At 47.1% G+C, this 72,089-nt stretch overlaps 1 long non-coding RNA gene across 1 annotated transcript; it reads left to right on the forward strand.

Annotated features, from left to right (window-relative positions):
* The first annotated feature begins 15,477 nt into the window (after nucleotides 1-15,477).
* On the forward strand, nucleotides 15,478-40,089 carry LOC141073295 (uncharacterized). Its single transcript, XR_012226959.1, has 3 exons — nucleotides 15,478-15,982; nucleotides 35,367-35,477; nucleotides 39,150-40,089. It is a non-coding gene; the product is annotated as an uncharacterized lncRNA (long non-coding RNA).
* Nucleotides 40,090-72,089: the final 32,000 nt, after the last annotated feature.

Genomic DNA, 72,089 nt, shown 5'->3' on the forward strand with positions numbered 1-72,089 from the left:
GCTTGACTCAGTTGCTGCGGAAGCTAAGTTTGGAACACCAAGCTCTGGCCCAGTCCCAGCGGCAGGTTGCGGACTCGGTTCTGGGGGTGCTTTCCGCAGGCTTTCAGCAGGTGGGGAATAGAGATGTAATTTTAGTCCCACCCGAATCCCCGGTTAAATTGTCAGATACGTTTTTTGGTAACAAAGATGAATTCAGAGCATTTAAGGAGGGCTGTAAGCTCTTTTTTTCTTTGAGACCCCACTCCTCTGGGGATGAGAAACAGAGGGTGGAGGTGGTTATGTCCCTGCTTAGGGGGTCCCCACAAACCTGGGCATTTTCGCTTTCCGCTTCTGCCCCTGAGAGAATGTCTGTGGATGCGTTTTTTGAAGCCTTAGGGCTTATTTATGATGAGCCTGATAGAGTGCGTTTGGCTGAGTACAAGCTTGTGAGTGTCTGTCAGGGGGCGCACTCGGCCGAGTGGTTCTGTACTGAATTCAGACGTTGGGCAGCCGAGATTTCATGGAGTGATGCCGCCCTTCGGGAGCTGTTCCGTAGAGGCCTGTGTGAACGTCTGAAGGATGGCCTGGCACTCCATCCTCCACCTGACTCCCTGGAGGATGCCATGACCCACGCGGTTCGCATGGATCGCAGACTGCGGGCTAGAGGTGTTATGCAAAGGGAAACACTATTATTCTTCAGTGGAGATGAGACCCGGACTCTTCCTGTGGCTATGGAGGTGAGCGCTGTCACCTGTGAGGAAAAGGAAAGAAGACGCCGCCAGGAGAAAAAGTTGTGCTTCTATTGTGGGGAATCTAGACACTGGAAGAAGGACTGCCCCTCCTGTCCGTCATCCTCCAAGATGGCGGGAAACGACTAGGTCTGGGTAGTAGTCGAGGAGGCTACCCAGACCTTCAGGTACAATTTTCCTCACGTGCAAAAATGGTGCTGCAGGTGGAACTGGAACTTGGTAATGGTCCGGTTCAAACTACTGCTTTTATCGACTGTGGTTCTGCCGTGAACCTGATTGATACCCGAATTATGACTCTTAATAAGATAGGGACAGTCAGGCTTCAGGATCCTGTTAAACTTTTGGCAATTGACTCGTCCCCTCTTACCCAGGACGGTATCTATTGCAGGTCTGAACTTTTTTCTCTAAAAGTGGGTTCCACTCATGTGGAAAAACTAAGTTGTCTTGTGCTAGATAACTTGCCTGCAGGACTGGTACTGGGGATGCCTTGGCTTCAACGCCATAATCCTACCATTGATTGGGTGACAGGGGAGATCACTCAATGGAGATGTAAAGATAAATGTGGTAACCTGGGACATCTTGTTAACGCTGTTAAATCCGTATCTGTGTCGTCTGTCGGTCTGGAAGGTATTCCGGAGTACCTGAAGGATTTCGAAGACGTTTTTTCCGAAAGTGAGGCTGAGGCACTGCCACCACATAGATCCTACGATTGTGCCATTGATTTAGTACCCGGAGACAAGTTACCTAAGGCTCGATTGTTCAATTTGTCTGGGCCTGTGCGCCAAGCCATGAAGGAGTACATAGCTGAGAGACTCCGCAAAGGGCACATCAGGCCTTCTGTGTCACCTGTGGCAGCAGGATTCTTCTTTGTGAAGAAGAAAGATGGTGGTTTGCGGCCGTGCCTCGACTTTCGGGAACTGAACAAGACAACGGTTAGGAACACTTACCCGCTTCCCCTCATCCCAGATTTATGTTAGCAGTTAGCTGGGGTCCAATGGTTCTCCAAATTAGATCTCCCGGGGGCCTACAATCTGATAATGGTTCGGGAAGGGGACGAGTGGAAAACTGCGTTCCTCACATCAGAAGGACTCTTTGAAAACCTGGTAATGCCGTTTGGGTTAACTAATGCGCCCGCTATTTTCCAGAATTTCATCAATGTGGTGTTTTCTGACCTGATAGGCCATTTTGTTATTATTTATTTGGATGACATTTTGGTGTATTCCCCGGACAGCCAATCTCACTTGCAACGTCTACAGACAGTTCTCCAGAGACTCAGGGAGAACCAATTGTTCGCTAAATTGGAAAAATGTTCGTTTTTTGTGCAGGAACTGTCTTTTTTAGGGTTGATTGTGTCCTGTGAGGGGTTTCGTATTGATCCTAAGAAGGTGCTGGCGATCGCTGACTGTGTTCAGCCTCGAGATCTCAAGGGGCTCCAGTGCTTCTTAGGATTTGCGAACTATTATCGGAGATTCATTAAAGGTTTCTCACAAGTGGTTAAACTACTCATGGATCTTACTCAGAAGGGCGCTGATGTAAAAAATTGGTCTGTACTTGCTAAGGAGTCCTTCTCAGCTATTAAGAAATGTTTCATGTCCGCCCCGGTGTTGGTACAACCAGACCCGTCCAAACCATTCATTGTGGAGGTGGATGCTTCTGAAGTGGGGGTGGGGGCTGTGCTGTCCCAGGGTCCGGCCACCCTTACCAATCTCAAACCCTGTGCCTTCTTCTCCAAGAAGTTCTCTTCAGCCGAGAGAAACTATGACGTAGGTAATAGAGAACTTCTTGCGGTCAAGCTGGCGTTTGAGGAATGGAGGCACTTTTTGGAAGGGGCGGCTCACCCTATCACGGTTGTCACGGATCACAAAAATTTGGCATACCTTGAATCTGCTAAGAGGCTTACTCCTAGACAAGCCCATTGGTCACTTTTTTTTCACGATTTCAATTCTCCATTACTTTTCGACCGGGGTCCAAAAATGTTAAAGCGGATGCCCTGTCCAGAAGTTTTGACCCGGTGTCTCCCCCTGAGCAGCCATCCTCCATTCTTCCCCCAGGGGTGGTAGTGGCAGGGGTCTCATCTGAGTTGGAACAAGAAATTCTAAGGACTCAGGCCCTAGCTCCGGCAACCATGCCAAGGGATAAATTGTTTGTTTCAGATGTATTGCGGCCTAGACTTCTGCAGGAGTTTCATGAGTCTAGGTTGAGTGTTCATCCAGGTATCACGGCCACTAGAGAGGCAGTAGCCAGGGGTTTTTGGTGGCCTTCACTAAGGTCCGATGTCAAGAATTTTGTTTCTGCTTGTGGTGTGTGTGCCCGTTCCAAAAGCTTGCATAACCGACCGGCTGGGAAACTCATACCGTTACCGGTTCCTGATAGGCCATGGACTCATCTTTCCATGGATTTTGTTACCGGCCTTCCACCTTCCAGGGGCAATACCGTGATCTGGGTGGTGGTGGATAGGTTTTCTAAACAGGCCCATTTCATTCCCTTGGCAGCATTACCCTCAGCAGAAACATTGTCAAGGTTATTTGTGCAGCATGGGGTACCCCTGAATGTTGTGTCTGACAGAGGTGTGCAGTTTGTGGCCAAATTTTGGAGAGCGTTCTGTATGAAATTGGGCATCTCACTCTTCTTCTCGTCGGCATATCACCCGGAGAGTAATGGTCAGACAGAACGCACCAATCAATCCCTGGAACAAATTCTCAGGTGTCTGACCTCCGCCAGACAGGAGGATTGGTGTGATGCATTACCACTGGCGGAATTCGCTTTTAACAACCGGGTGAGTCAGTCCACCAACATGTCCCCATTCCTGATTAACTATGGGTTCAATCCGCATTTTGGGGAGTTTTCACGGGTGGATTCCGGTTGTCCAGGGGTAGAGGGGTCCTTTCAACGGTTAAAAAACCTCTGGGCTGAAGTCCAGCGTAATATCTCTCGGGCCCAGGGGAGGTACAAATATTTTGCTGACAAAAAGAGAGCCTCGGGAGACAGGATTCAGGTGGGAGAGAAGGTTTGGCTTTCCACATGTAACATCAACTTAAAGGTACCATCAGCTAAATTGGGACCAAAGTTCATTGGTCCGTACGAGATTATGGAGATAGTCAACCCAGTGGCATATAGGTTGCGTCTCCCCGCCTCCTTAAAAATATCCAATATGTTCCATAAATCTCTGTTGAAATCCGTAGGGTCTGTCAGCGAGGACTCCGAGCCTGTTCCTCCAGTGCTGGTGGAGGGTCAGTTGGAGTATGAGGTAGGACATTGTGGACTCTCGGCGGGTGCACCGCTCTTTGCAGTACCTGGTCCACTGGAAGGGATATGGACCAGAGGAGCGCTCATGGATCCCTGCTCGCTCTGAACATGCAGATCGCCTGGTTCGGGCTTTCCATGCCAAGTACCCGGGGAAGTCGGGGGGTCCAGAGGCCCCCCGTTGAGAGGGGGGTACTGTCATGATCCCAGTGCAGGGTTTTGAGCTGCACGTCAGGGGTTAATGTCTGGAGCTCAGTGCAGGTTTTGACCTGCACACCTGGGGTTAATTATTGTGGCCTCTTGTTGGTTCTGGGAGAGCTTCTTAAACCCCTGGGAAGCTCCAATCCCTGTCAGTTATACTTTTGCCATTGGCCGAGTGTGGTGACCTCTGTGTGCCTGTGCCTGTTCGTTGTTATAGCTTGTTTATATGATTCTGACCCGGTTCTGTTCCCCGTTGTGAGTTTGCCTGTCGATTCTGTACTTCGCTACCCTCCCTGTGTATGACTCATTGCCTGTTATCTGACTACTCTCTGCTCACCCCTCTTGTACCTTGCAGCTATCTCTGTGTATGACTCATTGGCTACATCTTGACTATCCTCCCTGTCTATGCCCCTTGGTAACTTTGTCTCATAGTTACCCTGCTAGGAGTTCTCTTGCAGCTCCTAGCTCTCTGGAGTTTAGGCCACGCCCCCAGCAGTCACATGCTTCAGATCCTGCTGCTCTGAAGTACGCACCTACTCGGCTGCTGCCCGCTCCACAGGTATCTTTGAGCACAGTTCACTTTATTCAGGACACGCGCACTGGCTCAGTGAGCAAGTGCAGTGCGGTGTTCCTGACAGGGAGACCAACTATCAAAAAATGGCCCAGGACATTCCTGCATGATCAGCGATACCTGGCGGGGGACCGGTTGTGCTGGCGAGATCGCTGATGCGTCACAAAATCAGCGATCTCGCTAGCGATCTCTCTATGTGTGACGGGCCCTTTAGGCATCTACTCAACTTGAGAGCACCCAACACCATCAGTGTAAATGCATTGGACATCTAAATGTTTAAAACTGTGAACTAACTGCTCCCCCCTTAGGTTTTGGAGATCTAACTTAGTGATCCCAGACATTATATTGATAGATCCTTTGTCCTCAATTACTCAGAGTTGCTAAACAGGTGACAACACAGAAGATATGTTCACCAATGGGGTACATACGATGGAGGAAGACCATCAAGAGAGGAGAGAAAGGATGTCTTCTTTGGTTGGCTCCATTTTTCCTACTGGGTGGCAAGAACTTGTGAAGAACTTGCTTCACAAACACCAGGTCCATATATGCCAGCTGTGTTGAATTTGCTTGGACTGTCTGAATTTTTTGCAAACAGGACATAGCTCACATGAAATAGTGATGCCATATTGGCTGTTAGCGTGGGTGGTCAGGAGCCGGAATCTCCAGGAGTGGACCCTCTGGACCATGGCACCGAGGGGCCCCGGGCGAGCTGCCAGGTGGAACCGACCCCTATACAGGGACCGCTAGGAGCAGGCCCAGGGGTTCAAGTACCACGGTAGCCGGTACCGAGAGGGGCGGCTCAGGATGGACTGGAGTAGGACTGTGGGACTGAAGTGTAGATTACAGAACAGAGCTGGAACACAGGAGACAGGAGTGGAGTAAGACTGTAGACTGGAACGTGGAGGGATGGCTGGAGCAGGAACATAGGTGACAGGATTAGAGGAGGACTGAAGGACTGGAGCGGGATGGAACAGGAACACCGGAGGCAGGACTGGAGTAGGATGGCAGGGCTGGAGCAAGATGGAACAGGAACACCAGAGGCAGGACTGGAGTAGGACGGCAGGACTGGAGCAGGATGGAACAGGAACACCGGAGGCAGGACTGGAGTAGGATGGAAGGACTGGAGTAGGATGGAACAGGAACACCGGAGGCAGGACTGGAGTAGGATGGCAGGACTGGAGTAGGATGGAACAGGAACACCGGAGGCAGGACTGGAGTAGGATGGAAGGACTGGAGTAGGATGGAACAGGAACACCGGAGGCAGGACTGGAGTAGGACGGCAGGACTGGAGCAGGATGGAACAGGAACACCAGAGGCAGGACTGGAGTAGGATGGCAGCACTGGAGCAGGATGGAACAGGAACACCGGAGGCAGGACTGGAGTAGGATGGCAGCACTGGAGCAGGATGGAACAGGAACACCGGAGGCAGGACTGGAGTAGGATGGCAGCACTGGAGCAGGATGGAACAGGAACACCGGAGGCAGGACTGGAGTAGGATGGCAGGACTGGAGTAGGATTGAACAGGAACACCGGAGGCAGGACTGGAGTAGGACGGCAGGAGACGGAGGAAACAGGACACTGGAGCAGGACTGAGAATACTGCAGGGAACACAGAAGACAGGCTGCGAGGCTGCTGCAAGAAACACTGAGGACGGCACCGAGAGGCTGCAGAGAGCACAGGAGGAAGCAGGGCCCAGTGTGCAAGGTAACACAACGATCAGGCGCCTCCCTCAGGGGGAGGCGGCCTGATATGGCCCTGTCTGGTCTGCCATTGGTCTGAAGGTGCTTCTGGGTCAGGGCACAGCCGGAGAACAAGAATCAGAAGGGAGGCGCGGCCGTGGCCTATGACGCATGCGCATTGCATGCAGAGATGGTGTCGGCCATGAGCCTGTCAGAGGTGACTGCCGTGGCCGTCGGGTGACGAGAGGCTGCTGCGTGAGAGGCCGGGTGAGTATGTCGGAGCAGTGTAACATTGGCAACTTAGATCTATACATGCCCTCATAGAAGTTGTTACCTCCTTGCCAAAAAACGAGTCAGTGGCAAAAACATGACTCAAATAACTAAACAGGAACCAAATTAAAAAAAACTTAAAAAAGACCCTCCTACTATTTACAACAAGCTTAATGAATAAATGTTAAATGGGGGGGGGGCTTTACAAAACCGAGGTAGGTCACATACATGAGGGATAGAGATTCTGGCCCTAGTTTGACCTAATGGTTTCCCTACCTTGTGGCGGAGGTTGGCACCCTAAAGAGTGATATGACGCCCCCGCTCAACGTCGGCATTCCCTCAATGAGCCTGTTATACCCTACAAAGAAGTAGTACCACCGTAAACAATCAAATAACAGCAAACAGGTATATGTTACCCAAATGGTAACATTAAAAATACATACGAGAGGAGATAATCCTATCCATGATTGAGAATATATCACCTATGTCATATTGGTCAAACAATTGTAAGTATGTGACATAAACCTTATTAACCAAACAGTATTGTGAGCACTGTTCAATATACACAGACTAGATAATGTTTGGGTTTTGATCCTGTGTAATCCTTAGCAATTCAACAATATAGATATGTCCCTACACATGCATATTAGAATGCAGGAACACAATCAAATTTCATAGCTGATTGTCCATAAAAGACATATGAATGATTTCGATAATGTACTTATCGTTCGTATTCTGTTGTACATCTCAATTCCCAACGCGTTTCCCCCCTCTTGTATCAGGGCTTCATCAGGGGATCAGTGTAAGAAGAAACAATAGCTGTGAAGGCATTCTCGCAGATGGAGTGATAGCATACTCAACTTTGTAAAGCTCGCCATTTTTAACATTTATTAATTAAAGTTGTTGCAAATATTATGAGGGTCTTTTTTAAGTTTTTCTCACACGGAAGACTCACCAAGAAGGATTTTAAAAACAGTTCCCAAATATAATTTCACACCCAAGGATCAGTGGCATCTTCAGAAAATTAGTATAGAACTAAAACCGTAAAAATAATCAGCTAATGTGAAAGTTGCATGAGCCACCAGATGATGAAAAACTCATACAGGTAATATTGTATAGAGTATTTTGTTTTTGTTTACATTTCTGACCCGGTAATATTTCAAGCACTAGAGAACAATTATGGAAATAGTTCTGTGGAGTGACTGGGAGATATTACCGGCATTTTGTATAATTTGTCAATAGTGCTTATTTGGAGAATGAAATACAGAGCCCATTCACAAGTCACACAAATAAGAAAGCGAATTGATATCGCACTGCCTCAAACAAAGCAAGAACGCTCCACCGTATGAACTCTTTATTAGGGCCTAATTTACCAGCATTTATCTCAGCATGGGACCTTACTAGGACGACGCTTTCTAGATGGCTTTTTAGCAACAGTTATTACAAGGTTGGAATTAGAAGTTACGACTGGCGTAAAATATGGTCCTGCACAATTAAAAGATGATCAGGGGTTAAAGTGTAGCAGAGTGCGAGAGGTGGTTTCCCTCTTCTACAACATTACTACATGAAATTCTAGAATCCTCTGTAGTCATAAAAGGTTAACTATTATCCTTATACAACCTACTCTTCTGGTATTAGTTTGTATATGATCCTCAACCATCTTAATTAATTACTTCTGGATGGTCATTGTTAGCACGGGTGGTCAGGAGCGGGAACTCCGAGAGTGGACCCTCTGGACCGTGGCACCGAGGGACCCCGGGCGAGCTGCCAGGTGGAACCGACCCCTATACAGGGACCGTTAGGAGCAGGCCCAGGGGTTCGAGTACCACGGTAGCCGGTACCGAGAGGGGTGGCTCAGGATGGACCGGAGTAAGACTGAGACTGGAGTAGGACGGCAGGAGCACTGAAGACAGGACTGGAGTAGGACGACAGGAACACTGAAGGCAGGACTGGAGTAGGACGGCAGGAACACTGAAGGCAGGACTGGAGTAGGACGGCAGGAACACAAGGCAGGACTGGAGTAGGACGGCAGGAACACTGAAGGCAGGACTGGAGTAGGACGGCAAGAACACTGAAGACAGGACTGGAGTAGGACGGCAGGAACCCTGAAGGCAGGAGCAGAGTGTGCACGATGGAGCGAGGCCAGAGTGTCAGGAAACACAACGATCAGGCGCCTCCCTCAGGGGGAAGCGGCCTGATATGGCCCCGTCTGGTCAGCCATTGGTCCAAAGGTGCTTCCGGGTCAGGGCACAGCCGGAGCATAAGAAGCAGGAAGGAGGTGCGGCCGCGGCCTATGGCGCATGCGCATAGCATGCAGGGAAGGCATCGGTCGTGGACCTGTCTCAGATGACCGCCGCAGCCGTCGGGTGGAGAGAGGCTGCGGCGTGGGAGCGGAGGGCGACTGCGGAGTGGGAGCGGAGGCCGGGTGAGTATGGCGGAGCGGTGTAACAGTACCCCCTCCCCTAAGCCGCCCCCCCCGGAGGTTAACAAGAAACCTCTTGAGGATACGGGGAGCATTAATATTCTCCCGAGGCTCCCAGGATCTCTCCTCAGGACCAAAGCCCTTCCAATCAACGAGAAAGAAAGTCCTACCTCTAACCCTTTTCACAGCGAGGATGTCCTGCACTTCAAAAACGTTGTCGGCACCCACCGGCTGAGGACCAAGATCAAGCGAGGAATGGAAACGATTCAACACCACAGGCTTCAGGAGAGAGACGTGAAAGGTGTTCGGGATCCGGAGCGAAGCAGGCAACCTCAATTTGTAGGCAACTTCGTTAATACGTCCCAGAATTTCAAACGGACCGATGTAGCGTGGACCCAACTTGTAGGAGGGCAGTTTTAGTCGGACGAATTTGGAGGAGAGCCAGACCTTGTCGCCAACACGATACGGAGGAGAATCCAACCTCTTTTTGTCTGCATAGTTCTTCATCTGATCAGCGGATCTCTTGAGTGATGTGTTGGTCTCAGCCCAAATCTTAGAAAATTCCAAGGACAAGGCATTGGCCGCGGGTACCTCAGAGGCAGGGGTTATCTGAAGAGGAACACCAGGATGTCTGCCAAAAACAATGAAAAACGGAGACTTGGCCGAAGACTCACCAGCATGGTTGTTATAAGCGAACTCTGCCCAGGGGAGTAAGTTGACCCAATCGTTCTGTTGGGCGTTAGAGAAGTGGCGTAAGTATCCCGTAAGCGTCTGGTTGGTACGCTCTACTTGTCCGTTGGACTGTGGATGGTAGGCCGAGGAGAAGTCGAGGGAAACGTTCATGAGCTTACAAAGCGAACGCCAGAACTTGGAGGTAAACTGAACCCCTCGGTCAGACACAATGCGTCGAGGTAGTCCATGAAGCCTGAAGACTTGATGAATGAAGATTTCGGCCAGCTCTGGCGCTGAGGGAAGACCGGGCAGAGGGATGAAGTGAGCCATCTTGGAAAAACGATCCACCACCACCAGGATGACTGTGCAGCCCGCAGAGCAGGGTAGGTCGGTGATGAAATCCATGGCGATGTTCTCCCAAGGAACCGTAGGGACAGGCAACGGAAGCAACAAGCCGGACGGAGATCTCCGTGGCACCTTGTTTTTTGCACAGGATGGACAAGAAGCCACAAAGTCGAGTACATCTTGGCGAAGTGAGGGCCACCAGTAGTGACGTTTGATAAGGTCAAGGGTCTTCTTAGTTCCGGCATGGCCGGCCAGTTTGGAGGAGTGCCCCCATAGAAGAACCTTTTGCTTGAGATTCTCTGGCACAAGCGTCTTGCCAGGCGGAGGAGTAAGCCAGTTCACTGGAGCCACGGTGATGATCCTAGTGGGATCAATGATATGTGACGGTTCCTCCGTGGATTCGTGTGGTTGGAAGACCCTGGACAGGGCGTCGGCTTTGGAATTCCTGTTGCCGGGACGGAATCGGAGCTCGAAATCAAATCGGGCAAAAAATAAAGACCATCTGGCCTGGCGAGGGTTTAGTCTCTGGGCAGACTGGAGATAGGCCAGATTCTTGTGGTCCGAGAAGATGACAAAAGGATGGACAGCTCCTTCCAGGAGGTGGCGCCATTCCTCCAAGGCCAACTTGATGGCCAAAAGTTCCCGGTCACCGATCGAGTAGTTACACTCGGATGGAGAAAAGGCCTTCGAGAAGAAGCCACAAGGGTGCAGGCGACCGGAGGCGGTTCTCTGGGACAGCACCGCCCCGGCACCAGTCGAGGAGGCGTCCACCTCGAGTACAAAAGGTCGATCGCTCTCAGGGCGATGCAGGACCGGAGCCGTGGAGAAAGCCCGTTTTAGGGTCAGAAAGGCCTCCTCTGCCTCTGGAGACCAATCCTTGGAAATAGACCCTTTACAGGTGAGCACAGAAATGGGTCTTGTGATCGCGGAGAAATGGGAGACAAATTGCCGGTAATAGTTGGCGAACCCGAGGAATCGTTGTATCGCCTTTAATCCGACGGGGCGAGGCCATTTGAGGATGGCAGACAACTTCTCGGGATCCATCCTTAGACCAGCGTCAGAGATAATGTATCCCAGAAATGGCAGAGAGGTCTGTTCGAAGAGACATTTCTCGATCTTTGCATACAGACGGTTCTCCCGAAGACGCTGAAGCACCAGGCGGACACTCTTTCTGTGGGACGAGAGGTCCGGCGAGAAGACGAGGATGTCGTCTAAGTACACGACCACACAGGAATACAAGAGATCCCGGAAGATCTCATTGACGAACTCTTGAAAGACTGCAGGAGCATTGCAAAGACCGAAGGGCATGACCAGGTACTCGTAATGGCCATCTCTAGTGTTGAAAGCGGTCTTCCACTCGTCACCTGCACGGATACGGACCAGATTGTAGGCTTCTCCACGGATACGGACCAGATTGTAGGCTTCTCTGAGGTCCAGCTTGGTAAAGACCCGAGCCCCTCTGAGACGGTCAAACAGTTCCGGAATGAGTGGAAGAGGGTACCTGTTCTTGATGGTAATCTCATTCAAGCCCCTATAGTCAATGCATGGCCGTAGAGTCCCGTCCTTCTTTTTGACGAAGAAGAACCCGGCTCCCGCGGGTGAAGAGGATTTCCGTATAAAGCCTTTGGCGAGGTTCTCTCGGACGTACTCGGACATGGCGGTGGTCTCCGCGGGAGACAGAGGGTAGATTCTGCCCCTTGGGGGGGTTGAACCAGAAACAAGTTCAATTGCGCAATCAAACGGCCGGTGTGGAGGGAGGACCTCCGCTTCCTTCTTATCAAAAACATCGGCGTAGGAGCTGCAAGCTGGAGGAAGACCCGGGAGGTCTGGAGGTGACCGTGGAGCGGCCACCAGGCGGACAGGAGTCAGACAGCGAGCTTGGCACGGGTGCCCCCAGCGGAGTATCTCCCCAGAAGACCAGTCGAGAACAGGCTGATGAGTCCTTAACCATGGAAGACCGAGTAGAATGGCGTGAGAGAGCTTAGGTAAAACGTAAAAGGCTATCTTCTCTCGATGTAAGGCTCCGATTTGCAATTCCACCTCTTCAGTGACCAAGGTGACAGTCACCTGTAGCGGTTTACCATCCACGGTGGCAATCTGAATTGGGTTAGATAGAGTGACTACAGGAATTTGGTATTTGTCTACCTCTTCCGGCCGAATGAAGTTACCCGCTGAGCCCGAATCCACGTAGGCCACCTCGGAACCACGCCTCCCTCCTGAAACCAAAAGCACAGAAATCATAAGGGGTTGAGAGGAATCATCATCATCACCTAGGAAGGCCTCTCTTACCTGACCTAGGTGGAGTCGTTTCCCTGTCTCTTAGGACAGGTGCGGATATAGTGTGACGAATGACCGCAATAGAGGCACAGACCTTGTGCCCGTCTCTCTCTCTGACGTAACTCGGCCAACCTGAGATGATCTATCTGCATGGGGTCACCCGAAGAGAGGGAAGAAGATCCGACTGAACGTGAGCTGGCCGACTGAGTGAAAGGAGAAACTGACCTGGAGGAGCGCCTGTCTCTCACTGACTCCCGAGCGCGCTCCAGGAAGCGCAGGTCAATGCGGGTAGCCAGCGAGATAAGGTCCTCTAAGGTGGACGGGGTATCTCAACCTGCGAGTTCATCCTTTATTTTACTAGAAAGACCGCGCCAGAATGCCCGCACCAAAGCTGCGTTATTCCAGCCGAGCTCAGAGGAAATAGTGCGAAAGCGAATAGCGTACTGTCCGACCGTGAGAGAGCCCTGGTGTAAGTCAAAGAGTGACTCAGTGAGAGAGGCTAACCGGCCCGGCTCATCGAAAACCTTACGAAACGTATCCAGGAAAACCGGGAGACTCGAAACGACCGGGTCATCACGTTCCCAGAGCGGGTTTACCCAAGAAAGGGCCTCTCCCTCCAGATGGGACATGATGAAGGCCACTTTGGCCCGGTCCGAGGGATATTGCTGCGGCAGCCATTCAAAGTGGAGACTACACTGGTTTAAGAACCCCCTACAGAGCTTGGGATCCCGGTGAAACGAGGCGGCTTGGTGAGGCGGGGCGTCGGAGGAGCAGTAGACGCAGGGGGAGGAGTCGGCACTGCAGCGGCAGCCTGGAGGGCCGACAAGCGACTATCAAAGGAGGCCATGTAGGACAAAATGTGGGTTTGAGTATCTTGCTGCTGACCCAGCTCCTGTTGGAGACTGGCCAGCTGAGTGGCATTTCCAGGATCGGCCACCTGTAAGGCCAATAAACGGGTGTCCATCAACTTCATGATTGACATAATGCGCCCCTGATTCTCCCGTAGGAATAGCAACTTTTTCTGGGTAGCAGCCGTAGTACCAGCAGAGTCCATGGCCTGATCGTACTGTTAGCACGGGTGGTCAGGAGCGGGAACTCCGAGAGTGGACTCTCTGGACCGTGGCACCGAGGGACCCCGAGCGAGCTGCCAGGTGGAACCGACCCCTATACAGGGACCGTTAGGAGCAGGCCCAGGGGTTCGAGTACCACGGTAGCTGGTACCGAGAGGGGCGGCTCAGGATGGACCGGAGTAAGACTGAGACTGGAGTAGGACGGCAGGAGCACTGAAGACAGGACTGGAGTAGGATGACAGGAACACTGAAGGCAGGACTGGAGTAGGACGGCAGGAACACTGAAGGCAGGACTGGAGTAGGACAGCAGGAACACAAGGCAGGACTGGAGTAGGACGGCAGGAACACTGAAGGCAGGACTGGAGTAGGACGGCAAGAACACTGAAGGCAGGACTGGAGTAGGACGGCAGGAACCCTGAAGGCAGGAGCAGAGTGTGCACGATGGAGCGAGGCCAGAGTGTCAGGAAACACAACAATCAGGCGCCTCCCTCAGGGGGAAGCGGCCTGATATGGCCCCGTCTGGTCAGCCATTAGTCCAAAGGTGCTTCCGGGTCAGGGCACAGCCGGAGCATAAGAAGCAGGAAGGAGGCGCGGCCGCGGCCTATGGCGCATGCGCATAGCATGCAGGGAAGGCATCGGTCGCGGACCTGTCTCAGGTGACCGCCGCGGCCGTCGGGTGGAGAGAGGCTGCGGCGTGGGAGCGGAGGGCGACTGCGGCGTGGGAGCGGAGGCCGGGTGAGTATGGCGGAGCGGTGTAACAGTCATGAATATGATTTCCAAATTAGCATCTATGGCACCATAGTTGGCAAGAACCTTCTTGGTCAGCCTTTGGCTTAGTGGTTGACTCTGTTGCTGTTACTCACCTGTCTCAGCTCAAGGGCCGTGCTATCCTCCGTTCACCTATGTCTGCACTTTTTGCTCTGGTCCACTCCTGTGGAACTCCAGTGACATAATCACCCAAAGCCTTTTAAAGGGAATCTGTCACCTCACTTTTGGCCTATAAGATGCGGCCTCTGCCATCAGGGGCTTATCTACAGAATTCTGTAATGCTGTAGATAAGCCCCCGATGTAATCTGAAAGATAAAAAAAACGAGTTAGATTATACTCACCGGGGGGCGTTGTCCGGTCCAGCGCCTCCCATCTTCTAGCGATGACGTCCTCCTTCTTACTTCTGCTGCGGCTCCTGCGCAGGCGTACTTTATCTGCCCTGTTGAGGGCAGAATAAAGTACTGCAGTGCGCAGGCGCTCCGCCTCTCTGACCTTTCCCGGCGCCTGCGAACTGCAGTACTCTGCTCTGCCCTCAATAGGGCAGATAAAGTACGCCTGCGCAGGAGCCGCGGCAGAAGTAAGAAGGAGGACGTCATCGCTAGAAGATGGGAGGCACCGGAAGGACGGCGACACCCATCAGACTGGACCACACCCCCCGGTGAGTATAATGTAACTTGTTTTTCTTATCTTTCAGGTTACATCGGGGGCTTATCTACAGCATTACAGAATGCTGTAGATAAGCCACTGATGGCGGTGGCCGAATCTTATAGGCCAAAAATGAGGTGACAGATTCCCTTTAAGGTCGACACAGACACCCATGTGTGTCTGAGATCTCATAGTTGGCAAACTCCTGTTTGTTTTTTCAATCTGAATTTACTTCCTGGCTCAGATCTGCTGCTAACCAGTCATCTGCTGTAAGCATAACAAATTCTACTCTGAAGCTGTTCACATTACAAAAGCTGCTGAAGCAGACTGTATTTCTATACTAACTATTTTGCTTGTTCATCACTGATGTCAGCAGCTATTCATGTGTGTGCTGATTAACCCTTCATTTGCTGTAAGCATAACAAACTCTGATTTGGAGCTGTTCACACTACAAGCGCTGCTGCAAGTTCTGGACTGACTGTACAACTATGGTTCCTGTATATATCTAAATTCCAGGCTCTGTGTCTCCTGATGTTTCCTGCCCCACTTGTGCTGTCCTGGTTATCGCTGTTCCATGTGACTCTAGGCAAGTCTTGCCCACTGTGCCATCCCCTTTGATCCGTGTTATCCACCCTGAACTGCAGCTTACAGAATCTACATCACCAAAACAGCCCATACCACCTGTTCTGCGTCAAAACCAACCAAGAGCTAAATCTGCATGGCTTTTAACTTAGTACTTTGGTTCCCCTGTAAGGGGGACGACGAGACTGTGGGTACCTGCGTGCCGGGTCCATAACTGAAAAGGCTGCATCCCTGGGGGAAAGGCTGAGTGAGCTGGAACTTCCCCTATTGCCTGGGGGAAGCGCTTGGGAGTTGGACCATCCTGCTGTCCCAGAAGGGCGGGGAGTGAGAGGAGAAAATCGCGCGTAGCAGCGGGGGCATAAAAAGAAAAAGCGAGTGAAGCAGAGCAGTTTGGCACGAACGGAGGGCAGCGCACAAACAGGCGAGCGGTGTGCTTTGCTTCCCCCCCTGACCACAGAGTACCGGACCTGCGGCAGTGCCTCCCGTCTGAAGAAGGCTGTCACGCTGAGGTGAGCAATGTGTCCAGCAGCAATCCGTAGACAGGGACCGCTGCAGAGAGTGCAGAGCCAAGTGTACCCAGCAGCCAGGGAGAGAAGTGCTCCATTCTGGGAGCACCAGCATCATGCAGGCCAGCAAGGACCAGAGAGGGAGAGGAACGGGCAGTGTGTGCCCGGTGACTACAGAGAGAAGGTGCAGTGTGCAGAGTGCCCAGTAGCGACCAGAGAACAAGGTGCCGTTTGATCCACGTCCGTGAGTACAGTACACGTGTCACATAAGAGTGATCACATACGGGACTGACACTTGATCCCTGACATTGCCAGAGAATATTTGCCCAGACACCTGCGCCCTGACTTCATTAGTGTCTATTTGCCAGCCACTTCAACATATGGACTAGGCTCAGCGTAAGTTACCGGAGACCGACCACTGCTGCCGGAAGATGGGACATTAAGGCCCACAGGACCTTTTTGGAAAAGACACTGCGCCAGCCATTGCTTTTTCAGCAGGAGTTACAGTTGGCGGAACTCCTGACACAAGTGCTTCATAAGAACTGCCGTTATCTGAACCGTTGTTCTTCTACTTACAATATCCTTTACCATCTAAACTGTTGAATTTCCTGTTTAACCCTTTACCTCCCAACATCCTGTTCCATTTATACTGTTTAATCCTTTACCTTCCTGCGTGGAGTATTCCCGTTATTAAACTTGTTAACCCTTGCTCTGCCTACCATCTGTCACTGCATCCCATATAACTACTATCTCACACCCCCACACTCCAATATCAGCCGGAAAAAGTAATTTCATTTGGAATTTAGCTTCTGAGCCACGATGGGGACAGGGAATGATGACAATCTATGTACAGTGCTTAAGAATATCTTAGGGCTTGGCTTTCCAGATCTTTAAACTGTCTAAGAACCTTGGTCACCTCCTTGCCCACAAACAAGTCATTAACATTAATTTTGTCCTAGGCCAGACAGAAGTCCCACCAAGAAATATTTTGTATGCAGTGCTCTGCCATAAAGATGGTTCTCAAATGAGAACTTATAGTCAGGATGCCGACAATTCCACTCTCCTCCAAAATCAGGCAAGGGAATCACAGAGTTCAGAAGAGTTGCATACTTTGTTCAGGGCTATAAAACTACGCGCTTTGTGGGCATCCTGTCCACTTCCTCAGGTACATTGCTTCCTCAGGTGATTAGCTATGTACCTGAGGAAGTGGACAGGATGTCCACAAAACACCTAGTTTTATAGCCCTGAATAAAGTATACAACTCTTCTGAACTCTGTGATTCCCTTGCTTGAGTTTGGAGGAGAGCGGAATTGTCGGCATCTTGAATATCCTATCCAGAATTTCTTGAAGACTCTTCACGGGTCCGGTGCCATCTGCAGCTCTCCTATCATACTTACTATATGTGTTATGCATACTCACAACGTGTAAAGGTGAGTATTTTACTTTACAGTAAACTAATTGTTAATTTGGTAACTGTGCTATTGCGCCCCTCGCTGTACCATTTCTAACTTATAGTCATGGGAGAGTTGCATCTTCAAAGAGTCTTGAAAAATTAGAACCATTAAAATCAAGATCAAAATAAAAAATAAACTCATTTTGAAAAAGTCGCAAGAGGGTGCATCTAAACTTTGCCATGTGAAAAACAGTTCTTCTACTCAGAAAGCTTGTTGTGATTGCTCCTCTTCTCCTCCCATAAGTCAGATTAAACTTGTCCCTGTAAATGTTCAGATTCTGATACAAAAAAATAGTTTACAGAGAAACAGTAAAACTATAAGGCAGGAAGTAGGGGAGAGGAAGGGGATGCAGCTGCAGGTTCACACTCTGTTATATTTAGTCAGAGGATGCCTGCTTTGGACAATCTCTACTTGTTAGAATGGTCTCTCAATAAAAAAACTGCTTTCTAAATGTCTTACTGCTGGGATGAAAATCGATCAGCTGTGGGGAAACCTGGCAGGGAAATGTTAAATTCCACTGCAGCTCCACCCCAGGAGATATGAAGTATTACACTGTTTAAATTCTAATTAGTCGTTGGATTGGTCCTCCAGAATGAGAGACACTCTTTGTTGCTGGTGTCCGCTCTAGTCAGGAGATGAGGACTCTGAAAACAGAACCCCCTACATGGCATATATAAATAGGTTTTGTAAATGGATCAGATCATAGATGAGAACATTTACATCATACCAGAAAGTGCCACCTACTCAGAATATGTAGAGAAAAAAATGCATCCATGGAAACCATCAGAAGGTAGGAAAGTGATACAAGGTATGTAGGTGAGGTTACACAAAACATTTCTGATTCTAATATATTTAAGAAATATCTAAAGCTAAGTTTCTGTGATATCAGTGACCCTGATTGGCAAGTCTGCAAGGTTGTCACTCACCCTCTGCCTGTTGACTATAAAAATGCAGCAATATAGCAAAATCTAAAGACTTTATTTCAGATATATTATTATCCTTAAATACACAAAACGTTAGAAAGATATTTATGTTGAGCAATTGCTTTAAGTGCTGCTTAAATTTACACCGGGGGGACAGAATGTAATTAAAGCTCTGCTACACATTACATAAAATGCTTCGTAAGAAGATGTTTTGGGAGAGGGGAACACTTGTGTGACAGTGGAGGTTTTATGTTGGATATAACAAGAAATTATTTTTCACAAACAGGCAAAAAAAAGTTATTGTATGAGATATTACTGAACAATTATTGCCACCGCTACTGAGTGTGTGACAGCTCTCACGGGAACTTATCAAATTGCTTCTTAAAGCAAGGCACTCTGCAATACATATATAGATATATGGCTCCAAAGTGGCAACTAAGTAGAACATTTTCTTAACTTTGTTTATTTTTTATTTTTGAAAAATAAAATCAGTAATAAAAGTTCTGTTTGGGTAAAAAATTGTAAAATTCTGGTATTTTGGGACATGTTTTTTTTAATGTGCCCATAGATTGACAAAAATTGTCATATCAGCCTGATGAAGGGACATAAGCAGTCCCGAAAGCTTGCTTTGCAACAACATTCACTATTATTTGTTAGCCATTAAAAGGTATCATACCCACAAGATTCCTATTTTGTTTCTCTCACTGAGAGCACTTTATATACATAGATTGACAAGGATAAAGGTTAGTGGAGACCCCTACCTCATCTCTAGACACTCTCAGCTCACTCTCCCATACACAGGAGCGTTAGCTCGGCTGAGCGTTTCTGTGTTTTTTTTATGAGAAAGCCATCAACTGACTAGTCAGTCGGCGGCTTATCTCCAGGATAACAATGTCCAAAATCGGACATGAGCAAGTTACATCTCTCCCGGAAATCAGTCATCCAGCACCCCCATACACATTAGGCTAACGTGCAAACCTGTCAATACCAGCGGGTTCAGGCAACTTTAGTCTAAAGTGTATGGGGGCCTTAACAGTCTATGTGGTTGAACACCCATTCTCTGTGTTTCTGGGCTGGCAGGCCTAGAGGCTTTGCACATCACTCTACCTATAATTTTTATTGTTCGGCAGCACACATGGATTGAGGGCTGTTTAATCTGGCCATACACAATAGACTTAGGTTGGCCGAACCCACCGATATCAATAGGTTTGGCCAAAGGTCTAATGTGTTTGGGGGCGCCGACCGACTGATGGTTGGGAGAGATCCCGATCAGGCATGTCCGATTGTGAACTGCTGATCAAATCGTTCTCCCTGAGATAAGCCGCCGACCGATGAGTCAGACGGCAGTTTTCTCTTAGAGAACACAGGAACACTCAGCCGGATGAGCACTCCTGTGGTCTGGGGAGGCTGCTTAGATGATTGTAGGCCGAACGACCTTTAGTCCGACAGCCATCTATTGGTCATCTAATGTGTACGGCCACCTATACACCACGTGTCTGCTACTTTGTGCTAAGCCTTGTTGCCAACATTTAACTTCCCTCACTATATATCGGGCCTCAGTCTAGGTGCAACATTGACACTAACCACAGTGCAGTATGATCGGCCCGCAAACCCTGTTAGGCTGCTTTCACACATCCAGTGTGTTTGTTCCGGCGGCGTGCGGCGGAAAGCCGGACCGCCGGATCAGGCCTGCAGGGGTGACACCGGATGCGGATGCGGCGCCTGATCCGGCTTGGAAATCATTTAAAGGAGCCGCACCGGGGACGAGAGAGGCAGTGGTATGCGGGGGGGGGGAGAGAGAGATACGCGCGTGCTCGCCGGACACTTGTGGGTTAAACCTCACAGTGTCCGCACATGCGCTGTTGAAAAAGCCGTTCCGGCGCTGCAAAAAAAGGTTGCTGGCAACGTTTTTTGCTGACGCCGGACGGCGGAGGTTTGCTGTTTCCGGCTAAAAACGAAGGCGCCGCATGTCCATCCAGCACGATGCGGCGAACATTAAATTCTATGTGCCAAAACCGGATCCAATTCCGGATCCGGTTTTCACACTTTTCGCCGCATCGTGCCGGATTCAAAAAGACGGATGTGTGAAAGCAGCCTTAGACTCCTCTTTACCAAAAACTAAAATCTGACACTGTGTGACCACTGCTCCGCTGCGACCTCTGCCTCATCTCTGCTAACCACACTTCTTTCACTTCTCAAAGGAACACCACAACATTCAGATTTGAGCATGCTCATAGTTCCTCTACAATTTTTGCTAACATCTGGTGCAAGTTTTAATAAATCCACCATACTTATAGTGGTCCTGATGTTGCACTCAGCTATGACCCTATAAAGGATTCCTTTACAATACCCCCAAATTTGTGATGCAAGTTTTAGAACAATCTCTCGGACCTATGGTGACCCATGACCTCCCGTTTAACTCTAACTACAAAAATGTTAGCTCAAATATGGCGTAACCCAAATATTCGCAACTTTTTTTTATACCAGAGAACTGGTGCAAAAAGCTGCTAGTAAATCTCCCCCACAATGCTTACATGTAGACAAACACAAACAACATGCACACAATGTCCTTCATGCCATCTGTTTACCTTGTTTCATCTGGATCTGGCTCCGCTCATTTGGTATTAAAAGAGTTAAATGTGATTGTAATGAGGGATTTGTCAATAACAACTAATGCATTCATTACTCCAGCGCCATAATGCTGAAGCTCATCCAAATGTCAGAGGGGGATCACACTATGACTTCTCTACATGAAAGCCCTTAGGCTTAGTGAGGTTATCTAGACAAAAGAGGCTTTCACTCAACCCTTCCCCCTTTTTAACTGCAATTAGATGGCCTTACCCAAAGGCCCAGGTTTATCAGATGGTAACCAAATCCTGGTTTATTTCATCAACTAGCTTCAAAATGAATGCAAACACTCAAGACTCATTTAACAAAGCTGGACTTCTACACTAGAGAAATGTCTACCAGTTCATGCTTGACTAGTCACCCAAAAACTTATAAAGGGGGTTTTACACATAGCGATATTGCTAACAATATCGCTAAAGCATCACCGATTTGGTGACGCAGCAGCGATATCGCTAGCGATATCGCTATGTGTGATACTTACCTGTGACCGGCTCCCCCGCTGTCCATCGCTGATCGCGCAGCTCCATTTCTCATTGGGTGCTTCCTGCTAGCGCCAACGAGCGACGCGTGGACGTGGGCCGGAGGACGTCAGGATCGCCGCGTCCGAAAGGTAAGTAACGACCGCTAGATCGCTGCTGCATCGCTGTGAGATCTGCCCGTGTGGCAGCTCACTAGCGACCATTTAGCGATGCACCAGCGATCCTGACTGGGTCGTATCGTTGTCGGGATCGCTGGTGCATCGCTAAATGTAAAGGGGCCTTTAGACTGTATCTTCTGTTGTAGTAAGTCAACCCATGGCAACTACATAAATGGGATTTCAAAAAAGTTACCTTCTATTAGAAAAGTAAACATTCAAAAGAAGTTATTAGCTAAAATATTTAAGAACATTTCTGAGGAACATCTAGCAGAATCTAACCTGGCCAATTAATTAATCTTTCTTTGCTATATGTAGGTATTTGAACCAATAATTTAATATCACTTTGTCAAAAAACTAAATTGTGTAAGTGTACACTTTTTGCCTTGGTTGTCTACGAGTCTAAAGATGAATTGAATGGAAGCCCAGAGATCTGTCCTGCAGTTTGGGTAGACTATAGGTTCCTTAAGGGCCTGTCACACTAAGCGATATCGCTAGCAATATCGCTATAACGTCACTGGTTTTTGTGACGTTATAGCGATATTGCTAGCGATATCACTATGTCTGATACTTACCTCCGACCGGCTTCCCCGCTGATTATCGCTGATCGCGCGAGAACGTCCTGGACCGTTTCTCGTCGTCAGCTTCCTGCTGGGCTTCCTGTGGCGCCGACGAGCGACGTGTGGATGCGGGCGGGAGGACGTCAAGATCGCCGCGTCTGACAGGTAAGTAGCAACCCCCGACCCCTGCTATATCGCTGGTGAGATCTGCTTGTGTGGCAGCTCACTAGCGACCACTTAGCGATGCACCAGCGATCCTGACCATGTCATATCGCTGGTCGGGATCGCTGGTGCATCGCTAAGTGTGACAGTACCTTTAGAAGATATCCATACATTGAGCCAAGCCTGCATGTGATTGATGAGAAGAGGGGAGTAAAGCTGGCCATACATATTACATGGCTGTTGGTCTAGTGATGTTTGTCAGCTGACTTTGTCATATACATAGTAAGAACAAAACCGTTGGCACAACCCTGAGAATTGTAGGTGGTGCCCAAGTAGGATCCCAATCCGTGAACTAAATGTATATAAACTTGGCACACACCAAAGGTTTCTGATGCAGAAAGGTGATTTTTAATTATACAACAGTACATACATACACAGACGTTTCGGTCTAGGACCTTCATCAATGTACGATATATTGTACTGTGAGATTCTTAGTGACTGGGCTTTGTGAGACAGACCAATCCTGTGAGGAGGCACATGAAGCCGTCCCACTGCATGGTGGTTTGTGGAGTGTGGACGCGGTATCCGCCGCGAATCCCAAACGACCGAAACGTCTGTGTATGTATGTACTGTTGTATAATTAAAAATCACCTTTCTGCATCAGAAACCTTTGGTGTGTGCCAAGTTTATATACATTTTGTCATATACAGAAGCTCGCTAGGCCAAGGGTTCCTATTTTTTGTATGTCGGCCAGCAGCTTATCTCCTGGAGACAGTACAATCGGCATTTCGATATCGGACATGCTTATTCGATCTCTTTCCCAACAATCAGTCAGCCAGCGCCCCCATACATATTAGACTGGCCGCCAATCCCTTTGATATTGGTGTCTTAAGACTTTGCCAGATATCTTTGGTGATGACTTATCTTCCCTGTGAATAAAGGGATCGGATACTGAAATTTGACATCCTCGATCTTTCTTTTCAAAAGTTGGGATGCCCCCATATTCAAAATAGTAATTCAATATGCACAAATGGGTGGATTTGGCTTTCTTTGAATTAAAGAGTATCAGCACCTTAAAGGGAACCTGACAGCAGACACATGCTGCCCAAACCACGGGCAGAATGTATGTATCAGACACTGGCTGCGTGATCTCAGCTAAGTATGTCGGACTCTGAAATGCTGTGGCATTTCAAAGGTAAACATACTTTAAAGGCAGCTAGGGACTGAGCCACATGGGAGACTAGTCGAATAGACGGATCCCCAGAGGCTTCAGCCCGCCCGCTCCACTTGAGTGACGGGTCTCTCCTGTGTGTTTGTATAGAGGAAGACCTGCCAATCATTTGCAGATTGTGGGCAGAAGTCACTCGGAACTGGCGTTTTCTACAAATCACCAGTATGGCTTGGTCCCTGGCTGGCTTTTAAAGTCAAACATGCGTCACTGAAAACGTACAACAAATGTCAGATACATGCTGCCTTCAGGCTTCCTTTAACTATTTTCCTTATTCTGTAACCTTAAATCCCACGAGGTAAGGACTTTCTGGTCACATTCAAGTTACAGCAAACCAGAAGATTAGAGAAATATGTTCTTAGGAAACAGGCAAGAATCAAACCAGATAGACTACAAAAATCAGATGACAAATCAGAAAGAGCACCAGTGGTTACAAGTCGGAAGTCGCCACTGACTCAGGAAGAGATACGTAACTTCAGTAAACAAATGAAAAATGAGAAGCACTACATTTAGGGGGCAAAAATAGTCATAATCTTGTTTTAGAACCACAACGCTTAACTCAAGGAGGAAATTATATCAAAAGACCCCAACCTTATTTATACAGTTGGATCCTTGCATACTTTAAGATCAATCCCCAATACTAGACCTTCTTTTAAAAGAGGTGGTGCTGGAGATTCTAAATTTTTACCATTACTTTTTTTAAGGCCATTGCCCATATCTAGTCCCCTGAATGTAAATGCTGCACCTGTTGATGGACCATTCGGGTGCCAAGTACAGAAACGTTGCTTTATGGGAGGTTTTGTGAGACTTTTGGTGAAGTTAAAGACATTTGCCAGCTAATTCAATAGTCAGGGAAGTCTACTCCCTTTTTTTTTCCATTAGCTACACGGACATTCTGGGAGTGTTAGTATGCATTGAAAAAGGATGTCCCCTTGGCCCTTGATGTCTTAGGGCCCCGTCACACATAGCGACGCACCAGCGATCCCGACAACGATATGACCTTGTCAGGATCGCTGGTGTGTCGCTACATGATCGCTGGTGAGCTGCCAGACAGGCAGATCTCAGCAACGATCAGGACAGCGCCACGTGGGTTACAAGCGACGCACGTCGCTTAGTTACCCGCTGTGTATGTTAGAAACCGTGCGGCGCTTAGAAACCAGATGTTTACCTTGGTTACCAGTCTCTAGCTCGCTGACCGCTGGTCTCCCGCCTGCCACATGCAGCGATGCATGCTCGCCAGCGGGAGACCAATGATCAAAAAAATGTCCAGGCCATTTGAGCACGATCAGCGATACCCGGCAGGGGGGCTGGTCGCTGATAAGTGTCGCACACAGCGATCTCGCTGGTGAGATCGCTGTTGCATCACTAAATTTGTGACTCAGCAGCGATCTCGCTAGCGAGATCGCTGTGTGTGACTGGGGCTTTAGGAGACCCAAAGCTTCTTCTGCACAATAAGACAACACCAGTACAATAATTACTATATGTCTGATGTTACAAATCTTGCAACTGGACACAGGAGCTTCAGGTTAGGCCTTGTTTCCATCTAATCTCTATGGGCATCTTACAGACTTCCCCTCTCTTCCCCATAGGATACGGATAAAGTTAGTAACATCTGTAAGTGACTGAGAGCACAAGATCTACAGTAGAGCAGGGCAACAATCACATGTCTGAGGAACATCCATAGTATCAATGAAGCTACCCAGGGACAATAAAGAAACGTGCATAACCATTGACAACGCGAGGGGAGACATATAGTCAATAGAGCCTGTCTCCGTCAATAGACGATAACTTGCGACTCGCATTGAAGATGACCTTCTGAACCCATCACCGTGGTTGGGCTGGTGACAAGGACAGAACTCAAATACTCCCTGGAGATGAATGCAGCCATTTACACTGCTGCTAAGTCATTCACGTCTTCCTTCAACCCAAGAAATCAACACACTGATGTAGAAATAAATTAATGGCACAAAAGAAGAATTTCAAAACTACTATTCTGGAAAATTTGCCTTGGACGTAACCCAGATGACAACCAAGACAAGAGGTGCAGCTGTATTTGCTTAGTCTAATAGCTTTTAAATACCTCTCCCCTTCCCTTACCACTGTACAGAAAACCTATTGAGCTCCGATTGTGTTTGTACATGGTCAATAACAATGCAAATAGCAGTGGTGATTGGGGCACTGAGATCCCTGCATGGTAAATCAGCCAACAATCCTATAGACGCTCTTTACTTTGGACCTAATGGTGTGCTGAGAGATGGAAACCATACATTCTCCAACAAGGCGTGGAGCAACCTATCCAGAAGCAAAGGTGTCTCTCTCAATTATGCCTTATAAATGGGTCAGTTTCTATGGCATCTATAAAGCTGTTACCCCATTAATGAATATGGGTAGTAAAGGGGATTAGTATCACATACAGAAGAGCAAAAAATTTTGATCTGGCCCTACATATTAGAATAGCGTTCCCCTATGCTGAGATCCCGAGTGATCAGCTGTGATCTGTGGGTATACCTTGCAGTAAGTGATCAATTTCCCTGCAGTGGCACCACAGGATAAATAAAGCATTACACAGTTCCTATCGTAATCACTGGGTTGACTGAGTGATGCAGGACGGGACATGTCCTCCAGAGCAAGAGACACTATTTCCATTCTGGGGTACTCTCCATACTGAAGTGGGAACCCCATTCTATTAATTTAGAATTCCTTAATTTAGGATCCCCTTTAAATCATACTTGGCATCTTTTCCAGTAAGGAGGACAGCCCTAGACCCCAGGAAGCCTTATGAAATCTCCCGTGCCCACAGAACCTGTCTGAAACCTATGGGAAACAGCTTAGCTGAGCTCCTATAATCTTGTTACAAATTCCTGTAAGGGTTCTGTCAAAAGTACAACTATTCCCAATGCAAACTCTGTGCAAATAAAATGAACCAGTAGGGAATGCTATGAGATTTCAGCTCCTCATTAAGTAGAATTATGAATTTAGTTTCCCGGAGAATAATTCAGACTCAAACTAGATAAGTAAATTATGGTATTCACTCAGTTTTTTTATCTGCAGTTATGCAAACCATGCCTCACAAAGAAATTTTTTGGGTTTATTTGTAACTTTTTAATTTTTGGCAAAGCTTATTTTTTTCCATATTATGATTTGTATTAAAAAGGAGAAATGTTGCAATTGTCACACCGGCCACTGAGCTTATTTTGACTCTAACTTCCTGTTTTTTCAGGAAACAACACATGTACAGTCGAATCAATGAACACTCTCCGACCACATCTAATGAGCATGTGCAAAGGTCATTGTGAATAGAGGAAGAGCTGTGTCTTCATCTGTTGTGATTGGTGGATTCTGTCTTATCAGCTGTGTAAAGAGTTGTTCATTGCAATCCTGACTCTGATGATAATGAAACTGCTGTAAACTGTTCATGAAAAGACAGGAAGTATGAGTCTAAAACAGCCCTAGTGGACAGTGTAAAAATTGCAAGATTTCTAATTTTGTGTTGTTCTTTTTAATACAGATTGTGTTCTGTCTCCGACATTTAATTCATCATAATCCCTGATTATCTGCTTGTTAATGTTTACAGTGTTTTCTGGCTCCATCTAGTGACCAGAGTCATAACCGCAGTGTTACTGTGTGTTTTACTTTCACTTTGCTATTTCCCTCCATTTGCAATGCATCCTGGTAGCCCTTTGCAAAGAATTATAGTTAGTTCCGCCCCCATTTTCCCTCCAGTCCACCATTTTCCTTCTGCCTGCATTCAGGAAGCATCTCATTTCTCCCCTTGTGACAGCATCGCTGATATGTACTTATGTTTCCTGTATACAATTCCTGTCTCCTACTAGCCTGCTTAGTTAGTTCTCCCCTGGTTAGCTATTAGTGCAGATGATGTATTATGTATATATGAATCCCTGATGAACTCAGTATTGATTGTATGTGTGGCGCCCCCAGGGGTATGGTCGCCACAGTGGCTTTGCCTTCCTCCAGGGGAGGGTAATGCCAGGCTTGGAGGCAATGATGGGTCTCTCTCACAGTCAATCCATACATGCAACACAGTTCCAATCCAGGCCAGCAGGGGGAACGCTGAACCAGGATTAAGGGGAGGAGTGCTCTCTGAGGGCCAAGAGGAAGGAGTGGTCAGTTAGTCTGCGAAGGGTGAAGTGTGCAGATGTGTTGAGAGAAGCTGGAGGTTGAGCTAGGAAAGGAGAGCTCCCTCACAGTGAGCGCATGAACTGGAGCCTGGTCTCCACGGTTGTATGGATACTAACGGTCCTGCAACAGATACCAGAGGAGTAGGAGGCTGTAAATGCCCTACTCCCATCTAAGACTTGAGGCACCACAGCAGCCAGGACGCAGTAAGCCAGGACTCAGAGCGAGGAGTCCCTGAAAGAGGCTATAGCTGTCTGCCGTGCAAGTAAGGTTCTTGGGAACATCTGACAGGAGGAACTTCAGAATAACTTAGCACTTGGAGTACTTCATTCAAATGAGCACTAGGAAGGAGACTGCACAGTCCGTCTGCTGAGAGAGAATCCCTGAGTTGCTTCCAGGCTAGCCTGCTCCGTTACCATCTGCAATCAGGACCCTGGACTGCAGTTATCAATTACAGGTACAGAAATTGCACCCCGCTGTGTCTTGTCTGCTTCCTACCCTTACGGCACTGCTACATCCCCGTGCCAACCACCTCTACGCTGCCCTGGGACTATAGCTTTACCTTTTGTGGAGCATTTACATCCTTGCTGCACCCTACCATCGGTCCCAGCGGATCTGCATGCAGCGTCGGCTTAACATCTCCCTTGCCGAGCACCACAGGTGGCGTCACGAACTATTTCATTCCATTATCTACATTTCCCCATTACTTGGGTGCCCAGGGCCACGGACCGGGTCATCGCTGCTGTGACACATCCAACTGACACCGGCCCGGTACCGAGTACCCCACAGCCCTGGGAGGGCGACCCAATTTGGCGTCACAAACAGAATTACGGAGCCCGGTATCCCCGGGTCCTGTTTGCCATAGACTGTGTGTGAAATTGGCGCCAGTTGCCGCCATTGCCACGCTGCTTGGCGCGCGCAGGAAGAAAGAGGCAGGCCTTCGTGGGCGGAGCCTGCCGCAGAGCGCGAAGAAGCGAAGTGCCCCGCGGGAAGAGAGGACAGCGCATGAGAGAAGGAGGAGCTGAGGCCTACAGCCCGGAGCGTCGGGCCCGTGAAACGGCCGCCGGTGAGCTCCCATAACCCCCGGCCCTGGCTAACGTTAACTAGGGGGGAGAGGATGTCCGTGCCAAATGGCGATGCAGCAACAGGCGCCAGTGCCAACCCTGCAGCACCGCCAGGAGGAGCGCCCGCCGCAGCGGTCTCCATAATGCCGCTGTCTATGCCCTACATACCAGGAGCGACCTGGCTACCGCAGTACTCGGGTGAGTCACATACCCTGAGTGAATTTAAAGAGAGACTGTGCAGTTTGTTTAAAGTATACCCTCTGTCTGAAAGCCAGAAAATGAATATCCTGATTGGACAGTGTGAGAATCATGTGGGAATAGTGGATGAGGGCAGGTATATCTCGCCCAGATTCCTTTCCTATGTGGCCTAGTCTGGTCAGTATTGCACCTGCTTACTAATGGATAATGGGAGGTGGATATAAAAGGATGCAAGGTGGTTGTGTGAGTGTCTCAGCCTGGGAACACAGAGAGCCTGTCTGTGTGAGAGGCACACGTGAGTGAGAGCAGTGCCGACTGCAACTGTGGTTTGGCTGGACGGGAGAAGCCCGCCAGTTGGTAGTTAGGTTGTACTTTGTTTAGTTAGTGCCGGACAGGCAAGGATTTGTTTTATGTTTTATTTCCTTTTGCATTGCTTTCACTATTAATAAACCTGACCCAGGGTCAGTTACACCCGAATTCCACCTCTGCGCCTGAGTTTCATGCGGAACGCACGTGACCTTTGACCCCAGCAAAGGCGACCCCGGAGTGTTTTATCACATTGTGGTGGAGAATGCGGGCATCACGTTGCAAGCATGAGCATGGAGGACGTGGTGAAAGCGCTGGTACAGTCCACCGCCGTTCAGCAAGAAGCTAATCGGGTGATGATGGCCCAGCTGAAGGAGTTGGTGGACATGACAGCTACCGATCGTTCGCTTCTCCAGCAGGTGGCGCAGCGCCTGGCAAGCCTACAGGAGGTTAACCTGGAAGCCGAGTCGAGAGTGATTCACGTGAGTCGGTACTGGCAGAAGATGACGACCGAAGATGACATCGAGGCATACCTGACCACGTTTGAACGGACGGCGGTGCAAGAAAAATGGCCGAAGGCATGATGGGCTGGCCTGATTGCCCCGTTTCTTTCCGGTGAGGCCCAAAAGGCGCATTATGACTTGGAACCTGAAGCTGCGCAGGACTTTGACAAATCGAAATCCGAGATCTTGGCCCGGCTGGGAGTGACGACCGCTGTCCGTGCACAGAGAGTGCATCAATGGACTTATCAGCCGGATAAACCACCGCGGTCACAGATGTTCGACCTGATCCACGTGACGAAGAAGTGGCTACAACCCGAGGTGTTGACAGCGCCAGAGATAATTCAGAGAGTCGTCATGGACAAGTACCTGAGAGCTCTACCGCCAGCCCTGAGGAAGTGGGTAAGCCATGGAAATCCTACGACGGCAGATCAACTGGTGGATCTGGTTGAACGTTACTCCGTGGCGGAAGGACTCCGAGACGACGCTACCCCACCTCGTTCTTCATCATCTCCACGTGGAACCGGTAAGACTGTTCCAGGGAGTAGGGGAGATGGAAAAATCCCTAAGACAGTGGGGGAGGAAAACGGGACTGCCCGCACTGCGAGGCCGAGAGTAACGAACTATGGTCTAAGCAAGGGACCCGTTAGGTGTCCGGTCACTACTGAACCCATGCAGTGCGACGTCACAGACTCTAAAAACCGCTTGTGTGATTTAACTGTTGATGGCAAAAATGTGGTGGCATTGTTAGACTCGGGAAGTGTGGTGACTCTGGTGAAGGCCAGTCTGGTGTCAGCCCCGACTGGACCATCAGACAAATTTTCTGTAACATGTGTGCATGGAGACACCTGTTCGTACCTCACCACCGTCATATGCATTACTACTTCCTATGGGTCTGTGCAACATAAAGTGGGACTCGTCCCGGCGTTATTGCATGATGTTATCCTGGGCCGGGATTTTCCCCACTTCTGGCAATTGTGGGAGAATCAGTTGATACCCCAGGGTAATAGTGTACATGATTCTTCTCCCAGGGCGCGTGTGGGTCCCGAACCCCTGGAAGAGGTCTCCCCGGAAGACTCTGGGGAAGAGTCTGCGGGAAATGACCTGCAGTTCCCGTTTTCAGTCATGGCGGGTGATACGGAGGAGACCGGGGAAGAGGAGGAGGCCGACAGCCGTCCACCTCCCCGTTTGCCGGATTTAGAAGTTCAGAAAGATGACTTCCAAAGCGAGCAAATAAAGGATCCTACCCTTTCTCAGGCTAGGACAAATGTAAAAGTGATAAATGGGGTACCCGTAGAACCTGGCTCTAGGCTGGCATATCCTTACATGGTTCTGGAGAATGATTTACTCTATCAGATAGAGAAAAAGGGGGAAGATACAGTGCAACTATTAGTCGTGCCAAAACCCTACCGGCGGCAGGTGCTGGACCTGGCCCACGGACATGTGATGGGAGGTCACCTGGGAGTCCAGAAAACCACCGAAAGGATATTATACTGTTTTGTTTGGCCAGGCATGCATCACGATATTCGTGTATATTGTGAGTCTTGTCCTGACTGCCAAGCCTCTGCACCTAAGCCCCGGTTCTGTAGCCCTTTGGTACCCCTACCTATTATTGAAGTCCCGTTTGAGAGGATTGGGATGGATTTAGTTGGGCCCCTTCCACGGTCTGCACGTGGACACCAACATATCCTGGTCATCTTGGATTATGCCACTCGTTACCCGGAGGCCATCCCTTTGCGTAACACGGCCACCAAGACGATTGCCAAGGAACTGGTGCATGTGTTTATTCGGGTCGGTATACCAAAACAGATACTCACCGACCAGGGGACACCCTTTATGTCCAGGGTAATGAAGGAGCTCTGCCGATTGTTACAAATTGAACCGTTACGCACATCCGTGTATCACCCTCAAACAGACGGGTTGGTCGAACGGTTCAATAAAACTCTGAAGCAGATGCTGAGAAAGGTGATAGACAAGGATGGGAAGAACTGGGACTATTTACTTCCGTATTTGCTTTTTGCCATCAGGGAAGTACCCCAGTCTTCCATGGGATTCTCGCCTTTCGAGTTATTGTACGCCCGACGTCCTCGCGGACTGTTAGACGTTGCAAAAGAAACCTGGGAGGGTCAAGTCACTCCGTTTAAAACAGTGATAGATCACGTCACACAAATGCAGGACCGTATTGCGGCTGTTATGCCTATCGTCAAAGAACACATGATACAGGCTCAAGGAGCCCAAAAAAGAATCTATGATAGGGGCGCCAAGATCCGTACGTTTGCACCCGGAGATAGGTTGTTGATCCTGGTCCCCACGGTGGACAGTAAGTTCCTGGCAAAGTGGCAGGGCCCCTTTGAGATCAAGGAAAGAGTTGGTGAAGTAAACTACAAAGTATACCAGGCAGGTAAACGGAAACCTGAACAGATTTATCATGTAAATCTGATAATGCCCTGGAAGGATCAGTCTGCCTTGTCAGCGGAGCTGGCCCGTCCTGTCTGCTCGCATACCGTACTGGAGGTACGGGTTGCAGAGACTCTCTCGGAGCGGCAAAAGACGGAAGTCAGGCAGTTTCTACTTCATAACCAAAAGTTTTTCTCAGAAAAACCCGGGCAGACTATGCTAATGAAACATGACATCGTAACGGAACCTGGTGTCACAGTTCACGTAAAGCCCTACCGAATCCCGGAAGCGCGCCGTGAAGCCGTTTCCCGAGAAGTGAAGGCAATGTTAGAGTTAGGAGTCATTGAGGAATCGCACAGTGCGTGGTCCAGCCCGATTGTGCTAATTCCTAAACCGGACGGCACCATCCGGTTCTGCAATGACTTCAGGAAACTGAATGCGGTCTCAAAATTTGATGCCTACCCCATGCCCCGGGTCGACGAGTTAATAGATCGGTTAGGAAAAGCCCGGTATATTATGACCCTAGACCTAACAAAGGGGTATTGGCAGATCCCTCTGGTGGAGGCTGCCAGAGAAAAGACAGCATTTGCTACGCCGGAAGGTTTATTTCAGTATGTGTATATGCCGTTTGGACTGCACGGGGCACCGGCGACCTTCCAGAGACTGATGGATCGAGTCTTGAGGCCACATAGGCGGTATGCTTCGGCCTATTTGGATGACATTGTCATTTACAGCTTGGACTGGGAGACTCATCTCCAGAAAGTACAAGCTGTGATTGACGACCTGTGGGAGGCAGGTCTAACCGCGAACCCCAAGAAATGTCACATCGGGCTAGAAGAAGCCCGGTATTTGGGGTATGTAATTGGGAGGGGTGTTGTTAAACCCCAGGTTGATAAGATTCAGGCGGTTCAGGACTGGCCACAACCTGTCAACAAGAAGCAGGTGCAAGCCTTCCTGGGGATCGCCGGTTATTATCGCCGGTTCATACCCAATTTTGCAGCCATCGCTACCCCCCTGACGGATCTTACAAAAGGGAAAGACTCCGTCATGATTAAATGGAGTTTACGGCTGAAGAAGCCTTCCATAGCCTAAAACGGGCACTTTGCTCATAGCCCGTACTGGTGACTCCGGACTTCCGCAGTGAGTTTGTGGTACAAACGGATGCCTCTGATACCGGTATCGGGGCTGTACTCTCACAAGTGAGGGACGGAGTGGAACACCCAGTCCTCTATCTCAGTAGGAAGCTGAATAAACACGAGCAAAGGTATGCAGTCGTAGAAAAAGAGTGCCTCGCCATTAAGTGGGCTCTAGAGGCCCTCAAATATTACCTGGTGGGCCGAAAGTTCAGGCTGATCACTGACCATGCCCCTCTCAAGTGGATGCACTTGAACAAGGAACGGAATAGCCGGGTGACCCGGTGGTTCCTTGCCCTGCAGGCCTACACTTTTACGGTGGAGCACCGCCCAGGGGTACAGATGGGAAATGCAGATGCCCTGTCCCGAGTGCACTGTTTGGCGGGTGTCATTGCTCGAGCGGAGTGGTCTGAGCAGAAGGGGGGGATATGTGAGAATCATGTGGGAATAGTGGATGAGGGCAGGTATATCTCGCCCAGATTCCTTTCCTATGTGGCCTAGTCTGGTCAGTATCGCACCTGCTTACTAATGGATAATGGGAGGTGGATATAAAAGGATGCAAGGTGGTTGTGTGAGTGTCTCAGCCTGGGAACACAGAGAGCCTGTCTGTGTGAGAGGCACACGTAAGTGAGAGCAGTGCCCACTGCAACTGTGGTTTGGCTGGACGGGAGAAGCCCGCCAGTTGGTAGTTAGGTTGTACTTTGTTTAGTTAGTGCCGGACAGGCAAGGATTTGTTTTATGTTTTATTTCCTTTTGCATTGCTTTCACTATTAATAAACCTGACCCAGGGTCAGTTACACCCGAATCCCACCTCTGCGCCTGAGTTTCATGCGGAACGCACGTGACCTTTGACCCCAGCAAAGGCGACCCCGGAGTGTTTTATCACAACAGCTAACGGGTGCAGCACAGAGAGAGGTGAAAGCCTGGCAGGACACTGATAAAGAGACTGTTGCAAAGATCCTGGCCAAGCTGAGAAGCACCTTTGACACTCGCACTGCAGCTGAAATCAAGATGAGGTTCTTTGGCTGTAAACAGAAGGAGCAGGACAGTATCAGGGATTATGCTCTCAACCTGCAGGAGGCGCTGCGAGCAGTTAAGCAAGTTGATCCTGATAGTGTGAAGGAGGAAGATAAACTGTTAAAGGAGCAGTTCATTGAAGGACTCCTATCCAGTACCCACAGAGGACAGTTGCGTATTATAAACCTGCAAAACCCTGATCTGGACTTTGCTGATTTTAAGGACAGGGCTATTCGGGTACTGCAGGAGTCCACTGACAGCTTTCCAGCGCCCCCTAGGCACCCAGCGATCACCTACCATCAGGAAGCAACATCTTTTCCTTCCATCCCTGTGGAGGCTGATGCACAAACTCTGGATAAAGATCCAACTGAGGAGCTGCGTCTTCAGGTCCAGGAGTTGACCAAAGGAATGGCTGCACTTACTAAAACCGTGCAGTCCCTACAAGTGTCCTCCAAAGAAAAGATCCAGCTTGCTTCCAGTCCAGAGGATGTCCCGTGGCTCCGGAGGAGGAGAGCCCCGCCACTTCGAGGGAGGAACAACGATCGCTATGACCAGGACGGACGTCCCATCTGTCGTCGCTGCTACAAGGCTGGTCTTCTTGCAAGATATTATCCTTTAAACGAGCAACCCCTGGGGCAGAGGGCCAACCCCCAGGAATAGGATCCCCAGGCCCAAGGAACTGGAGAGCCAAGTATGTGGGAGGGAGACCAATCCTTCCTGTGGTGATTGACGGCATCCCCATGAACGCTTTGCTGGACACTGGCTCCCAGGTGATCACTATGCCGTACATTCTGTACAAGAGGTATTGGGCTGATTCAGAACTTACCCGTGTCCCCACTGATAAACTGACAGTAGTTGCTAGTAATGGTCAGTCTTTACCGCAGATAGGATGTAAAGAAATTACTGTTAAAGTGGGGCGGGTAGAGCTAAAGTCTCAAGGTTTAATAGTTGTTGATATTGATCGACGTGAATGCAATCCCATGATGACTCTTGTTACAAATGTAATTGAAAACTGTCTGACCGAGGTTATTGTCTTGTTGCAACAGGTGGCTGAGACTGCTGGTTCCGGAGAACAACGAGTCCTGCAGAAGGAGATCCGAGCCCTGATGCAAAGGCAACAGGTAGAACTCTCTGGCGGAGAGATTGGCAGCGTCAGAGTGAGTGATGCTTTTCCCATTGCAATACCCCCCAGATGTGAAATGTTTGTTTGGTGTCGGGCAGCTATAGGTCTTAGAGGGAGAGATTACCAAGCGCTGGTAGAACCAGTATACTCCGAGAGCAGGCCCACTGTCCTGACAGCCAGAGGGGTGGTTGACGTACGAAAGGGGAGAGTACCTGTACGCCTTTTGAATTGTGGGGAAGAGGAAGCCACAACACCTCGGTACGCCACAGTTGCTAAGCTGCTCACCGTTAATAATAACTCTTTGCACGCAGCAAAACCCTTGGTCTCATCCGATCAGGTGGAGGACAATGGCTCTGTGAAGCAGCCAGATGAGTGGTGTCAGCAACTGCAGGTGGGAACTGACTCTACACCATCATACCAGAAAAAAGGGGTTCACAGAGTGACACAAGAGTATGAGCGGGTATTCAGCAAACACCCACTAGATTTTGGGCAGGCAAAAGGGGTTCAACATCATATCCCCACGGGAGACCATCCACCCATAAAGGAGAGGTACAGACCTATACCCCCAACACAACACCAATGTGCTAAGAGTATGTTGAGAGAGATGAAGGAGGCAGGGGTCATCAGAGACAGTTGTAGCCCCTGGGCAGCTCCAATAGTGTTTGTAAAGAAAAAGGATGGTACCATGAGAATGAGTGTTGATTACAGGAAAATTAACAGCATTACACATAAAGATGCCTACCCGTTACCCAGAATTGAGGGATCATTGGCTGCACTTAAAACTGCTAATTACTTTTCCACCTTGGATCTCACTAGTAGGTATTGGCAGGTTCCCGTGGCAGAGGCAGACAAGGAGAAAACAGCATTTACCACTCCAATGGGTCTCTGTGAGTTCAATTATATGCCATTTGGGCTCTGCACTGCTCCAGGAACATTTCAACGGCTGATGGAGTGCTGCCTGGGACACATGAACTTTGAGACGGTCCTGTTGTACCTGGATGATGTCATTGTTTTCTCCAAAACCCATGAAGATCATCTGGAGCACCTAGCTGAAGTGTTTGAAGCTTTGTCCAATTTTGGCCTGAAGATCAAGCCCTCCAAGTGCCACCTCCTGAAGCCCAAGGTGCAGTACCTCGGATATGTGGTCAGTGCAGAAGGTGTGGCACCAGATCCTGACAAGGTCACAGTCATCCGGGACTGGCCGAAGCCCAGAAACCTTCATGAAGTACGCCAATTCCTTGGACTGGTAGGCTACTACTGAAGATTTATCATAGGCTTTACCGAAATAGCCACCCCTATGCAAAACCTTCTGGTGGGGCAGTCCAAGAAGACCAAACAGAAAAATTCCACCTTTGAATGGACTGAGGAGTTGGAGAGATCCTTCACTCGGCTGAAGATGGCTCTCACAGGTGACAAGGTCCTGGCTTACCCAGATTATGACAAACCCTTTGTGCTGTACACAGATGCTAGCAACGTGGGACTAGGAGCAGTACTGTCGCAGGTACAGAACGGGAAAGAAAGAGTGATCTCCTACGCCAGCAGGAAGCTGTGCCCCACTGAAAGGAACCCTGATAACTACAGTTCTTTCAAGCTGGAGTTCCTTGCCATAGTCTGGGCTGTCACCGAAAGGTTCAAACATCACCTAGCTTCCGCCAAGTTCACTATCTTCACGGACAACAATCCGTTGAAGCATTTGGATACTGCAAAACTTGGTGCACTGGAACAGCGATGGATGACTAAGCTATCGAACTATGAGTTTACCGTCAAGTACCGGGCAGGGCACAAGAATGCCAATGCTGATGCGCTGTCCAGAATGCCTAACATACCAGATGCAGGAGACCCGGAGGCTCTTGAAGAGATAGAGCTACCTCCCTTCCACAGGCCACTTGCGGCCCAATGTGCTCAAGGAGTGAGGAACCGACGGTCTGGCTTGAAGGAGGTCACCCTGAACCCATTGCCCCATCATGATTGGGCAGAAACGCAAGATAGTGACCCTGCAGTCCGTCTGGTGAAAGAGCTGCTGACCCGAGCTGACTCACGTCCAGATTCGGATGCTCTTGAAGAAACTCAGCAGTTGTGGAAGGAGAGAGGCCGGCTGTTCATTTATGAAGGGAAGCTGTGTCGGAGGAGTATCAATGCCCGCACTCATGAGCTGGTTTGGCAGGTGATAGTCCCAAAGAGAGAGGCATCAATGGTCCTGGAAGCATACCACAATGGAGCTGGACACTTCGGATGGAAGAAGTTGGAAGTATTGCTCCGAGAGAGGTTCTACTGGGCTGGTATGAGGAAAGCCATTGAGAGGTGGTGTCGGGAGTATGGACAATGTAACCTGCGCAGAAAGGATCGGGACAGCCAGAGAGCTCCCATACAGCCAATTATCACCAAACAGCCCCTTGATTTGGTAGCCCTGGACCATGTGAAGCTGGTTCCAAGTCGGTCAGGCTACAGCTATGCACTTACCATTGTGGACCACTACTCAAGATTCCTAGTAGTTGTGCCTGTCAAAGATCAGACAGCCAGGACAGCAGCCAGACCATTCCAACAGCACTTCTGTAGACCACATGGGTACCCGGAGAAAGTGCTCACAGATCAAGGTCCAGCTTTCGAGGCAGAAGTGTTCCCAGAATTCTGTAACCTGTATGGTTGTAAGAAGATCCGGACAACGCCGTATCACCCACAGACCAATGGCATGTACGAGAAGATGAACCAGGTAGTGATGGATCTCCTGAAGACTTTGCCCTTGGAGGAGAGGAATCTGTGGCCAGAGAAGTTGCCCGATCTGGTAGACCTCTACAACCATATTCCAGTGAACTCTACCAACTGTACCCCAGCCTATTTAATGAGAGCAAGACCTGGTAAGCTGCCTATTGACTTAGACATGGGAGTCCTGACACCTGAAGTAGCGGCCCCAGATGCTGATTGGGACACGGAGAGGCAGCAACAGTACAGAAGAGTTCAAGAATGTGTGGAGAAGAGTTTGGCCCAGGCAAGACAAAAGCAGGAGAAGCTTTACAATCAAAATGCACCTGCCGCTCCTTTGTCGCTGGGAGAGCAAGTCTTGAAAAGGAAGAGAAGATTGTACAAATTGGATGATCAATGGGAAGCTGAACCTTATACCATTCTGCCCTCAAACTTTGATAATACTAAGGTATGCCTTGTTAGCAAAGATGGAGGAGAGACCACAGCAGCGGTATCGAGAGATCATTTGAAGTTATGCCCTGACCAGTTAAAAGAAAGAAGAGAAGAACCAGATAACATCCAGCCTATAGTGGAAGAAGAGAAGGTCAGCACAGTGCTTGGGGAATTCCCTGCGAATTGGACTAAAGTGAACGATGCTATAGTGGTGCCAGTGTTGCTGTTTCCCCAATTGGTAGCACAGGAAGATGTAACTCACAGAAATCCTGAGGATCAGGAAAATCAGGCAGCAGAAGCCACACCAGCAGTGGAGCCAGAGAACCCTCGCCCTGCCAGTGGTGAACCTGTTGTGCCCCTGGTGAGTCTAAGAGTTCACGGACAATCTAGTATCCCTGTGTTACATAGAACCCCCAGTAGTGTATCCAGTACATTACCCACTACACCAGTATTACGCAGGTCTACCCGCATTACACAAGGTATACCACCCCTTAGATATCGTATATAGGTAAATGTAAATGTTGAAATTGTGTATATGTATATATGTAACTGTTCTTAAGCTTTGTGCCTACAGGTAACCTGTAAGAGTTTCCTTTGGAGTTTGTTTTATGGACATTGTACCGCAGGACTTGTGTGGTCAAAAACTTTCACCATTTGCCCAGTAATGGACCATGGACATTGATGCTGGACTTATCATCATTGGACCATTTTTGAAGCACTTGGTTTTTGTAACTTTTTCAATTTTTTTACTCTTGTACAATTATTATTGTTTAACTGTTTATATGTTTCATGTTTTTGTTCAGCCCAGGAGTGCTGACTTGCACTAGGGGGGAATGTGGCGCCCCCAGGGGTATGGTCGCCACAGTGGCTTTGCCTTCCTCCAGTGGAGGATAATGCCAGGCTTGGAGGCAATGATGGGTCTCTCTCGCAGTCAATCCATACATGCAACACAGTTCCACTCCAGGCCAGCAGGGGGAACTCTGAACCAGGATTAAGGGGAGGAGTGCTCTCTGAGGGCCAAGAGGAAGGAGTGGTCAGTTAGTCTGCGGAGGGTGAAGTGTGCAGACGTGGAGAGAGAAGCTGGAGGTTGAGCTAGGAAAGGAGAGCTCCCTCACAGTGAGCGCATGAACTGTAGCCTGGTCTCCATGGTTGTACAGATACTAACGGTCCTGCAACAGATACCAGAGGAGTAGGAGGCTGTAAATGCCCTACTCCCATCTAAGACTTGAGGCACCACAGCAGCTTGGATAGTGAGCCAGGACTCAGAGCGAGGAGTCCCCGAGAGAGGCTACAGCTGTCTTCCGTGCAAGTAAGGTTCTTGGGAACATCTGACAGGAGGAACTTCAGAGTAACTTAGTACTTGGAGTACTTCATTCAAACGAGCGCTAGGAAGGAGACTGCAAGCCCGTCTGTTGAGAGAGAATCCCTGAGTTGCTTCCAGGCTAGCCTGCTCTGTTACCATCTGTAATCAGGACCCTGGACTGCAGTTATCAAGTAAAGGTACAGAAATTGCACCCTGCTGTGTCTTGTCTGCTTCCTACCCTTACTGCACTGCTACATCCCCGTGCCAACCACCTCTACGCTGCCCTGGGACTATAGCTTCACCTGTGGGGAGCTTTTACATCCTTGCTGCACCCTTCCATTGGTCCCAGTGGATCTGCATGCAGCGTCGGCTTAACATCTCCCTTGCCGAGCACCACAGGTGGCGTCACGAACTCTTCCATTCCATTATCTACATTTCCCCATTACTTGGGCACCCAGGGCCACGGACCGGGTCACCGCTGCTGTGACACATCCCCCTGACACCGGCCCGGTACCGAGTACCCCACAGCCCTGGGAGGGCGACCCATATGCATATATGTTTTTGTTTGTAGTTTCACTGTGCATCAATATACCATCACGTTCAATAAAGCACAGATTCAACTACAGTCTCCTTATTGGACCCCGGTATAGCGGTTTAGCTGCCTGTATAGCTACATGAATTCTGCTTCATTTAGTGAGGACAGAACAGATTGTGATATAAAAAAAAACAAAACATTGACAACATTTACAAAAGAAAATACATTTAACACAAATAAATTTCCTTTACTTTATAGGAGAATCGTTGCTTTACTTAAAGACACATGCACATATAATATGGTGATGATCAGACTGTATTTTATGTGCATATACACAGTAGAAGCTATTAAAGAAGTGGATGAGATAATCGCGGAATGCTCGCAGCCTGACATCAGTGTAGAGAAAACTCTTCTGATCTCCCTTATTTCTGGTGAATGCCCCTCTTGTACCCTGCTGAACCATTTCGGGGTAGGTCATTCTGCTGACTGCTTGACAATGCTTCACTTACATCTGTATAACTGGAGACTTTGTGTGTGTAATATTTCAGACATTTAGGGTAGAAATAAAACCTTTGTTCGGAGTTAAGAGCTTAATGAGTTTGTGCGGAGTCGTTGCATTTCGTCAAAGTTAGGGAATTGTTTCCCTCAGTGGCGTATGTGATGTCAGATAGTAAAAATAAAACTGCTTGTTAAATGGCTTAACATATCTATCTATTTATCTCTCTACATATCTCTCCATCATTAGGGTTCTTGCAGCATTCCCTAGAGCACACTTGATGGTTACAAATACACACAGAGGCACAGAAGTTTGGTAGTTGCTGAAGCCTGAAGGTACCAGAGGCTCAGTACTTGAATTTTGCTGAACTCCACATTGTATTTCTCCAGAGTGGATGGTAAGGGATTACTCCACTGGTCTGCCAAGAGTCAGGTCATTCTTGAAATGGTTTGGGGCTTTCATTTCCATTACCAGTGGGAATCCATAGGACGGCTAACTCCCGGCCCCAGCAGCCTTCCTAACCTAGGAGATACTTTTTGGGTTACACCAGCCTAAAATTTCCAGAGGTACTGAAAACTGTGAAGTCGCCACATCCTACATAATTGTTTTCTATATCTTAGGCATCAAGTGTGCAAGTTGCCTAGATTGATATCAAACACATGTCAATATTATTCAGGTCAATCAAATTAATTTAATTCGACTCCATTTTCACTTACAGAGATTCGTAGGAATGGTCCCATAGTTTGAGTCAGTCCACGTGCTTACAGCACAAGAGCACAATCACAATCAACAGAGATGTAGATGGGGCCTCTTGCACACTTTCAAAGGTCACTCAGCCTTTGCAATTGTTTTCCACAAGTCTGTTATTGTCAACAACCCACAGAATCCCACCAACTACATCCATCCTAGGACTTAAGCTATCACATAGTCTTTCTAACTTGAACTCTCTCAAGGCTGACAACCCCCTAAAGCTCTAAAGTCCACTGGACACTTTCCTCAGCCAGCTCACCAACTATTTCTATGTAGCAATACTCGGGTCCTGTTGTATCAAACGTTTATGGCACTTCTTCATGTGTGGGCCCCTATCAGACCCACCACACAGCTGTTACTCAGGCACCCTCATTCCACACAGTCTCCCACCCATGTGTAATGTGACTGAGGGCTGTTGCTGTGGATGAGCTGCTGCTCCTGGCATTTTACAGGAAAATTGTGTTCCAACCTCAATGTGCTGTCAGGTGTGGAGTACATCACAGTCACTTGTAGGCTACAGACCTCCCCTGCCTCCAGCCTCCATCTTCAGGGACCGCCACCCACTCTCTCGCACAGGGCAAAGCAGGTTACTTAAGCACCTGATACTTAACAACCTTGGACGTATGGATGCGTCTAGGCAATTTTGCGCACACAGAGGTGATTGCCTCCGGGTGTCAGCTGATTCTGAACTGCAAAAATTGGCCTGTTCATTAACGTGCAAACAGCCTTGGGGGGTTCAGTCCAAAGCCTGTTTTCACCTTCCTGACCAGGCCAATTTTTTCAATTCTGACCACTGTCACGTTATGAGGTTATAGCTTTGAAACGCTTCAACGTATTCCACTGATTCTGAGAATGTTTTTTCATGATATATTGTACTTCATGATAGTGTTAAAATGTCTTCGATATGACTTGATTTTATTTGTGAAAAAATCAGAGATTTGGCAAAATGTAGCAGTTTTCAAACTTTTAAGCTTTATGCCCTTAAATCAGAAAGATATATCGCACAAAATAGTTAATAAATAACATTTCCCACATGTCTACTTTACATCAGCACAATTTTTGAAACATAATTTCTTTTTGCTAGGAAGTTATAAGGGTTAAAATTTGATCAGCGATTTCTCATTTTTTACAACAAAATTTACAAAACCAAGTTTTTTAGGGACTGAGGGGTCTGTATGACCAAAAATACCCAAAAGTGACACCATTCTAAAAACTGCACACCTCAAGGTGCGTAAAACCACATTCAATAGGTTTATTAACCCTTCAGGAGTTTCACAGGAATTAATGGAATGTGGAAGGAAAAATTAAAAATGTAACTTTTTTTCACAAATTTTCCTTTAGACCCATTTTTTTTTCTTTTCACAAGGTTAAAAGGGGAAAATGGGCGCCACGGTGGCTCAGTAGTTATTACTGCAGCCTTGCAGCGCTGGGGTCCTGGGTTCAAATCCCACCAAGGACAACATCTGCAAGGAGTTTGTATGTTCTCCCCGTGTTTGCGTGGGTTTCCTCCCACATTCCAAAGACATACTGATAGGGAATTTAGATTGTGAGCCCCATAGGGGACAGTGATGACAATGTGTGCAAAGTGCTGTGGAATTAATGGTGCTATATAAATGAGTAAAATAAATAAAAATAAGTTAATGGCGCTATATAAATGAGTAAAATAAGTAAATAAATAAAAAATGCACAATAAAATTTGTTCTGCAATTTCTCCTGAGCATGCTGATACGCCATATGTGGGGGAATTATGCCACGGAAGGGAATTTGATGGCATAACTAGTTGACGCTATGTTGTGTTTGGAGAGCCCCTGATGTGCCTAAACTTGGAAAACCCCCAACAAGTGACAGCATTTTGGAAAGTAGACTCTTATCTAGATGGGTACTGAGCACCTTGAAACCTCAGGTGCTTTACAGAAGTTTATAACATTAAGCTGTGAAAATTTAAAAAATACATTTTTCCCACAAAAATGTTTTTTTACCTCCAAATCTTGCATTTTCATAAGGGTAACAGGAGAAATTGCACCATACAATTTCTTGTGCAATTTCTCCTTATAACGCCGATGACAAATATGTGGAGGAAAATTATTATTTGGATGTACGCCAGAGTTTGGAAGAGAAGGAGCTCCATTTGACTTTTTGAACGCAAAATTTGCTGGAATACAGTTAGCTCCATATATATTTGGACAGAGACAACATTTTTCTAATTTTGGTTCTAGACATTACCACAATGAATTTTAAACAAAACAATTCAGATGCAGTTGAAGTTCAGACTTTCAGCTTTCATTTGAGGGTATCCACATTAAAATTGGATGAAGGGTTTAGGAGTTTCAGTTCCTTAACATGTGCCACCCTGTTTTTAAAGGCACCAAAAGTAATTGGACAGATTAAATAATTGTAAATAAAATGTTCATTTCTAGTACTTGGTTGAAAACCCTTTGTTGGCAATGACTGTCTGAAGTCTTGAACTCATGGACATCACCAGACGCTGTGTTTCCTCCTTTTTGATGCTTTGCCAGGCCTTCACTGCGGTGGTTTTCAGTTGCTGTTTGTTTGTGGGCCTTTCTGTCTGAAGTTTAGTCTTTAACAAGTGAAATGCATGCTCAATTGGGTTGAGATCAGGTGACTGACTTGGCCATTCAAGAATATTCCACTTCTTTGCTTTAATAAACTCCTGGGTTGCTTTGGTTTTATGTTTTGGGTCATTGTCCATCTGTAGTATGAAATGACGACCAATCAGTTTGGCTGGATCTGAGCACACAGTATGGCTCTGAATACCTCAGAATTAATTCGGCTGCTTCTGTCCTCTGTCACATCATCAATAAACACTAGTGACCCAGTGCCACTGGCAGCCATGCATGCCCAAGCCATCATACTGCCTCTGCTGTGTTTTACAGATGATGTGGTATGCTTTGAATCATGAGCTGTACCACGCCTTCGCTATACTTTTCTCTTTCCATCATTCTGATAGAGGTTGACCTTGGTTTCATCTGTCCAAAGAATGTTCTTCCAGAACTGTGCTGGCTTTTTTAGATGTTTTTAGCAAAGTCCAGTCTAGCCTTTTGACTCTTGATGCTTATGAGTGGCTTGCACCGTGCAGTGAACCCTCTGTATTTACTTTCATGCAGTCTTCTCTTTATGGTAGATTTGGATATTGATACGTCTACCTCCTGGAGAGTGTTGTTCACTTGGTTGGCTGTTGTGAAGGGGTTTCTCTTCACCATGGAGACTATTCTGCGATCATCCACCACTGTTGTCTTCCGTGGGCGCCCAGGTCTTTTTGCATTGATGAGTTCACCAGTGCTTTCTTACTTTCTCAGGATGTACCAAACTGTAGATTTTGCCACTCCTAATGTTGTAGCAATTTCTCGGATGGGTTTTTTCAGTTTTTACAGCTTAAGGATGGCTTGTTTCACCTGCATGGACAGCTCCTTTGACTGCATCTTTCCTTCACAGCAAAACATTACAACTGCAAGCACCACACCTCAAATCAACTCCAGGCCTTTTATCTGCTGAATTGAGAATGACATAAGGAAGGGATTGCCCACACCTGTCCATGAAATAGCCTTGTAGTCAATTGTCCAATTACTCTTGGTCCCTTTAAAAACAGGGTGGCACATGTTAAGGAGCTGAAACTCCTAAACCCTTCATCCAATTTTAATGTGGATACCCGCAAATGAAAGCTGAAAGTCTGAACTTCAACTGCATCTGAATTGTTTTGTTTAAAATTCATTGTGGTACTGTCTAGAACCAAAATTAGAAAAATGTTGTCTCTGTGTATTGAGCACCTTGAATCTCCAGGTGCTTCACAGAAGTTTATAACATAGAGCCGTGAAAATAAAAAATTCACAAGAATAACAGGAGAAAATGGACCCCAAAATTTGTTGTGCAATTTCTCCTGAGTTCACTAATACCCTATATGTGGTCAAAAACTACTTTGAGGAACAATGCAAAGCTCAGAAGAGAAGAAACAACATATTACAGTGCAGATTTTGCTGCACTGGTTTGAGGGTGCCATGTTACATTGGCAGAGCCTCTAAGGTGCCAGAACAGCAGAACCCCCCCATAAGTGACCCCATTTTACAAACTACACCGCTCAATGAATTCAGTGATCATACTGACAACAGGTGTGTCACAGAATTGTATACCTTTTGCAGTGAAGAAAAAATGGATTTAAATTTTTACCACCAAGAATGTGTGTTAGTCCCAAATTTTACATTTTCATACTGGGAAAGAGGTAAAAATGGCATCATTATAGGGAATGTTCCACTGGGGGTTCGGTCTGAATTACGTGTTTTGGAATTTGGGAGGCAGAATTAACAAATCAACAGCATGTGAAGAATTGTTTTTATTTATTTTTTATGCCATTCCTCATGCGGTATAAGTGATTAGACTACTTTATTCTTTGGGTTGGTGCAATTACAGCGATACCAGATTTATATTGGGATTTTATGTCTGGCTGCTGTCACACCTGGTGTTATGATCGGCGGAACGCACCAGATATAAAATAATAAGAGGTGCGTTCGCCGCTCGGGGTCCACTGTGCGGTAGTTGGTAAGACCGCTGCTGGGTAATGGCAGATGCACCAGAAGGTGATGTAGTGTGCATGGGTTAACGTCACCCGAACGCTAGGAGCGGCTCTGTTCAGACACAGAGTCGCTTGCCAGAAATATATGCAAAGGCGCTGGCACTGTTAACGTCACAGGAGTCAGAGTGTGGCGTCGCAGCCGCAAACACCAATAGCTGCTGTTAATGCAGCGCAGCGGCAACTATAGCCGCAAGCGTCGGCGCCGAGAACCGGGCACCGACGGACGCTAGTGTAGGCGAGGGAGCACTGTGACGTAGCTTGCCACTACCTGGTGCTGACCTAAGAACACACTCTGTCACCAATCGTATTATCCGAGGGAAGGGGTTTCATAATGAGTCAGCCACCAGTCCATGCATCCATCACCATTCACACACATAGCAAGATAAGTCTACACTAGCGCATCGCCGAGCCGTCCTGCGGGCTTTTTATAGCGATGCGCTTCCGGAACCTTCCATTAGCTTGGGAAGGACCAATCAGATCCGACGCAGGACCTGAGCATGTGACCCCTGCTCTCCAGTGAGAGGTCAAGTTGCGGGCATGCCCAGTAGCACAGCATGAGGACTTAGCCTCAGGAGCGGTTCCCTGCAAAGCAGGTTGCGCTGCCATTGCTGCACCAGAGGTGTCAGCAACATCCAGGCTGTCAGAGCGAGTCTGAGCAGCAATCCTGGCTTGCCGTGTTTGCTGAGCAACACCCGGAGCAGTCGAGGAAGAATGGGAGACCGCAGGATGTCTGGCTCTGGATTCCTGCTGTGCAGTGCCAGGAACCCGACGCCTAACACCTGGGATAAGATGATGTTTTCAGCAATACCATTTTTATTTACATTCATCTTTGTGATCACACTTTATTGCAATTTTTGTTCAGCAGTATGATGATAAAGCATAGTTTTTTGCCTTTTTTTTACAGTGTTCACTGCAGGGGTTAACCAGTGGGACATTCCAGATGTAGCGACACCAAATATGTGTACTTTTTTTTAACATAAATAAATGTATATATTGGAATAATATTTTTTTTTTTTGTTCTTTATTTTGGGATTTTTTTTTATATTTTTACACTTTTTAATAACTTTTTAAAACTTTTTTATATGGTCCCACTATGGAACATTATTCTTATACTGACAGATCTCTGATCTGATACTCTGCAATGCTTCTGTAAGGAGGTTGACCAGACCGTGGGTACATGCATGCCGTGTCTGGAACTAGAAAGGCTGCATCCTCTGTTCCCGGGGGACAGCTTTGAGGAGGCAGACCTTCCCCTGGAGCCTGAGTGGGAGGGACCTTCCTGCAGACTCGGAGAGGCGGGGAGAGACAGGTAGAAAGCGTGCGCAGCAGCTGGCATATAAAAACATAGTAACATAGTTATTAAGGTTGAAGGAAGACTTTAAGTCCATCTAGTTCAACCCATATCCTGTCCTAACCTGCCCTAACATGTTGATCCAGAGGAAGGCAAAAAAAAAACCATGTGGCAAACAGTAAGCTTCACATTGGGGAAAAAAATTCCTTCCAGACTCCACATACGGCAATCAGAATAGCTCCCTGGATCAATGCAATATTATGGAAACTAGTGTATATACCCTGTAATATTATACTTTTCAAGAAAGGCATCCAGTCCCTTCTTAAATTTTAGTAGGGAATCACTCATTACAACATCATATGGCAGAGAGTTCCATAATCTCACTGCTGTTACAGTAAAGAATCTGTGTAGAAGCCATCAGTCTGCAAAAAATGATGGTTCTATAGTGGGACTAAGTAAAAAAGTAAGAAAAAAGTAAAAGTTTTTTTAAATAATTGTAAAAATACTAAAAAAAAATCAAAAATAAAAAATCAAAGATATTGTATCTATAAATATTTAAATGAAAAAAAATAAGCAATAAAAGTACACATATTTGGTATTGCCCCATCCACAATGACCCTATCTATAAAACTGTCCCACTAGTTTACACCTTTAGAAAACACTATAAAAAAGGCAAAAAACAATGCTTTATCATCATCCTGCTGAACAAAAAGTGGAATACAATGCGATCAAAAAGACGGATATAAATAAACATGGTACCGCCGAAAATGTCATCTTGTCCCGCAAAAACAAGCCACCATACAGCTCCATCAGCAGAAAAATAAAAATGTTATAGCTCTCAGAATAAAGCGATGCAAAAATAATAATCTTTTAAATAAAATAGTTTTTATTGTATAAAAGTGCAAAAACATAAAAGAAATATAAATGAGGTATTGCTGTAATTGTACTGACCCAAAGAATAATGCTCCCTTACCAATTTGAGCACACACGGAACGGCTTAAACGCACCCCTCCCCCCAAAAAAATCCGGAATTGCTGGTTTTTGATCATTCTGCCTCCGAAAAATTGGAATATAAAGCGATCAAAAAATGTCATGTGCCTAAAAATGGTACCAATAAAAACGTCAACTCGCCCCGCAAAAAATAAGACCTCACATGACTCTGTGGGACAAAATATGGAAAAATTATAGCTCTCAAAATATGGTGATACAAAAACTATTTTTTGCAATAAAAAGCGTCTTTTAGTGTGTGACAGCTTCCAAACATAAAAACCTGATATAAATCTGGTATTGCTGTGATCGCACGGACCTGAAGAATAAAGTCACCATATCACTTATATCGCACGGGGAACAGCGTAAAAAATAAATAAAACCAATTCTTCACATGCTGTTGATTTTTTTAATTCTGCCACCCAAAGATTGCAGTAAGGCTCAGCACACATTTATCCTGCTCCCTGTGCTGATCACTTACATCGGGGTTTGTGTGTAAATCTCTGAAATACGTGATTCAGACAGAACCCCCAGTGGAATAATGTCTGTAAAGCGCTGTGGAATTAATGGCGCTATATAAGCAAGTAAAATTTGTAAAAAACTGAGAAAAAAATTATATATACTTTATGTGTAATAAAGGCCGATGCTCTCTGAGTTGTAGTATAGCCATGAAAATATCCACAATTACTGCTGATGGGATTTTCATGGTCTAGGGAATGAGAGAAGTAGGAATCAGAGTTAATATAGATTGCAGCCTTTGAAATTGACCATTTAAGATTTCCAGATGGGATCCCAACCATGAAGAAAGGATTTCCTGGTTTTATGATCTAATTTAAAAGTGTCCAGTAGTCCAGAAAATCCAGTAATCCACCCTAATACATGGGCCTTCAGATGGTCACTTCATCTAATCACCATGACATTGATGAAAGGAGAATATATTCACAAGAAATTGAAAGCAACCCATATAGTGTACATGGAAAACTGCAATACTCTCATGCTAGGAGCAGCTATCTATATCTATCTATCAATCTATCTATCCCATATCTATCTATCTATTTATCTATCTCTCTATCTATCCCACATCTATCTATCTATCTATCTATCCCATATCTATCTATCTATCTATCTATCTATCTATCTATCTATCTATCTATCTATCTATCCCATATCTATCTATCTATCTATCCCACATCTATCTATCTATCTATCTATCTATCTATCCCATATCTATCTATCTATCTATCTATCTATCTATCTATCTATCTATCCCATATCTATCTATCTATCTATCTATCTATCTATCTATCTATCTCATATCTATTTTTATTTTTATTTATTTATCTATGTATCTTCTGTATGTCTGTCTATATATCCGTTAGTCTCATTCAGTCGGAAAAATAAGTATTTGTTACACTGACGATTTTGCAAGTTTTCCCACCTACAAAGAATGGAGAGGTCTGCAATTTTTATTGTAGGTACACTTCGACAGAATCTTAAAACATATCCAGAAAATCACATTGCATTTTATTGCATGAAATAAGTATTTAACAAAATAGAAAAACTGAACTTAATATTTGGTACAGAAACCTTTGTTTGTAATTACAGAGTTCAGACGTTTCTTGTAGTTCTTGACCAAGTTTGTACACAGTGAAGTAGTTTTGGGCTTTCACCTTCAGTGCCAGTGGGAATGCAAAGGTTATGTGCACACGTTGCAGATTTTCTGCAGATCCGCAAGTGAGTTACAGTACAATGTTATTCCATGGGGAAAAAAAACCGCTCTGCATATGCTACGGAAAAATCAGCGCGCAAACGCAGCATTTTTTTACGCAGCTTGTCAATACTTTGTGCGGATTGCGTAGCGTTTTTACACCCATTCCATTATAGGAATCCGCAGGTGTAAAAACGCAGGCCAAAACCGCACAAAATCCGCAAAAAATCCACAGGAAATCCACATAAAAACGTGCGGATTTTGACCTGCGGATTCTGCCAAAAGATGCAGATTCCAGCGGAAAATTCCGCACAGCAATCCGCAACGTGTGCACATACCCTAACTCTCCATTCCCACAGCTTTCATAGCTACAGTTGTGGCCAAAAGTATTGACAACCCTGCAATTTTGTCAGATAATACTCAGTTTCTTCCTGAAAATGATTGCAAACACAAATTCTTTGTTATTATTATCTTCATTTAATTTGTCTTAAATGAAAAAACACAAAAAGAATTGTCCTAAAGACAAATTGGATATAATTCCACACCAAACATAAAAAAGAGGGTGGACAAAAGTATTGGCACTGTTCGAAAAATCATGTGTTGCTTCTCTAATTTGTGTAATTAACAGCACCTGTAACTTACCTGTGGCACCTAACAGGTGTTGGCAATAACTAAATCACACTTGCAGCCAGTTGACATGGATTAAAGTTGACTCAACCTCTGTCCTGTGTCCTTGTGTGTACCACATTGAGCATGGAGAAAGGAAAGAAGACCAAAGAACTGTCTGAGGACTTGAGAAACCAAATTGTGAGGAAGCATGAGCAATCTCAAGGATACAAGTCCATCTCCAAAGACCTGAATGTTCCTGTGTCTACCGTGCGCAGTGTCATCAAGAAGTTTAAAGCCCATGGCACTGTGGCTAACCTCCCTAGATGTGAACGGAAAAGAAAAATTGACAAGAGATTTCAACGCAAGATTGTGCGGATGTTGGATAAAGAACCTCTACTAACATCCAAACAAGTTCAAGCTGCCCTGAAGTTCGAGGGTACAACAGTGTCAACCCGTACTATCCATCGGCGTCTGAATGAAAAGGGACTGTATGGTAGGAGACCCAGGAAGACCCCACTTCTTACCCCGAGACATAAAAAAGCCAGGCTGGAGTTTGCCAAAACTTACCTGAAAAAGCCTAAAACGTTTTGGAAGAATGTTCTCTGGTCAGATGAGACAAAAGTAGAGCTTTTTGGGCAAAGGCATCAACATAGAGTTTACAGGAGAAAAAAAGAGGCATTCAAAGAAAAAAACACGGTCCCTACAGTCAAACATGGTGGACGTTCCCTGATGTTTTGGGGTTGCTTTGCTGCCTCTGGCACTGGACTGCTTGACCGTGTGCATGGCTTTATGAAGTATGAAGACTACCAACAAATTTTGCAGCATAATGTAGGGCCCAGTGTGAAAAAGCTGGGTCTCCCTCAGAGGTCATGGGTCTTCCAGCAGGACAATGACCCAAAACCCACTTCAAAAAGCACTAGAAAATGGTTTGAGAGAAAGCACTGGAGACTTCTAAGATGGCCAGCAATGAGTCCAGACCTGAATCCCATAGAACACCTGTGGAGAGATCTAAAAATGGCAGTTTGGAGAAGGCACCCTTCTAATATCAGGGACCTGGAGCAGTTTGCCAAAGAAGAATGGTCTAAAATTCCAGCAGAGCATTGTAAGAAACTCATTGATGGTTACCGGAAGCGGTTGGTCGCAGTTATTTTGGCTAAAGGCTGTGCAACCAAGTATTATGCTGAGAGTGCCAATACTTTTGTCTGGCCCATGTTTGGAGTTTTGTGTGAAACGATCAATGTTTTGCTTTTTGCTTCATTCTCTTTTGTGTTTTTTCATTTAAGACAAATTAAATGAAGATAATAATACCAAGAATTTGTGATTGCAATCATTTTCAGGAAGAAACTGAGTATTATCTGACAAAATTGCAGGGGTGTCAATACTTTTGGCCACAACTGTATCTATCTATCTATCTATCTATCTATCTATCTATCTATCTATCTATCTAAGAAAGGCTCCAGTTTTTCGTGGGCCCCTTTAACACATACCACGATCCATGATCCACAGATACAGCAGAGAAATATAGGTATAGGACAATGCCAAAAATTTCACTTACATTACATGAGTGATATCTATTGTAAATGTTACAATAGCTCAGAAACCGGTGAATCCTCGCCAAACATAGTGTGTATGCAGGGTGGATTCAAAAGTTGGTAGTCACACTGAGCACTACATAGTCCTCCATATAGTATTATAAGCACCACATAGTCACTGTTAGGGTTTGTGGATCGCACCAAATGTAAATTATGAGAAGGTGCGATCGCAACCCGGGGTCCACCGTGCGGTGATGGAGAAACCGCAGCTAGAGAACAATGGCAGAGCGGAGCCGTGAGTAAGCACCGTAAACACACCGAGTTAAACGTCACTCGGTGTGAACAGAGTGCAAGGCGACTGACTCTGTTACTCCACAGAGCAGTATGAAAACAGAGAGCACTCTAAGCTCTGCCCTGTTCAACGTCACAGGAGCATAGTGGAATAGACGCTAGTGGGGTCCCTATAAATCTCACCCCACTATGCTGGTGATTGAACCTGCTCTGAGACACGGTGTCTTTTGAGCCCGCACCTGAGGACGCCCGGTGCAGATGCTAGGTTCAAGCGGGAGTTCCCACCCTACACTGCCTGTCTAGAAACACACAAGCAGTGCTATTGACGGCACACGTGCACACAGGATGGTAACTGTCCCACATACACATACACACAGCAAGTAAGCATGATCTTAGTGCACTGACTGGCGCGCCGAAGAACCAACCACCAATGAGAGGTCGCCACCTCATGAGCATGCTCAGTAGAGCGAATCCTGGACATAGTCTCAGGATTGACTGCCTGCCACTGTCTATTGTCAATTACCATAGCTGAACCTGGAGAGGCAGCGGTAACCATGCGCACAGCCTGAGTCTGAGCAAGATGCCGAGACCGACGTCTTTGCCGAGCAGCATCATATGCGGTCAAGACTGAGTGGGAGATCGCAGGAGAAGATAAGGCTTGGGATCCATCCTGTGCAGAGGGAAAATCCCATCGCCTAACAGTCCTCCATACAGTATTATAGGCACGACCTAGTCTGCCACACAGTATTATGGACACCACATAGTCCTCCATACAGTATTATGGGCACCAAATAGTCCTCCATACAGTATTACTGGCACTACATAGTCCTGCATAGAGTATTATGGGCACCACATAGTCCTCCATACAGTACTATGGGCATCATCTAGTGTCCCATAATGTATTGTGGGCACCACATAGTCCCCCACACAGTATTATGGGCACCATATTGTCCTCCATATTATTTTATGGGCACCATAGTTCTTCATATAGTATTATGAGCAAAACATAGTCCTCCATACAGTATTATGGGCACTACATAGTCCTCCATACAGTATTATGGGCACCACATAGTCCTCCATGCAATATTATGAGCACCGCAAACAAAGTCCTCCATATATATTTCTCCATACACTTAAGTGTCTCTTTTTTTAGCATTTGCTTATATTTAGGTTTAGCTGCCATTTTCTGAGAGGTCGCCACCTCATGAGCATGCTCAGTAGAGTGAATCCTGGACTTAGTCTCAGGAATGACTTCCTGCCGTTGTCTGTTGTCAGTTACCATAGCTGAACCTGGAGAGGCAGTGGTATCCATGCGCACAGCCCGAGTCTGAGCAAGACACCGAGACCGACGTCTTTGCCGAGCAGCATCGTCTGCGGTCGAGACTGAATGGGAGATCGCAGGAGAAGATAAGGCTTGGGATCTATCCTGTGCAGATGGAAAATCTCAGTGCCTAACAGTTCTCCATACAGTATTATGGGCACCAAATAGTCCTCCATACAGTATTACTGGCACCACATCGTCCTCCATAGAGTATTATGGGCAGCACAGTCATCCATACAGTATTATGGGCACCACATAATCCTCCTAACAGTATTATGGGCACCACATAGTCCTCCTTATGGTATTATAAGCACTCATTGATCACCCTCACTGTCAAAAAGTTTTTTCTAATGTCTATTCTGTATCTTCTAACTTTCAGTTTCATTCCATTGCTTCTCATGTTTCCATTTGCAAATGAGAATAAGGATGATCCCTCTACATTGTGACAGTCTTTCACATATTTGTAGACAGCTATTAAGTCTCCTTTTGTGAGGGTGATCTCTTAAGGGCCTGTCACACTAAGCGATATCGCTAGCAAAATTGCTATAACGTCACTGGTTTTTGTGACGTTATAGTGATATTGCTAGCGATATCGCTGTGTCTGATACTTACCTCCGACCGCTCCCCCGTTGGTTATCGCTGATCGCGCGAGAACGTCCTGGACCGGTTCTCGTCGTCAGCTTCCTGCTGGGCTTCCTGCTGTGACAACGAGCGACGCGTGGACGCGGGTGGATGTCAGGATCGCCTCATCTGACAGGCAAGTAGCGACCCCCGACCCCTGCGATGTCGCTGGTGAGATCTGCCTGTGTGGCAGCTCACTAGCGACCACTTAGCGATGTACCAGCGATCCTGACCGCGTCATATCGCTGGTGCATCGCTAAGTGTGACAGTACCTTTAAGGTTAGATCTTTAGTGATTGCCTGTTCCTGACCTGATAAATATGAGCCAAGTGCATGCATAGAAGATTGACATCTCGGCCAGAGCTGGCACAGAACTGAATTTTATTAGTAGAACAAAGATCATGTAGCAGACAGGAAAAGGGCGTCGTACAATCTTCTGAACAGCACTGGTGTCAGTCTATGATTGGTCCATGTTAGGTCCAATCCATATATGGTCTCTTGGTGTATCCAGGGGTGGACCTACCACCCATGCAGCCCATTCATTGAACGGGGGCCCCGGGGGAGAGGGGGCGCCTCCAGCACCGCATGGCTAATTCATGGCTCCAACCGTCCCGAGTTTGACACCACCCTCCCGCGTCCCGCCTGGGACGCTATTTTTCCCGCATTGCACTGAGCCGCCATGCCACGCAGCCTGCAATGATGTGGCTGGGCTGTGTGTGTTCTGTCACTGTGCGCAGAGGACCTGTGAGAGGGGAGGAGTCAGGGGTCACATGATCAGGGGCCTCCGTGTATGTGGCTCGGCTGTATGTGTTCTGTGCGCACAGGACCTGTGAGAGGGGAGGAGTCAGGGGTCCCATGATCAGGGGCCGTGTCTGCCTCTGTGTCTGTCTGCACTCTGCAGGACTTTGCTGTGCTGGTTGAGGTAAAGTTTCTGTGTGGGGTTAGGACTGGGTTTTACAATGTGGATGTAGCAGAGCCGTGTGTGTTTGAGGTGTACGGAGCGGAGCCATGTGTGTACGAGGTGTATGGAACAGAGCCGCGTATGAGGTGTACGGAGCAGAGCCGCCGGTGTATGAGGTGTGCAGAGCGGAGCTGCGCGTGTACGAGGTGTACGAAGCGGAGCTGCGTGTGTCCGAGGTATACGGAGCAGAGCCGTGTGTGTACGAGGTGTACGGAGCGGAGCTGTGTGTGTATGAGGTGTGCGGAGCAGAGCCGCATGTGTACGAGGTGTACGGAGCGGAGCAACGCGTGTACTGGGCATACAGAGCGGAGACGCGTGTGTAAGGGGGCGTACGGAGCAGAGTCACGTGTGTATGGAGCGGAGCCTTGCGTGCACGAGGTGTATGGAGCGGAGCCGCACGTGTACAAGGTGTACAGAGCGGAGTCGTGTGTGTACTTGGTGTACGGAGTGGAGCCGCGCATGTAAGGGGTATGCGGAGCCGTGTGTGTACGGAGTGGAGCCATATGTGTACTGGATGTATGGAGCGGAGCCAAGTGTATGAGGCATAGAAAGTGGGCTTTTCTCACGGACACAGTAGTACACGGCAGAGCCCCAAGGAGCACTTTAAAACTCGTACATGACGCTCCACCGGAAGTGATGTGCTGGAAGCTGACCAGAAATGAGGTAATTTCATGAGGAGATTGTGACGGAACCAGGAATGCTTCAGATCCATCACCATGTCCTCCTCGGACAGCGCGGACAGCAGGATCGCCTTGGAATCAGGGATGCCGGCCATGTGAGCGGATCATGATATGCCCTGCACAGGGAGGCTCGGGTGGGCACTACAATGGGAGCCGGGCTGCTATAGTATCTTTATAGAATGCTTCTTTCTTTGTTTCTTTCTTTCTCTCTGTTTCTTTCTCATTCTCTGTTCTGTCTTTCCCTCTTTTTCTTTCTCTCTCTCTCTGTTCTTTCTTTCTCTCTCTAATCTTTCTTTTTTCTTTCTCTCTATTTTCTTTCTCTCTGTTCTTTCTTTCCCCTCTTTCTTTCTCTTTGTTCTTTCTTTCTTTACTTCTTTCTCTCTCTCTGTTCTTTCTCTGTCTATCTCTGTTCTTTCTTTCCCCTTTCTTTCACTCTGTCTCTCTGTTCTTTCTTTCCCCTTTCTTTCTCTCTCTCTGTTCTTTCTTTCATTTTTTTCTCATTTCTTTCTCTCTCTGTTCTTTCTTCCCCTCTTTTTCTTTCTATTGCTCTGTTCTTTCTTCCCCTCTTTCTTTTTCTCTGTTCTTTCTTTTTTCTCTTTCTTTCACTCTCTCTATTCTTTCTTTCCCCTCTTTCTTTTACTCTCCCTCTGTTCTTTCTTTCTGTCACCTCTTTTTTTCTCTCTCTCTCTGTTCTTTCTTTTTTTCTTTCTTTCCCCTCTTTCTGTCTCTCTCTGTTCTTTCTTTCTCTCTCTCTGTTCTTTTTTTCTGTCCCCACTTTCTTTCTCTCTGTGTTCTTTCTTTCTTTTTCTCTGTTCTTTCTTTATTTCCCCTCTTTATTTTTCTCAGTTCTTTCTTTCCCCTTTCTTTCTCTCTCTGTTCTTTCTTTCGCTCTCTGTTCTTTCTTCCACTGTCTGTTCTTCCTTTCCCCTCTTTCTTTCTCTCTGTTCTTTCTTCTTTCTGTTCTCTCTGTTCTTTCTCTCGCTTGTTTTTTCTTTCTCTCTCGCTCTCCTTTTTCTTTCTTTCTCTCTCTATTTTCTTTTTTCTCTCTGTTTTCTTTCTTTTCCTTAGTACCAGTCAGTGTGTCCACAGTACCAGCCACTGTGCCCATAATGCCAGCCACTATGCCCCTAATAGCAGTCAGTGTGATCAGCAGTGCTAAATGGGTGTGGCTGGGTGTGGACATGGGTGTGACTAATCGTGAAATGGGTGTGGTCGGGGCGTGGCCTAAAACTTGTGGCGACCGCAGCCTTTGTCCCTCTCTTTCTTCTTAAAACGTTGGGAGGTATGCTAATTATTTACCTATTCAAATTTACCATGTGGAGCACCGCGGAGTCTAGGCTCAAGGAGGAGAGCAGCGCTGTGGGAGGCGCGCGGGAGTGGGTCCTGAAAGTGCGAGCGCTGGTGCAGAGGAGCCAGCCCTGAGGTGAGATCAGCGTCAGTGCAGTGCTGTGATGCCACTGTGGGGGAGGAGAGGAGGAGTCAGACTGACTGTCACTCACTGTGCATGTGGCGCCGGTGAAGTCACTGTGTGTCGTGCCCCATAACTAAATGCTGCAGCTCAGCAATGTGCGGACAGTGGATGGATCCTCTTGGTCTGGCCTGCCCTGCCTGCTCCTGGTAAGAGTACCAGAGCTGAGCAGGACTGAGGGACTGGGATCGAGGCAGGCATGATTTTGCGGGGCTACTGGGGGAGAACTGAAGCATAGCATGCATGATTTTTGGGGGGCTCCATCCTGGGGGAGAACAGAAGCATGGCATGGCTGCTCATGAATGGGGATCTCCTGGCCTGGGGAGAAGGGAAGCATGGCCTGGCTGCTCATGAATGTGGGGGCCCCTGGCCTGGGGAGAAATTGTAGCATGGCCAGGCTGCTTATGAATGGGGGCCCCTGGCCTGGGAAGACGCATGGCCTGGCTGCTCATGAATGGGGGGGGCCCTGGCCTGGGGAGAAGCATGGCCTTGGCAGCTCATGAATGGGGGCCCCTGGGGAGAAGTATGGCTGCTCATGAATGGGGGTGCCCCTGGGGGAGATGGTTGGCTGCTCATGAATGGGGCGGCTCATGGGGGGAGAAGAAACATGAATCAGGTGGCCCACATAGGGGGAGAAGCAGCATAAACTGGGGGGGGCACATGGGGAGAAGCAGCATAAACTGGGGGGGCCACATAGGGCGAGAAGCACTATGCCAAAAGTAGACCGCGTGTGGGGGAGAGCATTATGAAACAAAGGGAAATGGGGGTGCCTATATATATTACCTGGAGGCTGTCTTGGGCTATATATGTTATTTAGAGGCTATGCTGGGCTGTATATATTAACTGGAGGCTGTGCTGGGCTGTATATATTAACTGGAGGCTGTGCTGGGCTGTATATATTACCTGGAGTCTGTGTTGGGCGCAGTATATATTACTGGAGTCTGTGCTGGGTGCTGTATATATTACCTGAAGGCTGTTGCTGGACTGTATATATTAACTGGAGGCTATGCTGGGCTGTATATGTTATTTGGATGCTGTGCTGGGCTGTATATATTAACTGAAGGCTATGCTGGGCTGTATACCATATTTTATTTGGAGGCTGTGCTGGGCTGTATATATTAACAACTAGAGGCAATGCTGGGCTAGTGGGCTATATATGTTATTTGGAGGCTGTGCTGGCCTGTATATATAACTTGGAGGCTGCAACTGGCAAATAATAAATACAGCCCAGCAGCACCCTACAGATATTATATCCAGCCCTGCATAGCCTCAATATTAGATAACAACAAATAACTTTGTTGCCCCATGAAGGGCGGGGGGGGCCCAAAAAATTTCTTGCACTGGGGCCCACTACAGTTCGTGTCCGCCCCTGGGTGTATCCACTTCACAATCAAAGGATTACTTCCAGGGCATTGTTCCTGGATGAAGACGCCATCTTGTCACATCACATCTGAACTACAGCTCTGTCAAAAATTAAGAGACCACTGCAAAATTTGCAGTTTGTCTGATTTTTCTCTTTATAGGTATATTTTTGAGTAAACTGTAAATTGCTCTTTTATTCTATAAACTACTGACAACATGTCTTCGCATTTCCAAGCACTAAATTTTGTATTTATTTTCAGAAAATGAGACATGGTCAAAATAACAAAAAAATGTAGTTCTTGCAGACCTCAAATAATGCTAAGAAAACAAGTTCATAATCATTTAGAAACAACAATACTAATGTTTTAACTCATGAAGAGTTTAGAAATCAATATTTTGTGGAATAGCCATGATTTTTAATCAAAGCTTTCATGCGTCTTGGCATGCTTTCCACCAGTCTTTTACACTGCATTTGGGTGACCTTATGCCACTCCTGGTACAAAAATGTAAGCAGTTCTTTGTTTGATTGCTTGTGACTAGAGTTGAGCGACTTTTGGTTTTCTAGGGTCGCGTTTCGTTTCGTGAAACCCGACTTTTCCAAAAGTCGGGTCGAGCAAGATCGTCCGATTATAGGGAAAAGTCGGGGTCGTCCCGAAACACGAAACCCAATGTAAGTCAATGGGGAATAAAAGTCGGCAGTGAGAGGAGGACAGGAAACACACCTACAGTGCCCATTTGAATGCCAAAAGCATCAATTCTTCTTACTTAAGCTTGTCAACCTTAATTAACTTCATAATACAAGTTACGCACTGAAAAATGGGGGTTATTTGGCTAAAGTTGTGGGGGGGAGGGCTGGCTGCAGGTTTTCATGTGCCCTCGGCGAAAGAGCGCCCCTTTAACACATACCACAACTCATCATGCTCCGATACGGCAGAGAAATAGCGGTATAGTACAATGAAAAATACCTCACTTTTTACATCTCATGACGAGGCCCATCTATTTCTCCATACAAAATCATTGGTCCCATATAATGTTTGAAACAGTATAGGATGAGCTCCACATAATGCTACAGTATATGTTGGTCCCCATGGATGAAGCTCCACTGTCTTATGGGCCCAATTAATGCTCCAAACATAATGGGCACCATTTCTAATGCTCTAGTGTATAATGGGCCCTGTAAATGCTGCTCCAGTGTCTGATGTCCACCTTTGGAATGTTCCAGTGTATGGTGGGCCCCATCTATCATTCTCCAGAGTATAGTGCTCCCCAAAAATTGCTGTCCCAACATTGAAAACAATCAAATAAGTCTCCTCGCTAGGGAATCCCTGTACTTGTCTGGACTCCTCGTCGTCCCCATCTTCCATCTCACTGCACAGTATTTCAACTTTGCAAGTGCTGTGATCCTGAGCAAGCAGGGGGGGCCCACTCGTTGGCGACGGCACTGGCACAGGGCCCCTGATAGTACGGTGGTGTGTCTGATGGCGGGTGGGCCGAACCTGCACTTTCATCTGCAGCTTCCTCTTTGTCACCGTGTAAGATGGAACTGTATATGGGAAGGGTATCCTGAGTTTCATCAGGGTCAGATTCAGGTCGTGTAGCGTGCGAGGGGAATGTAGTGGTCTGGGTCAATGTACCAGCAGATTCATCGAGCAGTGGCTGGGCATCAGTGCACTTGTGTCGCCCCCAGGAGTACGGTCGCCACAGTGGCCTTACCTTCTTCCTAGGGAGTGTGATGTCATGCTTGGGAGCAACGAACGATCTCTCTAGCAGGTTAACTGATTGGGCGGCGTTATTCCCACGAGTCATGACCCTCTAAACAGCGTTCATGAAGGCAAAGTGTTTGTTTTACGTGGGCAGTATGGTTGCAAAGCTGAACCTTAAAGGAATGTCCAGAAGGGCACCACCAGGAGTGGAGCCTATGGTTAAATTCGACTCCACCTGGGAAACCTCAACCATGCCAGCTACAGAACAGATGCACACATTGCAAGCTTAATTCCGTTAACGAACGAGACTCCGTCATGCCCCGTGGTCCGAGTCCGGCTTACTAGAGGGACACGTGAGGCTCTGGCACATGAGATTGGCCAATAACTGGTGTGTCATGCCCTTACATGTCCGTGGCTGCATGTGCGCTACACTGAAAAGGCCAGCGTTTGTCGCTTACAGGTGCAGATAACCCGCTGAACAACGTTAGTGATGGGGATCACTGATTACAATTATTACCCGCGAACAATGATTTCCCAGTAAGTGCAGGTCAACCGCAGTTCCGGAATTAGGCCTAACCGTCATTCCTGAAAAAATGAAAAACTTACGTGTGCAAACCACAGGTGCTGTAGCTTGCTTAACAGCTCGCCAGCCGTTCTCACGCCCAGTATGGATTACATGTGATTGCACAAAGGTGAGAAAGGGTACCGTATCCCCAGATAACATGTATGGATAGCGTACACATTCAAAATATATGTCTATACATCAGGAGGCAGGCTCAGACGGTGTTAGGCCCAGTATGGATTGCACGTGATTGCACAAAGGTTAGAAAGGGTACCGTATCCCCGGATAACATGTATGGATAGCGTACACATTCAAAATATATGTCTATACATCAGGAGGCAGGCTCAGACGGTGTAAGGCCCAGTATGGCTTGCAAGTGATTGCACAAAGGTTAGAAAGGGTACCGTATCCCCAGATAACATGTATGGATAGCGTACACATTCAAAATATATGTCTATACATCAGGAGGCAGGCTCAGACGGTGTTAGGCCCAGTATGGATTGCACGTGATTGCACAAAGGTTAGAAAGGGTACCGTATCCCCAGATAACATGTATGGATAGCGTACACATTCAAAATATATGTCTAGACATCAGGAGGCAGGAAGACGGTGTTAGGCCCAGTATGGATTGCACGTGATTGCACAAAGGTTAGAAAGGGTACCGTTTCCCCGGATAACATGTATGGATAGCGTACACATTCAAAATATATGTCTATACATCAGGAGGCAGGCTCAGACGGTGTTAGGCCCAGTATGGATTGCACGTGATTGCACAAAGGTTAGAAAGGGTACCGTATCCCCAGATAACATGTATGGATAGCGTACACATTCAAAATATATGTCTATACATCAGGAGGCAGGCTCAGACGGTGTCAGGCACAGTATGGATTTGACGGCCCAGACTACACAGCGGAGGAGCAGGGAGAGGTAAAGATTGCAAATGCTGGGGCCCTGCCCAAGCAAGGGGGGCCCACTCATGGGCGTCGGTACTGGCACTGGGCCCCTCATAGTACGGCGGTGTGTCTGACGGCGGGTGTGCACCACCACCGTCAGAGACACTTGATTGCACTATGAAGGACCCTGTGCCAGTGCCCGCGCCCAAGAGTCGGCCTACCCACCTGTCCAGGGCAACGGCACTCGCACGGTGTCGTGCGCTAGGTGGTGACCCCGGCCATGGGGGGGGGGAGGCAGCACAGTTAGGGAGTTTTAGAAAGTGGCATATGTTGATGTTGGACATTCAGCTGATGCAAAAGGTGAAATAGGTCAAGTCCCAGGAAGAGGTGGACCAAAGCAAGCCATTTTTCTGTCACCCTATGTGTCATCAGGGGAAGGTGGGACAAAATCCTTGGAAACCCATGCGTGATTCATTTTAATGAAGGTTAGATCATCCACATTTTGGTTTGACAGACGGGTCCTTTTTTCTGTCAGGATTGATCCAGCTGCACTGAAGACTCTTTCCGATAGCACACTTGCAGCTGGGCAAGCGAGCTCCTGTAAGGCATATTGTGCCAATTCAGGCCAGGTGTCCAGTTTAGCGGCCCAATAGTCAAAGGGGAATGACCTGTGTGGGAGAACATCGATATGGGAGGAAAAGTAGTTTGTAACCATAGTTGACAACTGCTGTCTCCTGTCACTTTCCATCGATGCAGTATTACCAGTTGTGTGAGCGGTACTTGAAAAATCAGTCCACAACATTGTCATGAAACCCCTGTTTCCAACGCCACTTCTGCTGTGTGCACCACGAACACCTCTGCCAAGCTGCCCCCGGCCCGTACGGCTCGTGTGAGAACCATCACCGCTGCTGTGTGCTGGGAATGCCTCAAGCAACCGATTTACCAGAGTTGCTTGTTTATTAGCCAATATTAGGTCAAGGTTCTCCTGTGGCATGATGTTTTGTAATTTGCCTTTATAGCGTGGATCCAGGATGCTGGCCAACCAGTAGTCGTCATCGTTCATCATTTTGGCAATGCGTGGGTCCCTTTTTAGGATCTGCAAGGCATAATCTGACATGTGGGCCAATGTTCCCGGTGTCAATGATGCACTGCAAGTGCTGGTTGGAGGAGCACTTTCTGGCAAATCCACATCCCTCCAGTCACGCACAAACCCTGTACCAGACCTTGCCACGCCAACATTTTCACTTGCCCCACGAGATGCATCCTCCTCCCCTAAGTAATCATCCCCATCATCCTCCTCCTCCTCCTCTTCTTCCTCCACCTCGTCCAGGAGAGGTCCCTGAGCAGACAATGGCTGAATGTCATCAAGGATTCCCTCCTCCTCTTCCTCCTCATCAACATTGGCTGCAGACGCCTGCTCCTTAAGGTGCGTCAAAGTTTGCATGAGCAGACGCATAAGTGGGATGCTCATGCTTAGGATGGCGTCGTCTGCGCTTACCAGCCGTGTGCATTCCTCAAAACACTGAAGGACTTTACAAAGATCTTTCAGCTTCGACCACTGCACACCTGTCAACTCCATGTCTGCTCTCAAAGTGCCTGGCCGTGTATCCTCCCACAAATGCATTATGGCCTGCCTCTGCTCGCACAGCCGCTCCACCATGTGCAGGGTGGAGTTCCACCTTGTTGCAATGTCGATAATGAGGCGGTGGTTGGGAAGGTGGAGCAATCGCTACAGCTTCTGCATACGAACGGAGTGTACAGGCGACCGGCGGATGTGCGCGCACAGTCTTCGCACCTTCTGGAGCAGGGCTGTTAACTCCGGATAATTTTTGAGGAAGCACTGCACCACCAGGTTCAAGGTGTGAGCCAAGCAAGGTATATGGCTGAGTTTTGAAAGGGCTATCGCTGCCACAAAATTACGGCCGTTATCACTAACTACCTTGCCTGCCTCAAGATGTACACTGCCCAGCCATGACTCAGTTTGTCGCTTCAAGTACTCGGCCAGCACCTCGGCGGTGTGTCTGTTGCCCAAACACATCATCTGCAACACAGCCTGCTGACGCTTTCCACTAGCTGCTCGATAGGGGGACACATCGTGTGCAACAGTGGCAGCTGCAGATGGAGTGCTCGTACGACTGTGCTCTGTGGACGAGCTTTCGCTTCTGGAGGAGGAGGAGGAGGGTCGAACGCCTACAGCCAACTGTTTCCTATACCGTGGGCTAGGCAGCACTGTCCCACCACCGCTGTCCCCTGTGGACCCTGCATCCACCACATTAACCCAGTGCGCAGTGATGGACACGTAACGGCCCTGGCCATGCCGACTGGACCATGCATCAGTTGTGAGGTGCACCTTTCCGCTCACTGACTGCTTGAGTGCATGGACAATGCGGTCTTTCACATGATGGTGGAGGGCTGGGATGGCTTTGCGAGAGAAGAAGTGGCGACTGGGTAGGTCATAGCGTGGTACTGCATAGGCCATGAGTTCGCGGAAAGCTGTGCTTTCCACCAACCGAAAGGGCATCATCTCAAACGAGATTAGTTTGGCAATGTGGGCGTTCAAACCCAGTGTACGCGGATGAGAGACTGAGTACTTTCTTGACCTACTCATAGTGTCTGGGAGGGTGAGCTGGACATGAGAGCTGCATATGGTGGAAGTAGCGGTGGACAGGGCGGACTGAGAGAGGATTGATGATGGTGATGGAGTTGGTGTTCTTTCTGATGGCCTAGAATCAGTCTTTCGTTGATATAACAGTGGGATTCCCTGACTGCTGTGGCCTTGCAACGACACCTCAACATTTGCTGCTGTGCTAACCGGTGGGCTTACAGTGGGGGAAACAATGTAGCGTTGCTAACTACCTTCGTTGTGATCAGTTGCACATGTGGCACTTGAGGTTTGGTGTTGTGTCCACGCTTGCAAGTGCATGCTGGTTAAATGTCTAAGCATGCAACTGGTATTCAAATTTTTCAGATTTTTCCCTCGGCTAAAGGTCTTTGCGCACTTCTTACAGATAACCTTGGCCTGATCATGAGGATTTTGGTCAAAAAAGTGCCACACTGCACTCTTCCTACTTTGGCAGACATTTTGCGGCCTAGCACGCTGTGATCTTTTGACCCTCTGGACAAGCTGTCCAGCAACTCTTTTGATGTTTGGAACCTGTCTTTGGAGTGCTCCGGGCCTGCCAGATAACAGCTGTTGCGATGTCGATGTCTGCTGTGGATGCTCCTCATCTGAGCTATTGGAAGCAGCACCCTCTTCCCCCAATGGATGCCAATCTGGGTCAACAACTGGGTCATCCATCACCTCCTCTTCTATGTCATGTGCACCTTCCTGTGTGTCACCGTGTATAGTGTGCGGGAAGGGGCACCTGAGTCTCATCAGGGTCAGAATCTGGCTCTGTACACTGCGAGGACAATGTAGTGCTCTGAGTGAATGTACCAGCAGAATCATCCATCAGCGGCTGTGCATCAGTGCACTCCATGTCAGATTCATCTTGGCCTGGGTAATTCACCATTTGACTTGATAATCCAGGCATGGTATGTGAAAACAGCTCCATGGAGTAATCAGTAGTATGGCCTGCGTCATCCTTCAATCTTGGTTGGGGTGAAGGACACAAGGAAAGGTGTGGTTCATGAACATGAGCCTCCAATGACGACTCAGTGCTTTTACTTTTTACAACTGAAGAAGAGGAGGCGATAGAGCTGGAGGCTGAGTCAGCAATGTAAGACAAAACTTTTTCCTGATGCTCTGGCTTTAAAAGCGGTTTGCCAACTCCTTGAAAACTAAGCGTTCGAGGCCTTATGTAGCCAGACGATGACGCAGGCTCAACACCTCCTGCATTCGGTCCTATTTTGCTCTTGCCACTACCATCAGATCCACCACCAACACCATCATTACCAGCTGCCAACCCCCGCCCAATTCCACGGCCTCTTCCACCAGCCTTCCTTATTTTTGGTAGAAATGTAGACAAAATCCAACAAACTATATAGTAATGTAAAACAAGGTACAAGGTGTCTATAGGACAGGGGAGATTTTGAATTTCTGCAGACACTTGTGGACACTGGACACTTTTGGATTGTGTGAGGCCCACTGATATCTGAGCGCTATGTCACAGGCTCGATGGCACAGCTGTGACAAAAGTGACGAGAGGATAAGGGAGATTTTGAATTTCTGCAGACACTTGTGGACACTGGACACTTTTGGATTGTGTGAGGGCCACTGATATCTGAGCGCTATGTCACAGGCTCGATGGCACAGCTGTGACAAAAGTGACGAGAGGATAAGGGAGATTTTGAATTTCTGCAGACACTTGTGGACACTGGACACTTTTGGATTGTGTGAGGCCCACTGATATCTGAGCGCTATGTCACAGGCTCGATGGCACAGCTGTGACAAAAGTGACGAGAGGATAAGGAAGATTTTGAATTTCTGCAGACACTTGTGGACACTGGACACTTTTGGATTGTGTGAGGGCCACTGATATCTGAGTGCTATGTCACAGGCTCGATGGCACAGCTGTGACAAAAGTGACGAGAGGATAAGGGAGATTTTGAATTTCTGCACACACTTGTGGACACTGGACACTTTTGGATTGTGTGAGACCCAATGAATATCTGAGCGCTATGTGACAGGCTCGATGGCACAGCTGTGACCAAAGTGACTAGAGGATAAGGGAGATTTTGAATTTCTGCACACACTTGTGGACACTGGACACTTTTGGATTGTGTGAGGCCCAATGAATATCTGAGCGCTATGTGACAGGCTCGATGGCACAGCTGTGACCAAAGTGACTAGAGGATAAGGGAGATTTTGAATTTCTGCACACACTTGTGGACACTGGACACTTTTGGTTTGTGTGAGGCCCAATGAATATCTGAGCGCTATGTGACAGGCTCGATGGCACAGCTGTGACCAAAGTGACTAGAGGATAAGGGAGATTTTGAATTTCTGCACACACTTGTGGACACTGGACACTTTTGGATTGTGTGAGGCCCAATGAATATCTGAGCGCTATGTGACAGGCTCGATGGCACAGCTGTGACCAAAGTGACTAGAGGATAAGGGAGATTTTGAATTTCTGCAGACACTTGTGGACACTGGACACTTTTGGATTGTGTGAGGGCCATTGATATCTGAGCGCTATGTCACAGGCTCAATGGCACAGCTGTGACAAAAGTGACGAGAGGATAAGGGAGATTTTGAATTTCTGCAGACACTTGTGGACACTGGACACTTTTGGATTGTGTGAGGCCCACTGATATCTGAGCGCTATGTCACAGGCTCGATGGCACAGCTGTGACAAAAGTGACTAGAGGATAAGGGAGATTGGATTGCTTTTAAAAAAGCAGTTTGCAGAGCAGTGGGTAAACAGCAATGCCAGCCTGTCAGGAAGCCTTAAAAGGCAGCCCAACAACCAACACCACTGATACACCACAATATAGCCTCCCCTTGCACTGCACACACAGTGACTGGTGTGTTGTGCAGGCCAAATCGCTAGCAGCAGAAGCAGGTTTTTTTTCTTCTCAGCAGGACAAAAAAAAAAAATTGGGATTGCTTTTAAAAAAGCAGTTTGCGGAGCAGTGGGTAAACAGCAATGCAGGAATGTCAGGAAGCCTTAGAAGGCAGCCCAACAACCAACACCACTGATACACCACTATATAGCCTCCCCTTGCACTGCACACACAGTGACTGGTGTGTTGTACAGGCCAAATCGCTAGCAGCAGAAGCAGTTTTTTTTTCTTCTCAGCAGGACAAAAAAAAAAAATTGGGATTGCTTTTAAAAAAGCAGTTTGCGGAGCAGTGGGTAAACAGCAATGCAGGAATGTCAGGAAGCCTTAGAAGGCAGCCCAACAACCAACACCACTGATACACCACTATATAGCCTCCCCTTGCACTGCACACACAGTGACTGGTGTGTTGTACAGGCCAAATCGCTAGCAGCAGAAGCAGTTTTTTTGTCTTCTTCCCTGCCTAACGCTCTCCCTACAGAATCAGCAGCAACCTCTCCCTATACTGAGATCGGCAGAAGTAAGATGGCAGTCGGCGTGCACGCCCTTTTATACCCCCTGTGACGCCCACCAAAGAAAGCCAATCACTTGCATGCCCTTCTGAAAGATGGTGGTGACCCCTGCCTATGTCATCACGTTGCCCACAGTGTCCGTGGATCCTGATTGGCTGAAAAAGAGCGCAAAACAAACTTTTGAAATGCGACTTTGGCGCGTAAGTCACCGACCTCGTGGCCGACCTCATCCTAGGGTCGGGTTTCGTTTCATGAAACCCGACTTTGCCAAAAGTCGGCGACTTTTAAAATTTTTCGACCCGTTTCGCTCAACTCTACTTGTGACTATCGATCTTCCTCTTTATTATATTCCAGAGGTTTTCAAAAGGGTTCAGGTCTGGAAATTGGGCTGGCCATGACAGGGATTTGATGTGGTGGTCCTTCATCCACACATTGATTGAACTATTTGGCACTGTGGCTTGTACGCCTCTCCAGGTCTCCATCTAACCATTAGACGACCAGGTGTTGGGCAAAGCTGAAAATTAGACTCATCAGAGAAGATTACCTTACTCCAGTCCTCTATGGTCCAATGCTTATGGTCTTTGGCAAACTCCAGCCTGGCTCTCCTTTGCTTCTCATTGATGAAAGGCTTTTTTCTAGCTTTAAATGACTTGAGCCCTGCCTCTAGGAGCCTGTTACGAACTGTTCTTGCTGTGCACTTCACCTCAGCTGCCACTTGCTGTTCCTTTTGTAGGTCACTTGATGTCATCCTGCAGTTGCTGAGTGACATTCGAATAAGATGACGGTCATCCTGGTCATTGGAGAGTTGTTTTCGCCCTCTGCCGGTCTGTAGCTTTGTTGTCCCCAATGTCTGCTGCTTGAACTTGTTGTCCCCAATGTCTGCTGCTTGAACTTGTTGTAATGGACTGCCGTCTTAGAAATTTTAAGGATGTCGGCAACATGACGCTCACTGTATCCCTCTGCTAGTAAAGCCGGAATTGAGCGCTTCTTTTACTCACTCAAGACTTTTCTTTTCAACTCCTTTGGCATGGTTGAAAGTTATTTTTGCATTCCTATTACTTTTGGGATATTACTAGCACTTGTTTTGCCATCCAGCTTGTCCTATTGCAAGAGGATTGTGAACACCACAGCAGGGTTTTTTTTATACTTTCCTTCGTTAAATAAGATTTGGTTCAGGTGATCACCTAATCAGAAGCACATTACACTAGAACTACTGATGGAGTCATTTTGACTCCTTTCGTTTTTTATTTCTCTTCTGTGACTACATTTTTCAGAATTCCGGCTTGAAACTCGGTGACTTTTCCTCAAATATGATGTGAAAAAAGATTTTGTGAGAATAAATAATTTTGGTGAAAAATTTGCGCGTTTTTTTCAAAATTTACCAAGAACTACTGAAGGGAGTCATATTGACTCCCTACTATATTTTGAGGTCCTTTTGTCACTAAATGTTGCTATAAAGTTTTGTGCATAATTTTTTCACTCTGTCTTATTTACCCTGATGTTCATATAGATGTAGTTCAATTTACATGTCAACTTTTCACATTTTCCTTGTGTTTTACCTGCTTGTATTACTGTGTAATACTGAACAAAATAGCTTGTTTACTCTAGGCTCTTATCTTATCAGATTTGATGAGAAATCTACTCGATCGGAGAGACTGCAAACGGACAAGTTTGCTCTATTTTCTACTGTGTGGGACAGGTTTATTGAAAATTGTATTGAGTGTTACAAACCTGGCCCATACATAACGGTGGATGAGCAACTTTTCCCAAGCAAAACTAGGTGTCCATTCACGCAGTACATGCCTTCCAAACCAGATAAATATGGCCACAAATATTGGCTAGCTGTTGATAAGGAGAGCAAATATCTGGCAAATGGCTTCCCTTATCTAGGCAAAAGATGACACACGCCGTGCTGAGGACCGCTTAGCTGACCATGTGGTAATGAAGTTATTGGACCTCTTTTTGAAAAAAGGTCGCAATGTTACAACCGATAATTATTTTACTTCAGTAAAATTAGCTAAACAGCTAAAAAGCAAAGGAACAACCATCGTGGGAACACTGAACAAGATAAGGCGAGAAGTGCCTAAAGAAATAAAATCCATGAAAGAGGAATTGTACAACACTAAAGTGTTTAGAAATGAAGACAATTTTACACTTACAGTATATCAAGGAAAGCCCAACAAAAATGTTGTCATTTTGAGTTCCGTCCATCCAGATGTTGTTGTTGCGTCTGATTCCGCTAAAAAAACTCCAGAAACGGTAAAGTTTTACAATGAAACAAAATATGGAGTAGATGTAGTGGATCAGATGGCACGAAAATATACCACACGAACATGCACAAGGAGATGGCCTGTTCATGCTTTTGAAAATGCCTTAGACTTTGCGGGTATAAATGCATGGATAATATTCAAGGAGATTACCCACCAAAAAATGTCACGCAAGGCATATTTGCAAACGCTTGTGAGAGAGTTGAGTGGTCCTTATGTCACAGATAGGGAAAAGGGTTCCACGTCCCAAGTTTCTACATGCTCAGAAGTGATGGTTCAAACAAAATTTTGCCAGATCAAAGAAAAGTGCAAGAAAAATAGATCTGTCGGCAATTGTAAGACTTGTGGTAAGTCTTTGTGTGGGCAATGTACTGCCATAAATCAAAGGCAATGCCTAAAATGCGAAACACCAAATGTTTAGAAGGTGAATTCTGCGCCATATTTTCATTTTTATGCTCCTCCACCTACATTTTCTCTGCTTTTTGTTCTTCAGTTGTTGTTTATATGTGTGCACTTGAATAAAAAAAAAAGTTTGAAAAACGTCTATTATAATTATTGTTATTTTCTGTAGAAAAATAAGAAAAGCAGAAAAAAAACAATCAAAAGCATTACTGTTGGATCTCACAATAATAATACATTACAAAAAATATAATTATTAATAAATAACCACAAATGAAACTCTAAAAATAAACGAAAACGAAAACAAGCAAGGAGTCAAAATGACTCCTTTCAGTAGTTCTAGGCGGGGTCACGAGTCCAGTAGTCCTAGTGTTAAGTACAATGAGGTGTACTCTGGTTGGAATTCAACTGACACTGGAATGGAATGGCTTTTAGACATGTAGAGAAGCTGATTTTTATAAAACTGTGCAGTGGTCTCTTAATTTTTGCCAGAGCTGTATTTTATGTAAGGCTAATAATTGATTTAAATAGCCATTCTCTCCTTCACACGCTTAGCCTTCTTTTTTGCAAGCTAAATATATCCAGATCCTTAAACCGTTCCTCGTAGGATATACTTTGCAGTCCGCTCACCATCCTGGCAGCTCTTCTCTGAACTTGCTCTAGTTTTTGAATGTCTTTTTTAAAATGTGGTGCCTAGAACTGGGTACAGTATTCCAGATGATGCATGACCAAGGAGGGGTAGAGGGGGATAATTACTTCAAGTGATCTAGACTCTATGCTTATCATAATACATCCTAGAACTGTGTTTACTTTTTTTGCTGCTGCAACACACTGTTGACTCATGTGCAGTCTGTGATCTGTTAGCATACCTAAGTCTTTTTCACATGTGCTGTTGCTTACTTTTATTCCTCCCGTTCTACAGATGTAATTTTCGTTTTTCTTGCCCAGATGTAGAATCTTGCATTTCTCCTTGTTAAATACCATTCTATTAGTTATTGCCCATTGTTCAGGTTTATCTAGATCCTTCTGAATCCTTTCTCTGTCTTCTCTAGTGTTAGCTATATATTGCTCCATAAAGTATATAATAGCCCAATATAATGCTCCATACAGTATAATGGCCCTATATATTGGTCCATACAGACTAATGGGTTCCATATAATGTTTCATACAGTAT

Source organism: Dendrobates tinctorius, unplaced genomic scaffold, assembly GCF_039654945.1.
Source record: "Dendrobates tinctorius isolate UK_male_01 unplaced genomic scaffold, ASM3965494v1 ptg000014l, whole genome shotgun sequence".
Classification (NCBI taxonomy): Eukaryota; Metazoa; Chordata; class Amphibia; order Anura; family Dendrobatidae; genus Dendrobates; species Dendrobates tinctorius.